This window comes from Populus trichocarpa, chromosome 4 (assembly GCF_000002775.5).
Source record: "Populus trichocarpa isolate Nisqually-1 chromosome 4, P.trichocarpa_v4.1, whole genome shotgun sequence".
Lineage (NCBI taxonomy): Eukaryota > Viridiplantae > Streptophyta > Magnoliopsida > Malpighiales > Salicaceae > Populus > Populus trichocarpa.
The window spans coordinates 9,261,469-9,322,416 of NC_037288.2; the positions used below are offsets into that span (position 1 = coordinate 9,261,469).

Here is a 60,948-nt window from a genome sequence, read left to right on the forward strand (position 1 = left end):
CTCCATCCTTTTTTTTATATATAAAATAGTGAAAATACGAGATTAACCTTGGATTTTGAAAAAAATAAGGCTGTGTGTAGATGTATTTTCATCATCTTAATATGGTTTTGTTGTAGATATCATGTGGGGTCAGGGGTAATTAAACATTTTTATGTATATAAATTATTATTTATATTAAAAAATGGCTGGCGCGTGCTAGGTACGACCAACAAATGGGCGTCACCCACATCAATGAAGTGACGTGTGTGGTGCCAAATTAACACCGAACATCGCCTTCCGGGGCAGCGTTCGAAGCGGCTCGCCACCCCAAGCATGGTGGCGAGGCACATGTGCCTAGGCAGCACGCGGAGGAGCTCCGACCAGTGGGTTTTCCCTCCCTCTCTCCTTTTAAAAAATCATGCTGCCTATCACAAAAAAAAAAAAACAAGAAAGTCTGGTTATTTGTTTGTTAAGTTAGATTAGGTCTTCATTCTTTTGATTGTAATGTATTTGGCTTTGAATCATTTATTGAATCATTATTTTTTTCAATTTAATCCCTTCACAATTGATTTTTATGTTTGATTTGGTCCTTGTTTTTTTAATTGTAGTGCATCTGGTCTTGAATTATTTATCAAGTTATTTTTTTTTTCAAAATCATCCCTTTACACTTGGTTTTTATATTAGATTTGATCTTCATTCTTTTAATTGTGATGTATTTGGTTTTGAATCCTTTATTGAATCGATTTGTCTTTGAATTTCATCCATTGACATTTTATTTTTATATCAAATATGATCCTTATTTTTTGGATTGTTATTTTTAGTTGTTCTTATTCTTTTCTAGATTGAAATTATTTTTCAATTTCATCCCTTATAATTTGATTTTATTTTATTTTTGTGTCAAATTTAGTTCTCTTTCTTTTTAAATTTACATTTTTTAAATCACTTCATTTTTAATTTATTTTTTCAAGTTTATCCCTAAATATTTTAGTTGGTTATGAATTTTATATTGTTATTTTTTCAGCTTAGACTTTTATGTCGTGATTCGGTCTCATGATACATGTTACAAAATTCTAAGGGTTGGATCGGGTTGACTTCAGTTATCTTTCATTATTTTTAAAAAAATTTCATCCAAAATCATTGAGTTCATTGAAAATTGGTATTCTTTGTTTTTGTTTTTTTTTTTGGATTCATTTGTTAATTTGATTTTTTTTTCAATTTTATCCTTCAATTCAAGATTTTTTTTGTCCTCTCAATTTTTATTTTTAAATGAGGTTCCCATTCTCTTAATTACTATTTCTTTATCCTTTATTTTATTTTTATTTCATCATTCAACATTTTAATTATTGGGATTAAGTTTTCTAGGTTTTTTCAATTGTTTATAAGTCCTACCAATGAGTCAATTAGAGACAATGATTGGGTCACGGGTCGAGTAGGTTGACTCGAGTTAGCCTAAGCCAACCAAATTATTTTATTTTATAAAAAAATCAAAATAATACTATTTTGAAAAAAAAAAGTTAATGGGATTTAACTAGATTTTTCTTGGAATAACCGAAACATGCGTTAACTCATGTTTTTGATAATTTTAAACTTAATCAATTTATTTTAAATTTTGGATCAAATCATCAGGTCAAGCTAAATTATTCCTCAGTTTTTACTAAAGCCCAATAAAAAATGAAAATCTAGGCTCATAAGCCATTTAGCTTTGTCTTCCTAAAATCAGCCCACGCCAATCTCCTCCTCCCTTCTTGTTCTTCAATTTCCAGTATTTTCTTTTTGCTGAGACATTACAGTTTTTAAGTGATTTTTATACAGGAATACAGACATGGCGGGATTGCTGGCGTGGGCAGCAGATGTAGTAGGAGCCCATGGAAACAACCATGAATTATCAGAAGATAGAATCCCAATTGTGTTAACTGAAGATCAACAAAAGTATGTTCAAGAATTAGATTCAAAGGCTTCATCTTTGAGCCGTTCGATCCAAGGTCTACGGCTTAGATTGCCTTCACCTGATATCTCTCAACGTCTACCTCACATTCTTGCTCATTCTCTTGCCTCCAATGCTGCTCTTGCTCTCCAGTTGAATGCTCATTCTGCTACTAAAGAGCAGGTAAAGATGCAATCATTTGGGTAATTTAGGGTTTATTGGTATCCGGGCTGTTGTTTTTTTTTGGTTGTTTGTGATGGGTTTGTTGTTGAGTTGTGTGGTTTTTTGTTTGTGTTTCTGGGTTTTGGCATCTGGGTCTTTTGTGTTTTTGGATATGGTTGAGGCAATGGGTTTTGTTATCTGAGGTTTTTGAATTATGGTTTGCAAAAATTATCTGTTGGTGTTTTTGTCTTGCTTTTACGTCTTAGGTTAGAGTTTTACTTGTTTTTCTCATTTGGGATATTAACATTGGTTTTAGTTTTTATGGATAGTTCTTTTGATAAATATAGAAATTTGTGGTACAGATATGATCATGCTCAGGTGTTTCTCATTGTATTGCAATTTGCAATGCTTAGGGGTTATTGTATATTTGCTTATGTATTGCTATCGATCTCTTCAAGTGAAGGTTTTGAATCTTATATGCCTAAGATTTTCGATATAGTTGTTTTGGATTATATTAATTTATGATTTATACGACAGTTTAAAGAGATTTTGTTACATTTACTTTGTAAAGAAATAGGTGATCGATCTTTGTACTTTGTTTGGGGGGTTGGGGAGTCTACATAGGGACACACTAGTTCTGTTCTCGTGCTCTCCATTGCGGGTATGGATTCGAGGTGCCAGGATCATTCTTGTGAGTGTTTTTTTTTAAACAACTAGCGTAAACTCATAACATATCAAATTTACCTAGTCGAAACTTGATTTGACTAAAAAAACACAGAGAGTTTGCAACTTTTATCAATTCTATTTGTTACCTCCATGATTTCTACTTGACAAGACCAATCTATGTAGAAGCAATATAAAATTTAAAAAAGAAATTTCCTTTTTAGTGTAATGTTAATTTGTAATGGTGAGTCCGTGACTTCCAATTCAATTCTGGGAACATGGACGAGTTCTGGTCTGAAGGCTGATCTAATTTCTATTAAATAACATTATATGATGATTATCTTTTCACCTACTAGTACTTGGAATCTCCTTTTCACCTAGCAGTACTTGAAATCTATTTTTGTGACAGGCCCAATTAAGAAAGGTGACCCTCCAGGAAGAAAATGCTGCATATGAAAAGGCTATATTAAATTGTGAAAATAAACTACAGGAGCGAATGCAGGAAACAGATTTACTTCTTCAGAAGCTACAGGTCAGGCTTTACTTCCACATCTAATGCTACTCTGATCAGTAACGTGTTTTTTTTTTCCTGTCATTGCTTCAGTCACTGTCATAACCACATATCTTATAGGAGTCCTAGGATATTTCTGTAAGCAATAATCTCTTCCTATATTCGCTGTACAATTTGATGTTTGTTTTTATGAATTAATGTTAGGAAATGGATGAGACTGAGCAAACTTTGATGGAGGAGCTGGAAAATGCAGAAACTGCATTGGATGCCAGGCAAAGTGGAAAGTCTGTTGAATCAGTTGTTGCATCTGAAACGACAGCTGAAGCTGGACCAGATGCAGAAGCTGAGAAGTCTGCTATATTAGAGAAGTTGGATAACAAGAAAAAAGAATTGGTAGATTTGCTTTTCTTTGCCTCTTTCAAGCTTTCTTCCTCAGCCCGGCTCCTTTTGTTATATGGTCTTGAAAATCTGCCTAATTCTCTCAGAGTTCAATGGAAGAAATTGTTCAAGATTTAGAGAAAAGGTGGGTGCAAGTTCAAGAGAATGAACTGAAGCAGCCTACTCCAGGTTTCTAATATTATCAATCTTCTTAAAGTTTGAGTTTCTTTCTTCATTTTTTTTTCTTTTTCTTTTTGTTTTTTGGGTGGGTCAAAGTAAAAGAGGGAACTGAGATTAGATTTTAGTTTACATTTCTTTCCTTGCTTTCTGGAAGGTTGTCAAAGGGACAAACTTGAGTTTGTTTTTCAGGTTTCAGCCATTGAGAACATATATTAAAGGCTAGGCTTTCACTGGAATAGGATTACGACACTTGGGAAAGAGTAATGTATGTGAGGCTGCAGGGAGGATTACACCCTGCTGGTGGGCTTAGATTATTTGTCTACAGTAGATGTTCCATGATGAGCTATTGAGTTGGTTGTTGAATGGTCTTTCTTCCAATAACTCCTAGCAGAGTTTTGTTAATTTTCAATGGTTAAACATATACCTTGTTGTAACCAGTGACAAGAAAACCTTTATAACCAGTATTTAGTTGAAAAATTCCCTCTCTTGAAGTAGTCACTTGCTCAACGGAATTTGACATGAAAGTAATTTTGCCACAGCTCAGAGAGAGAAGTTATTGGATAAACAGCTTCATAGCCTAATGGAGCAACTAGCAGCAAAACAGGTGGATTTTACAATTCATTACAAATTGACTGCTACTTGTGACTTCTGGATCAATGTGGAGTGGATATCTCATCGCATAAACACCAACTTTTCTAAATGCTGTCTTGTTTGTAGGCACAAGCAGAAGGCCTGGTCGGTGAAATTCATTTGAAAGAGATGGAGTTAGAAAGGTTGAAAGGATTGTGGAGGAAGATTGAGAGTAGCAATGTAGAGGGTAATACCGCCAGGAATCGGTTTGGAAGAAGCACCTCAGAGAAGGGTTCTGCTTCTACAGACTATATGGTTGACAAGCTACCTTATTCCACTGGTGGCCGAACTGAGCACCAACAGAGACTCATGCTTCTGCGGTCGGCTTTTGTTATGTACATTTTATTCTTGAACATTGTGGTCTTAATCAAACTTTCATTTTGAGTAGCATCAAGAGAAACTGTTGGTCGTCTTCATAAAATAACTTTTTGGTGAACGTGAGATAATTTCGTTGTATTATATATCATAATTTTGTAAAGAAACAAATAATATAATACTGTGGGTTGTATGGACTAATTCTCAAAATATATATTCAATGAAGTTTACCACTTCCAAAGTTCATGATTCTGCTAATTGCTCAATTCAGTGGTTCTAAAGAATATACTTATTGAAAGAGTTAGGGTAAGAGGTAAAACTATCTAATAAAGAGAGGGTACAGCACACCTGGACAAAGACAAGAAAGTAATGAGCAAGGGGGTGGAACATTGAGGGAAAAGGATGAGACAATGGCATTACAGGGAGGAAACAACATTATAGGTGCGATGCGTAGAGTTCTTGATGTTCTCAAATTGAGATTGACCTACGAGATGTAAAACGTTGTTGGATGTTAACTTCATGAATCATGAACATGACCTGACAGTCATCCAATTCCAAAACATTCATCATTATCTCAAGTAGAGACATAATCAGTGAAGTACAGTGGATAAAACTTGAAGAGGATTAACGGGTCCGGGTCAAGGAATAAAGATCTTGATTCTAGCAAAATTAGTTTCTCATTTGTACTCTTTTCTTAAGTTAAAAACCAAACTCGAAAGGTTTAGAAGCCTGTGCTTTTCAATTGTATGCAAAATATGCTGGTCCATGGCTTCTCAAAATGCAGTTATTTGACAGTGTCAGGTGCTTCTCCCATAGATGTGACTATTCTTCTGAGTAATGCGAGGGAACTTAACCACTTCATTTACTTGTAAATGATAAATAATTACAGAAACAAAGATTACAAAGAATAATAAATGGATGGTGTTGATAATATACCGTTGTATTCATATTTTTCTTGAAATATTTTTCTGTAGCTTCTCATTGAAAGATCCCCGAGCTTCCCTCCTCATCATATAAAGCAACAACTCATTCCAAGTGTCAATGGGGCCTGGCAAGCACCAGTGAACACAATCAGCTACAGTCACATTGCTATGAGGTGAGCGCCCATAATGGTTTGGGTGCCCATCTGGCCTCAGCAGCATTGCTTCTGTTGTAGGTAGTAGCTCAAATTTCGCGCCCCTCTTCCTCCCTTTTTTCTGTGCTTTCCTTAGTTCTTCAACTTGTGTCAGGTAGAATTCCAATTCATAACCATCAAGCTTCTTTTCCTCGGTTGTAAAGGGCATTGTCCTGATACAATTCCCTCCTTCATTCCATGCTCCATTTTCGAAGTGTGAAGGAGAAAACGTCCTTAAGAATGTAATGCCCTTGTAGTTCTTTAGGCTTTGAAGGGTCTTAAAGGCAGTTCGAAATGCCATTCTGTAGCCGAAGTACTTTGTAATAGCAGTAATGTTGTCCATATAGCAGTTATGACAACCCACAACCTGACCATTCATGTAGTATATCAGAGGACGGAAGAACCATTGTCCAGCTGAGATGATCACATAGTCGAAATTTTCAATCTCGCTAGCCCATGCCTCATCAGCTTGGTCTAAGTAAAGGCTCATCAGGCTGTTGAGGGAATGACCACTGGGGTCTGCATCACGGGACTTAACCAAGAATGGAGACCAAAGAGTCGCAAGGGTAAACCTGTAATCAGCGTAGAACCAGCGTTTGAAATATGCCGTGTCTACTGCATATCTATGAGAAATATCCACGGGATAGGTCACCTGAAAGACGAAGATCAGGAATGAGAATCAAATTTATATTAGGAAAGATTCTCAATTTTGTGCCTCTAATTTGGCTTGTAGAGTTCTTGATACTGATTGTCTGGTAAATAAAATAACTACATCCTAGCAAATTCTGGTCTAATTTTAAGATATTTAAGTTTAATGGTGTCAGTTATTACAACATGGAGTTTATAACTCGAGTTTCTTGGTGATTCAATCCTTATCAATGGATATATGCTATGAGCAGTGATTGAGCACTTACACTGGCTAAGAGACACAGCAATGATTGCATTTGGTTCCTACCTACGGAGTCTCCGACGAAGGCCATCTTCTTCCCTTTAACAAGTTCCAAGAACAGCTTTGCATTAAAGAACGGTAGCTCACATTCGTCTGGTCTCCACCTCCATTTCATGAACTCTGTATCAGGTCTCCCAGACTTCATGCAATTGTGCTGGTCGATGATTAGGCTACAAGTTGCATCAGTGTAGTAAGGCCCTTTAGGATAAGGAATCCATTTTCCACTAAAGATGTCACATTCCTTCACCATTCCTATGTTTCTCAAATCACTGACATCAATCTTAGGAGATGAAAGTGGAGAATGTGAAGTTGAAAACAGGTAGAGAGGGATTATAGTGAGGAAAACTAGACTGAAGGCTAGCAGCAGCAACTTTTTGGAGGTGCCGTGCTGTGAGTTCTTTCCTTTGGAAAACTCATTGTCATTAAACTTCATGGTGAAGTGAAACAAAGTAACTTCGCATTTAGTGCATACTATATAGGAGCAATTGTTATGGGTTTTATAATGTTTCTGGACATGTATCGAACGTTGACCAATTATTAGTTTTAACAGCTGTTAGAGCTGAGGTTTGAGAGTTCTTGCTGGTTCACAGTTAATACACCTTTTGTCTTTGGTGAAGCATCATTATCTACATTGAATAGTAGCTTTGGAAATTCCTAACCTTTTCGTTTTCCAATCAATTCTATCATTACCAACCTTAATACAGGTGAAGTTTGAGTATTAAATCACAATCATGATGTAAATGCCCTTTATTTTGGTTAACCATCGTCATCATAATTGAGCACTACGTTTCTCTGTCATATTAGTTTTCATATTATATTTTTCCAGCAGCCTTCTTTGTACCTAAAAATGTTAGCATTATGATACTGATAATATTGCCTGTACAGACTTCATTACTAGTTTGTTTGTCTAATAAACGTGCCCTAATCGTATTTACCAGCAATAACTGTAATGGAAACCAAAGCCATGTCTATTAAATTTGCTATGACACACTTTTGATGAGCTTGGAAGCTGGAAATGACTCAAGCCAAGTTTTGAAATAAAGGGTGGAAATGGACTGCATTCCTTTCTGCAGCTGCTCTCAATCCTTATTTTCTAGACACAGAAATGTGTGCACAGTTTTGTCTAGGGCCACATGGGAATAGGAATGCAACAGAATTATAACATGATCAAACAGTAATCACATTTTATAGTCAACAATTCCCAGCAATCACAAGGCTCATGGATATGTACCACCTCATGGTGTTTAGCTTTGCAGGTATCTTCAAATACAAGTACAGGAATGCTCTGTTGGTTGTATTCAGTGCCAAGTGACACAGGCGTGGCTTAGGAGGAAAGTTATCGATGATTGCAAATCGCATTTCTGTGAGATTGGGCACATTTCATCACATTTTTCTTAGAGGAAAGGTAAGCTTACCTTTTGCTTTGATAGTCGACTGCTACCTACATCTTTCTGAACTAAAATATCAGCTGAGACCCTATTACACGCCCCCACCTAGTGTGACAACCAAGATTGGTGGGACTTCGGAGGCTGCTGAGTTATTCTTTACGCTTTCCTTTATTTGATTTAAAATATTTTTCCCATTTAAATTGATTTGAGAAGAAGGAACTAGCAGCTGGAATTTAGAAGGAATAGTTGTCTAACCACTCCAGAATCCTTATAAACTTGTAAAAACTCACAACTGGGATCGTGATCTTTTTTTTTTCCCTTGATCTTTTCATTTCAGATAAATCTTATAGCTATTATGATTCAACTTCAAGGTCCAGAACAGGTTTGAGATTGGAAGTTCAAGCTCGGGTAGGAGGCTATTAAGGCAAGACTTGCCTGCATTTTTGAAGTCCAAGACTTGACTGCATTTTCTGAGTCCAAGACTTGACTGCATTTATTTATCTAGTGATGAGCTGGACAGAAACATTTTAGCAGTAAGGAAAATGTTAAGAAAATTAATTATCTGGGTTATTTAAGAAGAACAATAATTTAGGTCAAAAGGTGATGATGAAGTAGGGTTACATGTCTAGCATTATCTAGGATTAGCGGTGGGGTTACTGGGGTATGCTAAGAACCTCTGATTATTACTGCTAGGGTTGCTCTTATACCACAATATTTTAAGATCTAATACATGAAATTGCTTTCCTTTTCTATAATGATTTCTAAGGTAGTAAGTGGCCAAGGGCAGAACTAGAAGAAGAATCCTGCTCCTCTTCCCTCGCTTCCAGGAAACGTTGCTACTGCCTGTCAGTGATCTTATGCAAGATGCTCACTGCTAAAATATGAAAACATTTTATAGAGATAATAGTTAAACATCTTCATTGTGAAAATACAAAGCTCCCGGTGATTCACTAATGCCTAGTTTCTTTGTTTTTTTCTATCTTTTCTGCACTTGAACAGGGCGTTTTGAACTAGAACCAGAAACAACACCATCCTGATTGAGATGGTTGATCGCACTTGGGCGTAGAATCCCTTTAACAGATTCTAATGATGGTTTTATAATTTTTACCGTCCGTCTCTCAGGAGTTTGGACCATAACCAAATGGAAGATATTGACTCGGAAACGACTGGCAACTTGAAATAAATAATAAACAACAAAAACTGGAAATCAGAAACCATGCCTTTTCACACTCCACATGACTCCCCCCCAACCATTTGCCTCATCCAAACCCATCAGATTGCATTGAGCTGAATATTGTGTAGTCTGCTACTGAATGGCTCTTCAGTGCCTTTCCCGCTTCAGCATCTGAAGCAAGAGCTCGTTCCAAGTATCAATTGGGCCTGGTAAGCACCAATGAACACAATCGGCAATAGTCACATTCTCATGCGGCCAGTGTCCATAATGGTTTGGGTGTCCATCTGGCCTCACAACCATTGCTGCACTTATGTCTAGCAACCTGAAATCTAAGCCCCTCCTTTTTCCTTCCCTTTTTGCTCTTCTGAACTCCTTTACTTCAGTCAAGTATAGCTCCAAATCACCCCCTTCCAATTTCATTTCTCCATTAGAAACGGGCTGCGTCCTGACACAATTGCCTCCTTTATTCCATTCACCGTTCTCAAAATGTGCCGGTGACAAGGTCCTCAAAAATGTTACCCCACTGAACCTTGCAAGGCTGAGCAGGGTCTTGAAAGAAGTTCTAAAAGCCTTCCTGTATCCATAGAACATTGTGAGGTTCTTGATGGTGTTCTTAAGACATCGATGGCATCCAACAACCTTGCCATTTTCATAAAATACTTGTGGTCCATAGAACCATCTTCCAGCCGAGATGATCACGTAGTCATACGTCTCAATTTGAGCTGCCCAGGCATCGTCGGCCTCATCCAAGTAAAGATTCAAAAGGCGGTTATTGGTCGGGCCATTAGGGTCTGTGTCAATGGTTCGAACCAAGTGGGGCGCCCAAGAGGATGCTAGTGTGAAGTTGTAGTTAACATAGAACCATCTCTTGAATCTTTTATCTTCTGTGTAAGAAATAATGTCTTCAGGATAGACCACCTGTGAGTACAGAAGTGAATTTATCATGCAAAAAAACACTGGCTTCAATGATCAGCTACTTATTTTTTACTAATTCTGAACACTTACTCTGGCTAAGAGACACTGCAGTGACTGCATTTGGTTTCTTCCTAAGGAGTCTCCAACAAATGCCATTGACTTTCCTCTTACAAGCTCCAAAAACTGCTCCGCATCGAAGCGAGGCAGCTCACACTCGTCTGGTTTCCACTTCCATTTCATGAAATCAGTATCTGGTCTGCCAAACTTCATGCAGTTTTGTTGATCAAAGATTTCTCGACATGTTGCATTATTATAGTATGGCATATTCTGATACGAAATCCATGTCCCACGAAATATGTCACATTTTCTGCTCTCAGAGCTCTTATAAGGCAGCCATATTGGTGATGAGATATTCAGGATGTAGAGAGGAATCATGGGGGCAAGAATTATTAGAACAAGGGTTATGAGAAGTTTGGTCATGCCATTGTCTAAACAGTTTTTGCCAAGGTGAAATTCAGGTACATGAATCATAATTAGAGAGAAAACGGAGAGTTCTTTTTTTATTTTTTTTATTTATGTATCAGTTCATTTTATATGCCTGGAAGCTAAAACAAATACTATAATGAATCAACAGTTGCGAATCTTCCCTTTCACACAGCTTAATCATGTCTCTGAAGGTTAAATGTATGCCCAATATTTCCCTTTCTTTGTATTAAATGGTGAAAAGGAAAAAGGAGTTTGACACAAGTCATGCAAGGCTGGAAAGTTTCAATTAGGAGTCTTGAATTTATAGCCATGAAAGAAAGGTGAAGGCTACTTGATGTGTGTGGTGTGTGATGTGTGATGGAACAGGATGTTCCACCAAACCTCACAAGGCATACCGTTTCCTTTTCTCCAAGATCCAATAATCTTCCTAGCTACTTCCTTGAATTTGAATAATTGGTGATAATTCCTTATGTTTTAATTTACACTTTAAGGACTTAATTGAAATGCAAATCCTAGTTAAGGGATTACTTTCTTATATATTTTCCCTCAAAATTCTGATCTGGTGGTGTTATTTGTCTTATTCTAACCCTATTTTATTATTATTATTATTCTTACTCCATTATTTATTATAGAGATGAAAATAAAAAATTTTAAGATTTTTTGTAATTAATTATTGAGAAAGAAATCAACAACCCTTGATTTGCATAGATTTTGTCAATAAGATACTTGATTTGCATGATCAATCATGCTTCAATGTTGATATTATTTTCTTTATTTTGGTGTCCATATTGATTCAAGCAACCTTACCTCTCTTAGTAGACTTAATAATGATGTTCTTTGTACAAATTATGTTGTTAAAGAGAATCTTATTTAAAAGAACCAAGATGAATGAGATTTTGTTGAATATTGATCTCTTCTATTTTTTTTTATTGGTGAAAGATAAAAAAAAAATAGTATGCTTAAGAATTTCTAATTTTTGTGAATAATTTGTGGTCTTTGCTAATTCAATCTTTCAATTTAAATAGGTAAGAAATGCCAAAACTCCAATCATTGTTTTTTTTTAAGAAATGTTTTTGAAAATCTAAAAAGGATTCCAAATTGTAAAGTTTCTTTATGCTTTGAAATCTTTACAAGAAATAATGGTTTAGTACAATATCTTATTATCTACTCTAGAGTTCTTATTACATAGAAAAAATATAGACTAGTTTCCTATCTCAATACATATATTTTATCAACAGGTAATTTGAATATTTGAAAGGCTATTTGTTAACATCTTGAAGTATTGGAATCTATTGTTGAGGTTGTTGCAGGGCTTTATTGCTTGAGAAGTCTTCTGCAAATTTAAGGAATATGAGGTGTCATAAGTTGATTCTTCAACACACCTTCTTAATCAAAAGGGTAAGGAACGAACCCTAAGATTGTCATGGAGAAGTTGAAATTGGACAGAAGGTAGAGGCTTGATAAGAGCATCAACATACTAATCTTTGGTAAAGATGAATTTCACAAGAAGTTAACCATGTATAACTTGATCTCTGACATAGTGAAAATCTATTTTAATGTGCTTTGTATGAGCATAGAACAATGGATTGCTGAATAAATACGTGGCCCCAATGTTATCACACCATATAATTAGAGAGGGAGTAATTAAAACATGAAGATCAATCAACAAAGACTTTAGCCGTTGAGTTTCTGCAGCAATGTTAGCGAAAGCTTTGTATTCTGCCTCTATGCTACTTCGAGTTATTATGTGTTGTTGTTTGAAACTCCAATAAATCAAGTTAGAGCCTAAATAGACATAGTAAACTCCAATGGATCGTCTATTGTCATGATCTGTTGCCCAATTAGCATCATTAAAGGTTTGAAGCTGAAGAATATATAATTGTTGGATCAACAAAGCATGATGTATAATGTGTTTTAAGTAACGTAAGATTCATTTGACTGCGACCTAGTGTATCTTCATAAGATGATGCATATATTTTTCTCACTTTGTAGATAGTAAAGGCAAGATCATGTTAGGTAAATGACAAGTACTATAGGCCACCAACAACACTGCGATACAATTATGGGTCATGAAATGAAGTGCCAGCAAAAATGATGACAAATTGTGATGGGGCATTGGGGGTAATACAAGGCTTTGCCTTGTTTATTTTGTTGTGGACAAGAATATCCAATATATAATGTCGTTGAGATAAGAATAGGTCATCATCCTCTCGTATGGCTTCAATGCCTAGGAAGAAACCCAATGCACCCATATCTTTGACAACAAAATGTTTCTGTAATAAATGAATAGTACTGCCAATGGAATGAACATTAGAGCCAACTAAGATTATATCATCAACATAGATTAATAAATAGATGGTGATAGATCCATGATGATAAACATGAAGTGAATGATCATGTCCATAGAGAGACTTATTTAATTTGCAAACATGATTAGGTAGTTGAGGGTTAGTGAAACCCCAAGGAAAAAACCAAATGGACTATTATTGGTTTGACAACAGGGCTGAAAGTCTCCCCAGCATCAATGCCCTCTTGTTGATGAAACCCTTTAGCAACCAACCTGGCCTTGTACTTGTCAATTATGCCATTAGCTTTGTGTTTAATTTTATACAACCACTTGCAGCTAATGATATTGGCAGTAGGTGATTTGGAAACCAAAATCCAAGTGTTGTTAGATAATAAGGCATCAAATTACTTCTCTATAGCCTCCCACTAATATGGATGTTTGACAGCTTTAGAATGGCAGGAAGGTTCTAAGTCATTAGACTGAAATGTAGCTATGAGAGCTTTGGGAAAAGGATAGCGAGCATGGTAGTCAGAAATCAATTTAGATTTGTGAACGTAGTTTTTGTTGTGAGTGATCATAGGATGAAAATTATGAGTCGTTTGAAGTGAGGAGATGGATAATGGAAGTGAAGGTTTGTCTTCGGATTATGTAGCAATAACAACATCTCTGATGAGGGAAACAGTAGTAATATGAATAAAATTGTTAGGACATGATGATGGATTCATAAGGAAAGGATAAAGATATTAAGGGAGGTGTGGTACCTGTAGAAGGTGCAATACTGGTCCAGGACAGACTTAATTAACGAGGGAGAGTAACCAAAAGAGTATGAGGAGGAGACTGGACTAGTGTATGAGTTTGGTAAGGAATAACAGATTCATCAAAGACAACATAATGAGAGACATACATTTTGCCAATAGAAATATTAAGACATTTGTAATCGCAATGACCAATACTATAACCAATAAATATACAATTTTTAAAACTAAAATCCATTTTGTATTGATTATAACAACGCAAATAAAGCCAGCAAGCACATCAAAAAGCACTTAAAAATTGTAACCTGGTTTACGATGATGAACCATTTCAAAATGAGATTTATTGTGAAGGATTGAGGTTGGCAATCTGTTAATGATAAAAACAACAACGTGAAATGCATTTTCCCAAAACATTTGGGGTAGATGGGAAATAACAAGTAATGTTAGACCTATCTCAACAATTTGTTTGTGATGTCTTTCAATGGCACCAGCTTGTTGGTTTGTATAGGGATAAATGATTCTATGTTGAATGCCTTGGTGGTATAAGTATGTGCTAAGGCTGCGAAATTCACCACCCCAATAGATTGGAGTGCTTTAATTTTTCTATTAAATTTACATTCCATAACTGTTTGAAAAAGAATAAATGTCTGATGGGCATCGGACTTGAGTTTTAAAGGAAACAACCATAGAAACTTGGTAGCATCATTTAAAATGCTAATGTAATAATGTGCACCAGAAGTAGACGAGAGAGAGGCTAGTCCCCAAACATCAGAATAAATTAACTCCAAAGGTTTTGAAACAGACACATGTATAAGTTTAAAAGGTAAATAATGGCTCTTGGCCAATTGATAATGAGAACATATGGAAAAACTGTTATTTTTTACAAATAAAGAAACAACTTTATTAATGACAGGAAGAGAGGCATGACCAAGACGATAATGCCAAAGAGAAGCAGACACGCAAACACTAAAGAAAGCTTGTGGCTGAAGATGTGCAAGGGAAGCAAAGAAGTTGTAAATACCATCATTGAGTGGTCCAAGATGCAGGACGTTCCTCAAGTAATCCTTTACATGGAATAAAAAAGCATGGAATTCTAAGAAAACATTATTGTCAAGATAAAATGATGAACATAAAGATGATTTTTATGATATTCAGGCATAATCAGTAGTTAGTTAAGAATAAAAGATTTAGAAGGAGAAGAAAGAGTAGAAATGTCACTCCTTACTATTTTCAAACCTGCACCATTGGCCACCTAAATATGATCCTAGCCTTAATAATCATAAATGAAAATATAAAGATTGTTATTATCATTGGTAAGGTGATGGGCGGCTCTTGTATTGGGATGCTAGTCATTCTCATTGGATGGAAATTGAGCAGCAATCATGGCTTATGGTTGTTAATCCTAATAGGTGACATTAAAATGATGATAACATTTGTGGGCAATATGACCTTGTTTAAAACATACCTGACAGATAACATAAGTGGACTAAGAGATATCTCTGTTGGAGAATTAAACACCTCATCCTCGACCACGATAAGGAATACGACCATGAGTGTACATAACAGGAGATGATCGAAATTGAGATGAAGGATGCACTAGAGGTTGTTTAGCAGTAAGATAGACTAAAGCAGCATGTGTTATAGGATGATTGTTGTAAGTGATGCAGGACTCATAGAGAAGAAGTAGGGAATAGAATTCCTCCAACATAATAGGATTAAGACGAGAGAAGACTGTTGAAGCCAAGGAATCATATTCCTGACTGAGGCTAGCAAACAAATAAGTGATGACATCATCACAAGTTAAGGGTTGTCTAGTAAGAGCAAGTTCATCTAAAAAATGTTTGATGTGAAGGAAATAAGAGTGAGCAAACATAGCACCTTTCCTGGCATTGGCAAGTTGTGTGCAAGCTTGGATGGTTTTTGCACGAGAAAAAGAAGAGAAATTATGTTCAAGGGTAAGCTATACCTTATGAGAAGCTGTGTAGGATAAGACTTGGGTGAGAACATCTTCAGTGAGAAAAGAGTTAATGGTGGCTAGAACCTGGAAATCCTAGTGCAGCCATTGATTATAAAGAGGGTTATGGGTGGTAGTGACAGTATTGTTAGTGGGAGAAGAGACAATAAGTTCAGGAGGTGGTGGTGGTATAGCACCATTAAGGCAGCCAAAAACTTCTTGGCCTTTGAAATAAGGTAGAACTTGTGCTTTCCAGACAAGGTGGTTTGAAAAATTAAGTTTGACATTGATGGTCATGGGAAGATTGGAAAGTGTTGGAGTAACATGAGTATTGAAGGTGGTACTAGAAGCAGAAAAGGATGGAAAGGCCATTGTGGATTAGAAAATAAAAAGGGACGGTGGTTTTATGAGTGGCTCTGTTACCATGTAAAGTTTCCTTATACCTTGAAGTCTTTATAAGAAATAATGGTTTAGTACAATATTTTATTATCTACTCTAGAGTTCTTCTTAGATAGAAAAAATATAGACTAGTTTCCTATCTCAATACATATATCTTATCAGCAGGTGATTTGAATATTTGAAAGGCTAACAGTTATCCTCTTGTAGTATTGAAATTTGTTTTTGAGGTTGCTGTAAGTCTGAGAGTTTGGGGTGTCATAGGTTGATTCTTTAACACAAATAAATCAACAAACATTAGTCATTAATGAACTTGAAAATTTATATACATGCATTCATATGTGTTCTTTGTGTTTTCTTTTCTTTTTTAAAAAATATTTTTTAATTTCAAAAATTTTCTTTTAAAAGAAGGCATTGCGGTTCATATGTGGGCACTAAAATTTGGCAAAACTCTTATATTTCAATACTATTATAGTGCTTACCATACTAAATAATTTAGATGTCATTTCCTTGATGCTTATTTATTTTACTCTCTTTCCGCCTTAGTTACTAATGAAGTAAAAAAAAAAGCTTTTTTTCTTATCAAATTGAGTTATTGGGACAAACTATAGATGACAAAACCGGGCTAACAAACTATTTCAACCAGGCATTCTTCAAAATCATGTCTTCGTGTGTGTTTTCTTTGTTTGTTTTTTTTATTTTATTTCTTTGAAAATATATGAGCCCATTTGTTTCCGTGGCTGCTTCTGCTTTTGAAGCAAACCACGGGAAACAAATGTTTAGTAACGAATAAAACTCTATTCATTGTTCATGGGCCTCATCATTATATGCGTTGAAAATGCAAGATCATTGAAAGCAGCACAATGCTGCTTTCTGCCATGGAGAGTGAACCACTCTCCATTGTTCATTTATGTGTTCTTTGTTCACGGTAACAGTGGAGAGTGTCTCCACTGTTCTGACTGGATCGGGTCCGGTTCGAAGCTAAATGCATTGAACTGGGTCCGACCTAGTAAAAAAAAATTATTTTATTTTTTATTTTTAATTGCGTTTTATTAGAAAAACTAGTGTTTAACATTATTCAATGACACTACATAAATTAGACGGAGATCGTTTGATGACGTAGCATTTACAGAATTTGATCGTAATCCCAATTTTGTTCCTGATTATATTTTACCTGATGTTATTGCGCGTTTAAGAAACCAAGGAAACTATAGTCCTTGTCGGATGTATTTCATACGTGATGGAATTGTAGATAGTTTAATGGAATAATTAAAAAATATTTTATATAAAGTATTATTTATTTCATGATGTAATAATAATAATAATTAAATCTACAATATTTAAATTAAAAATCATCAATATTAATATATATTTTTTAAAATTATTTTATAACCTCAATTTCAAAAACATTCTTAACCAAACACATTAAATTACTTTTTGTTCAACCTCAATTTCAACCACAATTTTAACCAAACATACATAAATACCAAACCAACCTCAACTAAAAGTATTTTTTATAAAATAATTTTTTTTCAAACCATAACCATAAAAATTATCACAATACCAAACACACATATCTATACGATTAGAACATGGATTTCTTTAAAATTTAGTGTTTACATTTTTTTTATATCCTCATTAGGTATTATTGATTTTTTTATATATATGATTTCTTTGTAGATGACCTTACCTCTCATGGTTGATTTGATAATTATTGATGTTTATGTTGTTGAAGAGAATTTTATTGGGGAGAACTAAGATGAAGGAGCTTCTATTGAATATGAATATTATTTTTTTATTATTGTTTAATGTCAAATTTTTGATATGTTTAAGAATAATGTCTTAATGTTGTGAAATCTAATTATCTCCCCCATAAAATCTTATTTATGTGTTTTTGTGAGACTTTTTTTATATATATAGATTTCTTTTCTTTTTTGGCATAATGATTTTTCCTTCACACTAACAAATTAACAAATGATGATTTATATAGAAGTGATATGCAAAATAATAGAATATCAAAGGTAATATGATTCACTGAGGAGAATGGAGTCTTGGGAGACACAAGTTAATAAATAAACAAATAATTATGATGATTTACCATATATATTGAGATATATATATATATATATATATATATATATATATATATATATATATATATATATATAGAACACGTAAAGCTGCTCCTTCTCTAAATTGACATCCAAAATCATGGAAAAATATATTTATAAAGTATTCCTTAAGATTTATTATATGCATAATCATGATGGGTTAAGTCATTGTCATGGGCTACACTAAGCTAATTTATCATTCAAAGGGAATGCCAATATACCAAGATAAATGGAAAAGATCGAAATCCATGTTCCTAATATATAGTCAAAAGATTGAAAAATCAAGAATTAAGTTGTGTTTAACCAATATTTAGAAGGTATTTAAACTTATATGACTATGTAATTAAAAAAAAAGGGCATCGATAAAGTCTTATATATAAATCAATGCACAACTCCAATAATACAATAAAGAACCTATAAACACAAAGGGCGATTGGACTGGTTTTCTGTTTTGGAGAAGAATAGAAATGAATTTATCTCAACTTCATTTTTCTATCACTTAAATCAAGCTTCTCCTCGTATGATCTCACACCCTCCATCTTCAACATTTCCAACAAGAAATCATTCCATGTATCAATTGGGCCAGGCAAGCACCAATGCACACAATCATTATACAAGGTGACATTTTCATGAGGCCAATGCCCATATCTGCTAGGGTGACCATCTGGCCTCAACAACATAGCTTGTGTGGTGTCCAATAACCTAAATCTCAAACCCCTCTTTTTCCCTTCCTTCTCAGCAAGCTTAAACTCCTCCAATTGTGTCATGTAAAGCTCAAAATTTATACCCTCCAAACTAGTCTCATTGCTTCTAAAAGGCCTTCTTCTCACACAATTCCCACCTTTATTCCATTCCCCATTCTCGAAGTGTGATGGTGCAAATGTCCTAAGAAATGTTATACCCTTATAATTTTCTAGGCTATTAAGGGCTCTAAAAGCTGTCCTAAACGCTTTTCTGTACCCAAAATACATAGGCAAGTCTGTCACATTTTCTAGGAGGCAAAATCGACAACCAACTACTTGGCGATTTTCATAGTAAACGCATGGACGATAGAACCAATGCCCTGCATTGATGATCACATAATCAAACTCCTCGATTTGGGTTGTCCATCCTTCATCAAATTCATCAAGGTAGAGGTTGAAGAGGCCGGTGTGAGTCGGTCCATAGGCATCTGTTTCTTCAGCCTTGACTAAATGGGGTGTCCAAAACGTTGCGAGGGTGAAATTGTATGATGGATACCTCCAACGTTTGAAGTGTTCATCTGGTGTATATGAAACATCAATGGGATATTCCACCTGAAATAAATCATTAGAGACTACCATCAAATAATTAATTAGGAAAAAAAATTGCTTCTAATAAAGCATGAGATGACCACGAGGGCTCGAAGATCAATTACTTAAGGGTCCTGGATCCCTTGAGGCAAAATTATTGGGGCAATCTTCATGCAATATTCTAGATAGCTTTTTTAAATGAAATATATATAAAATAGCACATCGATCATTAAGGTAGGTACAAAGTTCAGTAGCCACTAGATAGATTATATATATATCCAGATAATTATTAAGTATTTGTTTTGAAAATGAGCTAATTGGCCCACATTGATAATCTATCTAAGATTACGAGGAGCTTCTCATTACCTAGTCAAACATGGATTCATGTTCTAATTAGTAGATTTAATTTGAGTGTAATAAGATGATGATTTAGTACTAATCATAATTAACACATCCACTTCATGAAGATTGGTTGGATGTCAAGTTATCTCTTTCGTGATCTTTAATATCTCGAATAGAAAGATAGAGACCTCTAAGCTATTCTTTATTCTAATAATAAGGCATCTGAGATTACTTGTTTTCAACAAAGAATTATACTAATCAAACACTAATTGAGTTTTAAAACAATAACCCTTCTGAAAAAGAAAATTCCTTCTACAAGTAAGTTCGATGACCCTTCATCAGCACACATTCACCGGCCTTCGATGATTACTTGAAAGAGGAAATTGGAGGAGTCGGAGAGCGCATTATAACTAATTTGGGAAAGACACAATATAATATACAAGAGAAAAAAACAAGCACGTAAATTTAAAATGGTAAGCAAACAAAACCAAGCTACTAGCCATTGGTTTACTTGAGTTCTCAAGTATATCGATCACGCCACCCGGCCCACAGTGTGTTTTTCTCTTGATTCTGTATTATAATGAGTTGCTGGTCACTTTCTTGGCTAAAACTGGCTAAAGGACAGCTTTTGTAGGCAAATTATTAGATTACGTGAGAGGTTAAGTCTCCGAGGGAAAAAGTAGCATACTTAAAAACCTATTTCCTTCTCCCTTTCTGTACAATGTTTATAATAAGATGAACTCCAATAATCTTTAATTTTTTTTATATAAAAAAGCTTGATTAATTTATTAATGGACGTGGTAGCTCTATCCATGCCACATTAGGTTGCCGAATTTCAAGAGATATGATATGTTGGGGCCTATAGAGGCATCCTTTTTACCAAATCTTTGATACATAATGCCTTAGGTCAACTAACTCGTTGGTAATTCAAACATGATTAGTTAAACTGAACTGTGTCAAACCTTTCAATTTGTTCTATTTTTTCTTTGAATCACCGCAAATCCCACTTCCAATAAAATTTAATCTCTTGTACTAATTAATTTCCCAGCAATTAATCTAAGCACAGGGTTTATATATATATATAGTAATTGAGGGAGAATATTATTAATATTTTGCTAGTGTCATTAAAAAATAATAAATTAACTAAAAAAAACTTACAGTGGATATATTACCTAAAATCAAGATCTTGTTATAAATGGATTGAGTGTCATTGTCAATGCTCCATGACTTATTGCTGTAGTGATTATCATGTGAATTTAGCGAAATTGTAACTCAGCTAGTATTAGTGTTTTTTTTTATAAAAAAAAATAATAATTTGAACCTTTCTTTAAAAAAGGAAACTACAAATAATAAAATAGAATGAGAAACAATTTGTAAAAATTCAATATAATATATATTTAATTGTAGCATTAATTAACATGCAGGAAAAAAAAAGAAAAGAAAGAAAGAAAGAGGCGTACCCTGGATAGAAGGCATATCAAGGACTGCATTTGGTTTCTACCCACAGAGTCTCCAACAAAAGCCATAGACTTGCCTTTAACAATTTCAAGGAACTGAGCAGGATTAAAAACAGGTAGCTCACATCCATCTGGTTGCCATCTCCATTTCATGAACCCAGTATCGGGTCTTCCATATTTCATGCAATTTTGATGCTCATGTATTGCCCAGCATGTTGTGTTTGTGTAATACGGTGCATGAGGATTTGGTATCCATTCTCCTGTGAATATGTCACATTTCTGCTCACTTTCATGCTCAAATATTGAGCCATACTTCACAGCAACATAAGATGATATTGAGATTTGTGACTTGGAAAAGCTTTTCAACAAATATAAAGGGTACCCTAGCAAAGGGTAACATAGAGGAACAACTGTGAAAAAAACCAGGGTAAAGGTTACTGTTAGGGCTATTGTTGGTGTGTTTTTTCGTAGAGCATGGTGCTTGCTGCCAAAGGGAAGCTGATTCATGGCATAAACCTTCATTTTAGTGAGAGAAAAGGAGAAAGAGGGTGGGAGGTAATGGGATTGCAAGGGTTTGGAAAGAGACTGGCTTGCTCACCTATTTATCAATATTGTGGCTACCTAGTTTAAACAAGCTAGTACAGCTATAAATGTTCTTGTAAAGCAATTCAATAATATTTAAGGCAAATTACTTTTTTAATCCCTGGAAGGATCTTATAACATGTATGATATGCATGTTGTCGAGTAAAATATTAGCAATTGATAACTAAAATCAATGCATCTTTTAGGGAATTTTATTTTGTATAATTCAATTTCTAATGTGTTCTATATCCAGATGAACTCTTTCTTTCTTTATTATCATTATTATTATTAAATTGATAATTACGTTAAAGGGATGTGCCCCTTCTAATTAAGCTAGCAAGGGAAAAAAAATTATAAATGATAATTAAGTAACTGACAGTGAGCATTAGGTAAAACACCTTGTGGATCAAAATTCAAGCCTGCTACATTATGCTGTGGCTAGCCTTGTTGGGAGTGCTTAACTTCCTTAATTATCAAATTATAAGATGATAATTATAAGTTCAAAATGAAGAAATAAAAGAAAACAAATCTATAGTTTGCTGGTGGGTCTTTGTTGTACTCTTTGACTTGTTTTATTTCTTAAAGAGATTAAAATCTTGAATCCCAAGTTTCAAGTGACCTCTCTAAGGGAAAATGATCAGATGCAGCATACATGCGAGAGAGCAAGTGACGGGCAAATCAAAGAATTTATCAAATTGCTGAGGAGGTTCCTAATTCCTAAACATCACCAAATCCTGACTAATAAGGGCTTTGTTTATTTCAAAAAGCAATGACTAGGTAGGACAGTTGAGACCAAAACTAGAAAAGGGGAGTGGGGGTGGTTCTTTTAAGGATAACTAAGTTATATCTTCCGACCAGTAAAACCTCAAATTCTTACAAATAACCATCCATGGAACAGTAGCATTGCCATTGGATCAGGAGAGATTACTAGGCTGGCAAGGACCAGATTCAAGTAATGGACTGTGCGATTAGGTAATTTATGCTACCTTGAGATGGTTATTTTGATCCTTTCGTTTGATTAATAATTGGGTTAGGTATCAATCTAATTATTATACATTTTCATAGTCATTCACTTTAGATTGTGTGAAGTGGGGTTAAGCAAGAATAAATTAAGCTTAACAGGTGAGTATACAACTTTTTCTTTCTTTCTTTTTTCGTACAAATGATGATATAGAAGGAACAGCTCTATCAGCTTCAAGAACAGCTCTCATGCCAGGAGAAGGGGCCAGCCACATCTGAAACTTGTGAGATTGAAAAGAGCCAATATAGCCGTGTATTTCATTTGCTTTGTGTTAATCGAATGAGCTTTTCTATAAGAAATGATATTCTAATATTTTCTTTATTCAATTTAAAGGTCCAATAGCGTAAGACGTAGTTCGTGGTTTGACGGGATAAACTTAAATTTTTAAATAAAACAACGTTGTTTTAATAAAAAAAATTGATTGAGAATAAAATTTAATCTAAATCATGCTTTGAATTGATGGTCACCAAATACATCCTACTAAGTTTTATAGCTATTATTTACATTAAAAATTACCCTCATTATACAAATTTATTACTAAGAATGACAAAAGATAGCTTGTTTATGATAAATATTTCATATTCCATCTATTTATTTATATATATTTTCTCAATCTTGTTATATATGGTTTTGTTATATAATTATTTCCATGCCCCCAACTGCTACTTTTAACATCTACTATATATATTATATATTATGTAATTTAAAGAATATTTGGTATTGTGATAGTTCATATGTTTATTTATAAATATCTACTTTTAATTTATTTTATATATAAAAATCTATTTTACAATTGTTTTAACAAAACATACAATTCTTAAAACTTACTTTTTAAAACCGAAAGCATAAAAGCTATATCAATATCAATATCAAAATCAAAAACAAATTTAATTATATTAGGGTAGGCCTTTGGAAAATGGTCTTTCAATGCCTACTAAAACAATTTACTCTTTTTAAAATTATTTTTTATTTTTATTTTTTCGAAATAGATGTGTCAATTTCCAAGACATCTTGGTTGGGATTGGGAGTTATGGATATTATGCAAAAAGGATCCTTTTAGACCGTGAATTATATAAATAGTTAATTAAACTATGATTAGATTCGATCACCTACCGGCACACTCAATGTTTTTTATTTAATAATTAAAAAAAAAAAAAACAAAGACACCTTAGAAAGGATTTTAGACCGTGTCTTTTTCTTTCTTTCTTTCTTTCTTAAACTCTTGTTTTTTTGTGAGTTTTAAAGTAGTAAGGATATGGATATGATTCAAAGTCGAGTCCATCCTTCTCCATTCTTTTTGCATAGAAACCAAGCAAATACAATAATAATAATAAAAAAAAAATAGGTAGAAAAATAGGTGTCAGTGGAGGCGGATTTTGTACACAAATACACACACTAGCGTATTTGCCTTGCAGCATAATATACACAAAATCTGTCTCTATACAAATCATGTCACTAGTTGGTATTACATGCCAATCATACTTAATGATTTTGACCTAATATTAATTCAACAAATGTAGTTGGGTTTTCGTTTTCATAATCACTGTGACGTTCGTCGGCCGATTTTCTAGCCAGGCCAATATTGTCCAGCTCCATCTGTTAGCTAGGCTGTCGCCTTAAAAACAAGGAAATGAAGTGAAATTTCGAATCTTACATAAATTCATCATATCTTGATATTTCTCCAGCTTTTTCTCTCATGGGCTATGATTTACGTGGTCACGACTGCTGTTCATCTTGATTCTCTCTGGCTGTGGATGCTTGTTCTTATTCCTAATAATAGAGTTCTTTTGGCCCTCCTCTTCCAGTCGATGCTCCTTGGCACCTCTGCTGTCTAGCATGGGGGATATGGTTTTTATTATTTTGTAGTTATTTGATTTCTTATATCATTTTGTATAACCCAACAAAAAGTCCTCATTGCACATCATGCAAGATTAATATACTGTTTGGAAACGCGATTAACCGTATTTTTTAAAATAATTCAACAAAATTATTTAAATATATTAATATCAAAAATAATTTTAAAATACTTTTTAATACATTTATAAATAAAAAATATTTACTATAATCACTACCCTATTTTCAAATAATCCCCTAGTCACCTTAAGTCAAGAAAACATATATTTTTGTTAGCATTGCATAGTGGGCTCTAAGGGCTAGATTTCCGAAATAAGGTCCAACGATAATGATGATCCAAATCCAAAGAATTTGGGTTAAATAGGAAGCCTAAAATGTGAGATAATTGTAGGGCCTCGGTCGTTTCCTACTATTTCTGCCATTCCAAGAACCACAACAAAACAATACAAGCTTCAGCTCATGGCATCTTTCTCGGACCCAGTCTAGCTAGGAATTATCTGAAAAAGGACCGGGTAATTATGTCAGTTCACAGATCATCATATCAATTCAAATTAATTTTTTTTTTTTAGGTTTGGCTGCATAACTAGATCATTAGAAACCATGAGGTCAACTGAATCTTATCTAGTTAATATGCTTTTCTATTTAACTTGAAATCCAGTTGAAACAGTTCCCTGATGGATCGAGTTTAACAATTATAATTATGTAAAGTTGATGCTGAAAAAAATCCTTTGGCGTGGAATTCAAAAGGAATCCCTTGAGTTGTCCGGGTCGTTTTGCAATGTTCACTTCAACAAAGATTTGCAATAATTTATGTTGTCATATTAGCCTGCCTTTATGTGTGGATAGGCCATCCCGTGATGTCTTTATTGACAAGAAAATGAAGGTAAGCATTGCATGGAATCCTGCGGAAAAAAGCTAAATCATTTCCATCACTTTAGATTAAAGTATTGGCAAATTGCAGCAATGATCTTCACCAAAATCCCCATTAAGTAGACTTTTTTGGTCACTCCTATGTCTAGTCTCTGTTCTAGGAAACAGTGGCCTTCTGATAGCTTTTCTTTCAGAAAAGAAGCCTGTGCATGGATGTATTCCACCTTTAGCCCCTGCGTATGGAATGCCCCAAGGAAATACGCATCACTGCAAGGTAAAATCATGGTGGAAGATAGGGTTCGTACTGTGTAGTTAGTTAGCAAGTCATCAGCTACTTTGTTATGGTCTTGTTTCTGTCAGAAAACGAACTGGAGAAAATAAATAAAACGAGGCATCAGGGAATTCCTGAAGACAATCCAGAGTCAGAGCCTGCGATTACCAAGGCAAGATTCTAGCGACATCTGGAAATGCCATAACATCAACTTTACTTCTGAAAACTTTCTTCAAGCTCGCAGTTCCCTGTAATCCCTTAGCCCTAATGTTGACAAACTTGTAACGTGCAACTGAAGTAATTTCAATAACAGTGACCATAGCCTCTGTGGCTGATGATACCAAAAAGAAGCTCCTGGCCAAAACTTGAGTCCAGAGAGCTAAACACGGATCTATAATCTTTAAACTCGAGCAAGAGTACTGAAACATAAGAAAAAAATCCCAAAACATGATAGAACAAAAGGTAAAGCAACTAAACTTGATCAGAGCAAATTATCGAGCAAAAACAAGTATTAAAATATGGTACGGTCCCTTTTCTTGTTGGCAAGATGAATCTAACTATCGATATTTCTTGTAAATGTCCTTTTCAAATAATAAAAAATAAATCATAATCCGAAATTTAAAAGAAATTCTTGTAAATATTTCAAATAATCATAAATAAATCTAGATTTTTTAAAAAAACTAAAATTGCGAGAATTATTTAACATTTAGAACTTTTTAATTAAAGAAACGTAATTTAGGAATACATTCTTAAATAATTATTGATAGATCATCACATGTAATATACAGGTTTTCATTAAAATCAAGAAAATTAAGAATAATTCAAGCTTTCATAATAATGGGACAATGACATACAATATGGTGGCATCCGACATAGAGGTCTCGTATATATTAGAGAACGTTAACATAAGTTTTAATTTCCTCCAACAACTCTACAATAGGAAAATTAGGGAGCCGAAGAAAGGCAACGGTACAAGGGAAGGAACCTTGTGATAAGCCAGAGAAAGGCAGTGTTGTTCTTCTCAAACACCTCCACTTCTTTCCCACACCTCTCCTGATCCAATCCCTCTAATCACCTACTCTTAATTCTTACTGTAGAACCATATATTCACTCTCATAATTTCTTCAACTTTGTGTTAGTCCCATTTTGTAATGATTCTATATTATTGTTTCTTAAGATGAGAATTAAAAAACAAGAATTGGTGAAATATCTTTATTGAAACTGAAACAATTAAAATAGAAAGTACTGAGTTTAAAGAACAGGATTAAAAAGAACAAATTGAGATAATAAACCCTAAATTAAATTTTCTAGGCAAATTCGAGGTAATCCGGCCTCCTTGAGTGAATGTGATTTGCTTTAAAGTAATTTTTTGGCTCTCTGCTAATCCTCCCCTCCTATTTATTAACTAAATCTTAGGATTAGGATTTGAATTTGAATTCAAGAAGAAAATTGTCTAGCAAGAATCCTGGACTGATTTGTATGTTGACCACTTCTCCTATATAAACGGTGTTGTTGCCTATAACTGATGCTTCGTTGTTTGAGGGAAATAAAATATCATTGCCACATGTCAACCAGTGATAAAAGAGTCTCTTCCAGCATTCCACGTAAGTCTCTAGTTCTATTTATGCATCCAGAGACCATACACGTGCTAATCTCTTTTATTTCTTGCATGTTCTCTTGTCTCTCCACCACTATGTCTTCTTCATTTTCAGAGCAGACTCTTCATTGTACCTCTTTTGGCAAAACAAAAGAAATTGACCATAACTATCAGGGAACCTGTTGGACCACTACAACTCCCCTCCCCTTAAAAACCTTGCCTTAAGGTGAGGGTAAGCACTTTTTAGCTAGGATTCCTTAACCTATACTGCATCTTCTCTAGGTTGTCCCTCTCACGTTAACAACACCTCTTCTCTTTCCTTCTTCCTTGAGATTTGGCTTCTTTTGTCAAGGATCTTCACATGTTCAGGTTGAATCTTTTGCTTGGAATAAAAAATAGGTAGCCTTGGTTCAGGAGTGGTACCCTTCCTAACCCATTTCTTTAGCAGTGAGACATGGAACATACTGTGAATACGAGCTTCTTCTGGAAGATATAACCGGTAAGCCACCTTTCCTACTTTTTTCAAGATTTTAAATGGCCCAAAATATTTATATGTTAATTTTTTATTCTTGCTTCTTGGCATGTTGGATTGTCTAAATGATTGAAGTCAGAGGTAAACTTATCACCCTTTTTAAATTGGTATTATAGCAGTACTCAGACATGGTCAACCAGTTTGACCAAGTCTTGGGATTATCCCCCACACAACACCTCAAATATCCTTCCAATGTTTTATTGGTTGCCTCTAACTGACCATTGATTTGTGGGCGGTACGTCGTAGACATCAATAGCTTAACTCCTTGGACTTGGAACAACTCTCCCAAGAATTTACTAGTGAAAGTAGGATCCTTGTCAAATATTATACTGTCTAGGAATCCATGAAGCTTCATTATATGTTGTGAAAACAAATTGGCTATTTTCGTAGCATTGTAAGGATGAGACACTGGAATAAAGTGAGCATATTTAGTAAACCTATCCGTAACCACCAAGATTATTGAATACTGGTTAGATTTCAGTAAACCTTCTATGAAATCCATGGATGTGAATGACCATGATATTTTATTTCCCTCAAACAACGAAGCATCAGGTATAGGCAACGACACCGTTTATATAGGAGAAGTGGTCAACATACAAATCAATCTTGGATTCTCGCCAGACAGTTTCCTTCTTGAATTCAAATTCTAAGATTTAGTTAATAAATAGGATGGGAGGATTAGCAAAGAGGCAAGAAATTGTTCAAAGCAAATCACATCCACCCAAAGAGGCTCAAACTACCTCGAATCTACCCAAAAAATTTAGTTTAGGGTTTATTATCTTAATTTTTTTCTTTCTAATTATGTTCTTTCAAACTCAGTACTTTGTATTTTAATTATTTCAGTTTCAATTCAAATTCAATAAACACTGCCACAATTCTTATATTTACCGATGGAATTTTTCGTCGATATTTGTATTATCATTTCGTTGGTAATTAATTTACCGACGGGATCACAGATGAAAATGCTTCATTGGTGAATCATTTGTCGGTAATGTTTTGTCTGTCGGTAATAAAAAAAATATTATTATCGATGGATTTTCTAATGGGAAAAGCGCGCTAAAAAAATTACTCGTTTCATTTCGTTGGTATTTCCCTCAAGAAGCTTGTCATATAACTGACAAAAATACCGTATGCAATTTCATCAGTGATTATTTAAAAATATTTTAACAAAAATCTATTTAACAAAACTAGAAAAATAATTAAATAATTAAAATCTATTTAAAAATCCTATAAATAAATCAACTAAAAATTGATATCACATGAAAAAAAAATCCTACAACAACATTCATACAATTATTAAGAACAAAAAATTTTAAAAATAAAATAACAAATATCATGAAAAAACACAAAAAAAAAAGAAAAATCTTACCTTAATGTAGTTGCGAGTAAAGCTGAGAAGAGGAAAAAAAAACAAACTCATAAAGTATGTTAATTAAAAAAATCGAGAAAAGAAAAGAAGAAAAGAGAAAAAGACATACCTGAGCGTGGAGGAGAAGAGCAGGAGTTGAGGAGAGAAGAGAAGAGAAAGAAAAAGATGTTGATGTTTTTACATAAGAAGAAGAAGAAGAGGCACGTCTATTGTGAAATGAGAGATTCTAGTCTTTTTATTAGGGCATTTTACCAACAGTTTTACCAACGGATAATTAAATATTAATATTTTTAATTATCCCGTCGGTGATTCCATCTGTAATATTTAATTTAAATTTTCAATTTAATCAAAAAATTTCAGAAACCGTCAAATATCACCGATGACTTTTCAATTCATCGGTGATTTCTTCTGTAATATTTAATTTAAATATTCAATTTAATAAAAAAAATTCAAAAACCCACCAAATAACACCGATGACTTTTCAATTCATCAGTGATTTTGTCTGTAAAGAATAGTAATTAACAGTGCAATTGAGAGATGAATAGTTCCAGAGTTCTCTAGAAAATACCAATGAAAAATTTTGTCAGTAATTTCGTTGGTAATTGACATGATGAATAGTGTCAGGGAGATGTGAACAATTTACCAACGCATTTACCGATGGATTTTACCGACGATATTCGAACTGTCAGTAATTCCATTGTTATAAATGATACGTCATCGTATTTGTTGGCTTTGTTTTAATTCTTTTTTTCCACTGTAATTCCCTCGATATATACCGAAGGAATATTTATGTTAGTAAAATTCACTGCAATTTATTGACAAAAACATTCCATCAATATTTATGCTTGTATTTAGCAATTTTCTGGTAGTGAAAGATATCTCACCATTTCTTGTTTTTTAATTCTCATCTTAAGAAACAATAATCTAGAATCATTACAAGTTGTATCAGAGCCACGTTCCTTGGACAAAAATGGCTGAAGGCACTAGAGTTTCATAATTGATAGAGACAGTAACAAGGATGAAACAGCAGCAAGAGACGCAACAACAGAACCAGCAAAGTCAACAACAATTATAAGAGGATATAGTTCAGCAATTAAGAAGTATGTCTGCTAGAATGGATCAGATGTCTAAAGCCCAAGGAAAAAGGCCCATTGGCTTCCCACCAAATTCTCCTACAAGGTCTGTTAATGGGAATCAAAGGCATGAAGTAATTCCACATGAAGGAACCCAACAAGTTTAGCTCAAATCAATCCAATTAGAATTTCCCCGATTTAATGGGGATGATCTTATTGGTTGGGTATACGAAACAAATCAATTCTTCAACTTTCACAACACCCCACCCCAACAAAGGCTATTTATAGCTAGTTTCCACATGGAAGAAAAAGCTATAACGTGGTATCAAGAACTTGAGGAAACAAGAATTCTCATAAGTTAGGTGACACGACCAAAAGATTGATGTCTTCTCCCAAGTGCAGGAGTGTCGAAGTAATAAATAACCCGGCAAGACCGGGGTCGAACCACAGGGAGGTTAATTGTATAAATTATAGATAACAATAATACAACAACAACAATAACAACAATAATAATAATAGTGAAGAGGAAGAGGAAGAAGTTGATGAGAACTTTGAGATGGAAGATTAACGTAAGGATTAAACAATGATAACAACAAATGTCAAGGTTAGAGGATCCACTAATGGTATTTCAAACAAGTATAGTATAAACTCTTTTTATTCAATTGGAAACCACACACAAAGGAGGTTCCAATCAGATTATAAATTGTTAACATGATTACATTAGTTATCTTATTCGAATAATGCTAATACTTGTAAATGTTGTCAGGCATTCATGATTATAACTTATGTTAACAACAAATCAAGTTCCTTTCATAGCTCAGATGTCGGTTATACCATACAGTATGGGCTATGAAAGTGCCAAGTATTTGTTGTACCAAGTATTATACAACATAAATCTAGATTAACCATTTAACAAGCAAAGTATTAAAAGTGAACAAGATAACAAATATAAAGCATGTTAGTATCCAACATTAAGGTCCATGTTAAGTTTATATTATACTTATTCTTACACCATTAGTGTACCCTTTTCACCTTGACATAATTAACTTAGCAACACATAATGAAAGAAAGAAACATAAAGAAACAAGGAAAGGAAATGAAAAGCATAAGCAAGAAATTAATATAAGCAAAACTTAAGCATTACAAAATATAAAGAGAGAACAAGAGCATGATCTTGATCTGAACACCAAGATGCCTAAATACATGGCAAATGCCTCCTTTTATAGGCCAAAATTCGGAACTATTGATTTGTTGACTAATTGATGAATGGGTGGCCACATCTTGACTTGGTGACAATTCTTATCTTCTTGTCTGCCAAAAACAGTCATTGATAACGTCATAATTTGAACAGACTTCAATCATGAAAGTTCTAGGGAATTGTCTCATCTTTCCAGGGTAAAAAATTGAGATCATTTGGACTTCTAGAACTCGAGATATGGGCTGAACACTGAACAGTATCTGGGATGCAGAACAGATTCGGACTTCTTCATTGTTGCTACAATTTGGACTTGCAAAAAGGCCTTGTTAAATCTTGGACTCCTCATGAAAGTTGTAGGCTTATGTCTTAGCTTTCCATCCATATAAGGCAGACCTAAATCCGAGATCTACAACTCCAGATATGACCCGATTACCGAACAGTATTCCAGTTTGGACTGCACCAACATCTCTTTTCTAAGTTTGGCCATTTTTCTGTCCTTTCAATTTCAGTACTTCAACTCATCAATCAATTCTTTCATTTATGTGATAGGCCTGTATTTAAAATGAACATTTACCATAAATTAAAGGTATCTTATATTATTAGATATGTTAGTATAAAACATGCTTTAGTTAAGGAGTTATTGATACTTCAAGTGCAAAATGATGATATAGAACCTTGATAAAAATACACTTTTAAGTACTAATCATTAGGAAGCTTTTGTAAAAACCCTCCAAATTCATTTTTGGACATCATCCTATGATGACCTAATGGAGGCCCTCATAAGTATTAAGCAAACTTCAACAATAGAGCTCTACAAAACCCAATTCAAGATTCTTTCGAATCGGGTCAGGGGGTTATCTGACTCTCACTGGCTCAATTGTTTTCTAGAAGGGTTGAATGAAAAGATCAAGATCGAAGTAAGGATGTTAAGCCCCTAAAACTTAGTGGCTGTTTATGGATTGGCCAGAATATAGAAGGAAAACTTGATTGTTATGAGAAGGACATGGAAACCTAGTTTTACTGAATTTCAAGGCTGAAATATAATACCAGCCCAGCCCAAAGCTGAAAACAAATCAGTTATATATCTTCTTTACAAAAGCTCACTCCAGCACAAATGAAGGGAAAAAAATGGACCATAACTACCAGAAACCCTACTGGACCATTACACATTTGTTATAAAACCATGCCCTTTTTTCCTTGCTTGTTTACAAGTTATATATCTTCTTTTAAGTTATAGTTCCTTAAGGTATTGTTCCTTCTCTTCCCTTCTTCTCTTTCTCTTAAAATTTTTGTGTTTGTTTGAAAGTTGTTGAAATTATTAATTCTTCATATCCTAGCCATGGTGATGATGGGACTGGAGAGCTCTTCACCATCACCTAATGAGAAAATAAGAGCACCAGAGTACATCTGCAGAGATTTAATGAGAAAATGCTCAACGTGGAGAATTTGCTCGAAATCAATTGCCACTAAGGTTATGATCAATGGGGTTTTATAATTACTCATTATGGAAACACTTATATGCACTCACTACCAAGACTCTACTTAATGTAAAACATACAATGAAAAATTATATTAGGGTGGAAGAAGTCAACATGACAAGACAAGGTCACCCATATTTACATCGAGTATAACTTCTCAACATCACCAATCTCCAACCAAAGCATCTAAAAGGAGCATTAAAGGACATATTTTTTGTTGCATGATATTTTTTGAGCTCCTAACCACCACATAAACTAAAATTCTAGTTATTATCAGAGGAAAATAATATGTTTAATATCTTGCTCCTATGAAAAGTGGCACAAACATGAAGAGCCATTATAAGTTTTGTCTTTTTCAGTGTAACCATGGACACGATACTAAAGAATGTCACGTCAAAAGAAAATAGAAAGTTTGATTTCCAAAAGTAATCTTCACTGGTTCGTGAAAAGAGAAACAAAACCTGAGCAAGAAAGGAAGGAAGGAAGTCTACACACTTGATGACCTACCTAAGATTTAATAATCCCCAAATTAGCTTCATAAATTGTATCTCCATCTTTTGAATTTTTTAATAAAAGCAACAAATTTTCTCTATATCTCCAACAAAAAATCTCCATTAAAATCTCTGAGCTTGACTCTAGGTCCTCGTGACCACTTTTCTCTAAATCCTCATGACCACAATACTCCAAGTTCTCGAAACCACTTGTGTCCCAAAGGATCAAGGATTTTTCTTCAGTCTTTGTGACTACTCATGGAATATTTCCATTTAAAAATCATTCTTGAAACACATACACACATCATATTACTTTCACGCTTGTTTTCTTTTTTACTATTAAATCGCTCCCTTTAAAAGTAAGACAATTAAACTCTTCTTTATTTATTGTAGAAACATTGACAAAAGACCATCTATATGTATGACAAAATGGAAGAAATTCAATCACCTAACCATGGTAACATTATCGTATCAATAACATGTAACATCACTTGTAAAAAACAAGTAAGTATTTTCTCTATTTTTTGTTGCCTAAAGTCTTCCAAACATGTATGTTTGAAAGACCTAGGGGAAAAATGATAGAGCATGATTTAATAATTATAATTATAATAATAAACTTTATTTTTTTCTAAAAAAATAAGCAGCTTATTTGTTTCATGGCCAAAATGGGCTACTGCATGCAATCACCATGTTTAAGTTGAAGCCCAAATAGATTGCACCCCAATTTTTTTCTTCTTTTTCTTCCACATGCTCTAATGTACTTTTTGAGTTTTGAGAAGACAGAATGCGGCACCACACACTGCCCATGCACACAATATTTTTCATGATTAATTGACATATATTTTTTTTATAGATGCTTAGTAAGTACAAACTTTTATGCAGACACCATATTTTTTTAGCTAATAATTGACAATGCAAACACATACCATTTTCTACTCAACATTTCTCTAACATTGCAAGACTTTGTCTTACATTGCAAGATTTAATTTTTTTTTCTTATATTATTTCTTTCCTATTTACAAATTTAAGTATCAGAGAGTCTCATTCCATAAGAGACTTATTTTGTTTAGGAATTCTTAATTCCAAACTCGAAACCCAACTCACACGTCTTGGCTCATAGATTATAGAAAGCTCAATTTATGTGTGGGGTTTTCTCTGGACTCCATTATTTATGATAAAATTGATAAGAGTGAGAACATAAGAGTCGAGATAAGAAGCAGAAAGGCCAAGAAACTCATTGAAGAGACCTTAAAGATTGCAGATTCACCAAGGACCAAAACTTATAGTTTTTCAGTGCTTTTATTGGTCGTCATCATCATCTCAAATGTATAGTTATGCTACAAGTAATTAAAGGCACGTACATAGTGTAAATCATGTTTTGATGTTTAACTTTGGTGTTAATTAATTTGGTTCTACAAGTAATTTATAGACTAAATTTTCGAACGGTCAAATTTGAAACCTCTCGACTATACTTCTTATTTAGGTCAAATTTGAAACATCTCGACTATACTTCTTATCTAACTTTACCTTTAAATTAAACTATATAAAAATTGTTTCAGTGTAACCCAAATGACTTAGTGGGTTGAAAAAAATTTGAATTACTAAAAACATGGTTTGGCTTTAAAAATATTTTCAAGATGACATCTTTTTTAAAAAAAATATTGAGATGAAGATACATTAGATCAACCCCGGTCAACTTAGGTTAACCCACTAAACTCTCGATCTAAATCATAAACTTCATTGAGTTTAATAACTTTGTATTTTTTTTTCTTAACTATTTTTATTTATAATATGATGAAAAAAAATAGACGCTTATAAAACCGAATACCAACTCAATACTGGGATGTTTTTATAAGATTACGATAACCCCATGAAAAGTAAATTGAAATAAATCATGAGGTCTAATTGTCAATAATTATGTTTTTTCTAAAATTATTTTTTATTTAATAATATGATGAAAAAAGTAGATGCTCAAAAAACTAAGTACCAACCGAATATCAATATATTTTTCTAAGATCGTGATAACCCCATAGAAAGTAAATCAAAATAAATCTTGAAGTCCAATTCATAATACTTACACTTTTTTAACCATTTTTTTCATTATATTAGACTATTTTTTTCAATATATTATACCATTTTTTATTTAATAATCTAATAAGAAAAAAGTAGACAATCTTAAAAAAATAGAAAAGTTTAATTTTTAATAAATCCAATATGAAAATATGTAAATAATAAAATATATAAAAGAAATAAAAAGGCAAAGCAAAAGCAAAAGCAAAAAGAAAAAGAAAAAAAACATGTTATTGTTCCAATGAACAGTAACATATGAGGAGAGGACAATAATTTCCCCTCCTCAATTAATCATTTTTTAAAACTATTTTTTTTAACAATATGTTTGATCATTTTTAATTTAATAATATAGTAGAAAACGTAAATGATCATAAAACTGAGTATCAACCAAATATTAGAATGTTTTTTCTGAAACCATGATAACCACGTATAAAAAAATAAAATAAATAGCAAAGTTCAACTCTCAATAAATCCAATATTAAAAAAAGAAAAAGAAAAAGAAAAAAAAACATGTTATTGTTCCAATGAACAGTAACATGTGAGGAGAGGACAATACTTTCCCCTCCTCAATTAATTCTTTTTTTAAACCATTTTTTATTTAACAGTATGTTATATCATTTTTTATTTAATAATATGATAGAAAAAGTAGGTAATCATAAAACTGAGCATCAACCACATATCATGATGTTTTTCTGAAACCATGATAACCCCGTATAAAAAAATAAAATAAAGAGCAAAGTTCAATTCTCAATAAATCCAATAGAAAAAGATAAAAATATATAAAAAAAGAAAAAAGAAAAAGAAAAAAGAAAAAAAAAAGAAAAAAAAAAGCATGTTACTGTTCTAATGAATAGTAACATGTGAGGAGGGGAACAATAATTTCCCCTCCTCAATTAATTTCTTTTTTTTAATTATTTTTTATTTAACAATATGTTAGACCATTTTTTATTTAATAATCTGATTAAAAAATAAACGGTTATAAATCTGAGCACAATCAAATATCAAGATATATAACCTCGTATAAAGAAAATCAAAATAAATAGTAAAATTCAAATCTCAATAAATTCAATATAAAAATATGAAAATATAAAAAAGAAAAAAAAAACATGTTAATGAATAGTAAGGAGGGAAACAATAATTTCCCCTCCTCAATTAATTTTTTTTTTTTAACCATGAAGTTAATGGCATGCCTCCATTAGCAAACACCCTGTGGAGGTCAAACCGAATGATTTTACCTTTTTCCTCTTTAGAACTTGAAATTTCATTGTCTTGGCTTTGTACATTAATGATTTGGCCGTCCCTTCCGCCGTGCTAATGCCTAATTTTTAGTACGAAAATACACACCCCATTAAGGCTGTATTTTTATTTATTTATTTTTTGTTTAAAAGGTATTTTTTATATTTTTATTTTTTATATTTTTTCTTTAAATTATTTTTTAATCATTTTAAATCATTTCAATTTTCTGATATTAAAAATAAATTTTAAAAAATAAAATAAAAAATATTATTTTAATACATTTTCAAACAAAAAAATACTTTAAAAAACAATCTCTATCACACCTCCAAACATCATTTTAATTAAATGTCATTGGCAATATAAATTTCATATTATTTCCGTACAAATCTTAAGTACCAATTTGTATATGATAAGCATGAGTCCCATAAATTTTAAACGATAGGCTTCCCATGAAAGAAGTAATTGCCAAATATAAGAATTTGAATAGATATTCATTTAGTTCCTTTATTTTTAGCAAATTAATTAGCTACTCCTTCTCATTTAAGTATTTCACTATTGCATTTCAATTATTTTTTTTAATTTCTGTTTAATAACTTATTTCTTTCAGTAAATGTTTGTTAACAGCATGGTGAGCTGCAAGCAATTTAATTATTATTTCTTCAAAATACCCTTTAATTTGACTATATATTATATATTTAACTGAAAGAGAAGAAGCCTGGAGCTAGTTTGATCATTTCCTAAAAAAACTAATTAACAGGGCTTTAAAAGATGTATCTGGTATAAGGAATCAAAGAGTTAAGTCTGAGATTAGAGGACCTAAGTTATCAATCACTGAAAATATAGGGACTAAATTTAAACGTATAGAAATTTGGCTATTTAAGTATTTGGTGTTGTGTCTCTGACAGTTACATGCATCTCTCTCACTTTTTCGTCTCCTTCACTCCCACTAATTAGCCCCTCTTCTAAGTGCCGCCACCATTCACTCCTTGACTTTAGTCCTTCCCTCGCAATAGAATTTCCTGCTAATTTCTTGATTTTCCTACCTAATTAACTTGCCTACAAGTTATATATATAAATATATATTCTTGCTAGTAATTGCTCAAGGTAGTCAGTCTCCTTGCATGTTTGTGCTTATTGATCCTTTTCGTTCTTTAGTAACAGGAAGTTTTAAGTAGCTAGCTAGCTAGCACGGTGGCCATGGTGATGATGGGACTAAGGAGGCTGGTGATGATCTTGAATTCCAAGATAAGGTTCTTGAAGATGAAGAAGGGTTATGATAAGATTGAGAAGAGTGAGAGCATGAGAGTTGAGGTGAGAAGCAGGAAGGCCAGGAAGCTCATTGAAGAGACATTAAAAATTGCTGATTCGCCATACACCAAGACTTATGCTTTTTGATGATCACTACTGTTCTTGAGCATCTCTTCTCATGTGTTGAATTGCTACAATGTATGTGTGTGTGTATCATGGTTTTGTTTCTTAATTGTTAATTAAGCATGTTTTTATTGAAAATATTTAATTAGTTGTCACATAATTACCTCCTCTTGTCCTCTTTATTTCCATGGCTAAGCTGCTAGGTCATGGATACAATACCATAACTCCATTCCCTTAATCTTCCTAATGTCGAGCATGCTTGCGATTTACATCATTTTTTACCTTATCGAATAATGAAGTTATGGCTTAATCAATTAAAATTGTTGATAATGATTGTGGTGTTACTTTTTCCTAGCAACTTTGAGGTTGAATTTACTAGTAACAATACATTAAGATATACATGTTTATAGTTATTAAATTCAATTTAAAAGTTAACCCAGCACAAGATTAAGTCACAGATCAAGTTAATTAACCTAAATTAACATAAATAAATTTTAAAAAAAAATCAATTTTTAAATTGATACGCTAAAACATCCCAGATTTGATAGATAGCTCTGTGTGCGCGCGCGCGCGATCTATTAATGATTTACCATCTCAAGAGTTCACGGAGTTATGTAACCAGCAGGGAAGAAATTATCAAGAACATATAGTGTAGATTCCTCCTGAACATGGCTACCCCAAAAGAGATTGATTCTTTTTTCTTGGATTCCTCCTTGGACTTGAATCACTGCCCAGTGGCAATTAAGTGATCAAAGGGTGGGTGATCTATGTTGAATTGCATATCACATAATCTAAACATTTAAAGACTAGTTTTCTTTCATTGTGGAGTAATTTCTTTGCCTAAATTCTGCTTCGAAATAACAGATTATTATATGGGGCACAAAGTAAGAAGCCATCGAAGTAGAATATGCTTCCAATACTTTGCTTGTCCGAAGCAAAATTATCCTCTCAAAGGGTTACACAATCCTCAAGTAAAGTGTTCAGTTTTATCAAATTAATTAAAATTGCCTTTTGTTTATCAGTTTTATGGCTCGAGATATAACAAGAAATAACAAGACGAAAGATTTTCAATCATGATTTTAAAGTGGAACACAATGATGAATTTCATTAACATAATGATTCGTGTGTGTTTTTTAAAGCTTTTTTAATGGTGTTTTTTTCTAATATTTAGCATCCCTCATCCTTAAATTAGTAATTCGCACAATAAAAAACTATATCTACTTCTCCACAGAGCGATTAAAGATACATATACATGCGAAGATTATATCTCGCCACTTTACTTGAGGTTTTAGCCCTAAAGTGATTAATTAAAAATATGCTAGCTCTGACAAAAAAAAAAAAAAAAAAAACTAATTATGATCAATTTCAATTTCAGTTTCTAAAAATTTTTAAAAAAATTGTGTAAAATAAAAAAAAAATTATATTTTCATATCGTTTTAATATGCTGATATCAAAAATAATTCTTAAAAAATAAAAAAAAATTCATTTTGATGTATTTTTAAACGAAAACACTTTCAACCACCACAGTTACCACAATCCCAAACAGAAACCTGGCGTCATCTAATGGATCAAGGGCTTGGCCGAGGTTAAATTTCTCAATAAATATAGAAGAATTTAGTAATTAAAAAAACTGTTTGATTTTTTTAAGAAAAATATTCAAAACCATATTATTTTAACATTTAAAAATAAAAATTTATTTAACCTGTTTAACTAGACTGTCAAGTTTAATAACCATGATTTCAATTCACAAATAGCAACTTAAATTACCCTTACATCTATCATCTCAATGATATAAATAGTAAAAAAAATCTCAATGATATAAATTCCCAAATCCCCTAGTGCAACTTTTATTTTATTGCAGGAATATTAAAACAAACTACATGTAAAAAGGATTAAAAAACATTACCATCTAACTTGAAACTCTAACTGATATTTAAAAGTTAAAAATAAAAATAAAATATCGGTTACATAATTTAAAAGTTATGGAAGTCATACTAGTATACCACCAGGTTAGGAAAAAGATCTAAGCCAGATGTCGTGCAAACACGCAGGAAAACATTGATGGACAACTGACAAGTATTGGATGTATTATAAGTTGTATCTTAGGGGATTTGGTAAAACAAAATTATTAAATTGATCATATGACTAAGAGCACAGTTCTACTTCTAACTATTTTGAATATTGACTTAAATAAACCTGAGTTACATGATAAATTAATTTATGAACCAGTTAATCTAACCAAACCTAAGTATAATCTAATCAAGTCAACTTCAAAAAATTAAAAAAAAAAATTAAAACAAGGTTATTTTCGAATAAAATGATAGACCTAATCACCTCCAAGTTAACTTAACAACATGGTGATGACTCAAGCCCTAAACCAAGTCTAATCTCGAGCATTTTCTAACAACTAAGCCTAACAACATTCAAACGAGACAACATGGAAAGTTGGTGATGGTGTGGAACTTGTTCGGACATTATAATCAAGAATTGGAGGCGGATGCATCATGCATTTAAGGATCACATTATTGAAAATTATCTTCAAAAGTCATTCATTCTCATTTTCCACTAAATTTAGAAAGAAAAGAATGTCCACGTTAAATGTTTTATGCCTTTATGGGACTGCAAAAGGGTTTGGGAAACAAATTAGGTGTTTTAACATAATCTAATGGTTTTGCTCATTTGGTGTCTCTCTTGACACGGTGGTTAGAATATTCTTCATGTATTATATAATTAGACAAAGTGAACAAGAACAATATCACATTTGTCACATATTGTTATGAGCAAGAAAAGTGTGTGATGTTGTAAATTCGAAAGAAATATTATGCGATGAAGCATGAGGTGATGAATTGTATTTTACTATTTTATTCAATTTTTTTGAGCCACAAATACTCTTCTTCTTTTTTCTTGGCGAATTATATGTACTTGAGAGATGGAAAGATTGACTTAAGATGTACTCAGTTTTAAGTAATGAAACTAACCTTAAAAAAAAGCATGAGATTGTCACCATGCCTCAGTAAATGTATTTGGAATGAAGTGAATTGAACATGCACTTCACCATGTTTCCTTCAAGATTAGTTTCTATGTGTGTGTATACAAGTATATATTATATTTCAGAAACTAGGTATGGAACAAGAAAATGTAATATTACCTTGTAATCCATTATTCCGCCTATCCATCCAGTGCAAGGTTGTCGGAGCTAGGGATATACTTGCCTTTCAAATGTTTCCATTGTATACAATAAGGGAGGTGAAGGTGAAGATTTCTGCAATGACTAATTAGTTTGAACAGGATAGGGTTTCCCATGAACATGATGTGTTAAGAGAATCATCCCACTCGAAGAGTATCGCCACAGAGAAGAGGCAATAATTCATCTTGATGTCACTCCCTTGCTTCGAGATCCAGAATTGAGGTTTTGGTTGGGAACTGAAATCATCATTGGACCATCCAGGAAGGTAACATGACATTAGTTACAGAGAAGGAAACATTTTTTGTGGCACGATGATGAATGGTAACGACACCAGACCCTGAGGTTGTCAAGAATTGGTATTGGTGTGGACGTTCCCTCCAAGAAGGTTCTGGTGAGTGTAAACACAATGCTGAAGAGAAGCATATTAACGGTTGTGATGATAAAGCATTTGAAGATCCTTGCAGTGAGTGCATATCCATGGTGACAAAGGAGGGTCCAGGCAGTAGGAATGGATACATCGAGTCTCGCACAGATGACATCTAATGAGTAGATCCTCAGGTTCCCGACTACGGCATTCACAACACACTGATCCAAATGAGGGCTGTTCAAAAATTAAAAACTAACAATTGAGAATCATATCCAAACAAGAATTCGTCTAAGAACGAAAATGAATACCTACAAAATCTTCAGAAGACTAAGAAGTTCAAGACCTAATAAACATACTTCCACAATAAAACCCTTCTCATGCAAAACACTAACAATTGTTGGCTAAACGTTTAATCATTCTACACAACTAAACTTCGAAAAGTTTTTCTTTCACTTCCAGTATAGATATTGTGAAGAAAAATTCAACAAATGGAGATTCTTAAATGCAGAGCCTTGGTGACGGTTTCAATCAGAGTACACATAGCTCTATTTACATGTCTATCATTTTCTCATGTACAAGATATGATAATTCAAATTCAGTATGATAAAAAAGAGTTGATGTGACAATTATCAAAAACTTGGTGTATAATAAAATAATAGGCTTTCATAGATTCTATGTATTTTTAATCTCCATTTCACTTGACGATGAATTATCAAATCTTATACACTTGCAATTCAGAAGAGTTTAAATTTGTGAAAATCATCAGGCTCTGAAGGCAACATCATATTATCTACCGCAAAGCTAAAGTTTCTATATGATTATCATGGAAAAAATTCGACATGATTAAGCATCTACACTCATGAACCCAAGGAAATGAAATGAGAATTCAGCGTTTTAATTTTTAGCAGCTTAGATGATTTATCTAGGCTTAACCCCCATTCGGCACTATGGAGTAAGAGGGTTTAGGAATCTGACTCAGCCTGGCTGTATTTTAGTCCAGTAAGCGTGGAATTACTACGCTAAAATGCAAGAAATTTGTAATGCTTCAGTATTAACAACGGCAACTGATTGGAGTATTGGGACATGTATGTCATCATGACCAAGTACAACAGCATAGTAATTATCCTGATTAAGAATTGACTAATAAGCTGAACGTCAAACATACAAACACTTACCTCGGCACCAAATTTATTTTGTTCTTGAAGCATACTAAAGAAAACATCTACTGTTGATGATGCATGCGGTATAGTTTGAGAATAAATTTTTTGATCAGAGGTGGCCGCATCCTCCACCTTTGTTATGATTGAAAAACCAGCCTTGCACAGAGGACAGGTTGAAATTCTTCTCCTGGAAGCCTAAATGAAACATCACCATCAGCAGCAGAAGTAAAATTTTCAACCATAATCCTCCGAAGGGTAAAGACAAACACATCAAGGTAGAGAAATGGAAAAGTTATCAATTGGCACCTGAATTCTAACAATCCAAAAAATCTCACTGCAAAGAACAAGTAAACCCAAAGATGCTTGAGACAGTTAATAAATATAATTCATTATCCTTTTCATTTCAGGGGAAAATTATTATTTTGGGCAACCTATACTTTCAGATGACAAAGGCGACCCTTCAAAAGCAACTAGCAAGAAGAATGTGTGAAAATTGGATTTGGCAAGAAAATTGATAAGGTAAAAACTACAAACATGACAGGATAGCAAAGTGTTTGGTCCGTTATAAGTGTCACAAATCACAACTCAATGAATCAAATGTTTTTATACGACATTTAAACAAGTTTATTAATAGAAACAGAATGTAGTAATTAGACAGGAAGAAAATGCATACCATGTGATCAGCCCATTCTTGAATGCATGAATAACAAAATCGATGACCACATGGCAACACACCTCTGGTTGAACTAAATTCTGTCCAACATATAACACATGATAACTCTGCTGGAGCAGGTAATCTGGCTACAGATTCAAACTGATCCATATCTTTAACCTTTGCATTTAAATTCTCAGCAGCAGAGCCAGAGCTATCTGCTATTTCTGATGCAGTCAGTGCACCCTCAGGAAATGAATTTGAATACTCAGAAACAGGTAGGTGATTCCAATGTGTTCCCTCTTCAATTTCATCCAAAGACTCAACTGCTGAACCCCTATTATTAATCACAGCAACATCAGATGTTACTTCAGCTTCAAATATATCAAGTTTCCTTTTGCAACCTGTACGTTTAGCTGTTGATTTACTGTTATTGTTCTTATTAAGTCTAACTGGATGCCACTCTTGGTCAGAATCAGAAAGCAGAGTTTCCAAATTGTCTCTGGCAATATTTTTCTTCATGAGCCTTCGACCTTTACGAGAAGGTTCGGCCAAAGTGCTTCCAGTATTGCTAAAAGTATTCCTCCTTCCTCTCACGAAATGCATATTAGGCACAATATCTGACTCTTCATGTCTTGAAGAATTATAACTTGAACCTCCATGCTATTAAAACGAAAAACGAGAGAAATTTTTGTTCAGTAAATCAAATGTTTCCTTTTGATAAAGGAACAGTCAAACAAGTAGTCTAACAGAAAAAGGCTCATAAAAAGATATAAATTGCTTTCGATACAATAAAATCTTTAAAAAAAACAAAACAAACAATGATCCTTAGCTTAGCAGACAAAAAAAGAACGTGACTGTGGACTGCGTGCAGGAACAGGAAATAACAGATCTATACTTACAGAAGACAAGGTGCATAGACAATGAAGAAAGCTACATTGTCCCACATAAAACCAGCAAGACTGTCCCTGCCACATGTAGTCCGGACCATAAGACAGGATTTTAAAGTTTTTCTAGATAGACTTCTAATCTTTGCAGAATTTGATTATGCCCTGAATGACACCCTACTCTAAAAGCAGTTGGCTTCAGAGCAACAAGATTGCTTTAGTATCTGGCTACCTCATTTTTCAGTTGATCTATTTAAGCTTACAATGTTCTACTTGATCTCTATATGGATCATTTTTTCATTCCTCTTTATCACTTATATCATATACAATTTGTTTTGGGGAAAAAAGAGATATTAATGCCCTAGGGCATGGAGTTTAGAAGTTTCCAAGGCTAGAATTTCATATTCAGCTCAATTACACAAAGTTGTCAAGACATTAACGGAAAAGAGAGCCAGGCACATCAAGAAAGCTACAGCAATAGGAACAAGTTCAACGGATGGATCTGGATGAGTACATGAAGCAGGGAGAATTTTGATTGAATTCATTACCTCCAATCCAACTAGCCCAGAAAAAGTAGGGTCCTGAAAACAGTATCTGCTACCTGAACAGTTTTCCTGCTTCGAAGGTTTTTTTGCCTTTTTGAGCTTTGATTTATATAAATTACTGTTGTTTTTCCCAACATCAGGAACCAAACTCTGCAGTTAAATTACCATGTAGTAAATCAGTGCTGATTGTTTGATTCTCGAATCACTAAACAGACCTACCCAAATCATTCACTGAAAAATAAAGGCTTGTATTAATGCATTGGAAGTTAGAAGAATGGATAATATTCTCAAGTGTGTGTTATCTATAAATAACAAGCTAACACATAAGGGATAGCAGAAACTCTTCTTTGGAAAGTCAAACCATAAAGGACAAAGAAAGCTAGCATTTCAGTTATGCTATGTTCAATCTTGAATAATAGCCAAAATTATAGATAAGACAAAATGAAATTGAAGGGCCAAAATTATAGGAGACTCTACTTTTGAACACGAAATGAGGACCATAAGCATAAGCCTAATGTTAGGATTTTAATCTGGGTGTTCCTTCTGCAAACAAACTGTTGCTACCACACTCAAAATGCAAAAAAAAAAAAAAAATAGAAATAGAAAGGATGAGATGCACTGCTAGTGCACCTTCTTGAAAGGTCAGGGTTCGAGGAGCTTTCTGTTGAGCTTTTACTGAAACTCAAACTTTCTAACTTAATACAAAAAGAATCACTCCTTTTCATATCATGGTTTTCCTTTTCAACTGATTCGATTTCTCTATTAATTTAACTTGCTTAACTTGTCTTTATTTATGTTTCTCAAGAACAGCTTGTTATGCACATCTGTGATGCATATGCTTAGATGCATAAACTGAAATAGTAAGTATAATGGCAAATCAATTGATTACTTAACATGCATCATTGATCAGAAAAATATGCAATTAGCTCCACAATTTGTGTGTCTGTGTGTGCACGTGCGTGCCAGAGAGAACGAGAAAGGTTTACCTTTACATCATTCAACAAAAAGGAATCACTCCATGCTGCAAGGCCAGAATCTTCACAATCCACATCAACTATTCGTCTTTCAGAGTCCTCGCAATTGTTGGATTTGTCAGACAACGGTTTTCTCTTCTTATTCAAGGACCCAAGTTTATCAACGTTTGGGACGTCCAAGACTAAAGGCCCCACTTCTTGTCCACTGCAAAGAACAAAAAACTGTTAGCATAAGTTCAAAGCATTTTACAAACGCTAATTGAACATGCAGGAATCCATGATTACTAAAAAGAATTAAAAAATCTCAGTAATAACAAGAACGTGTTGTGCATTAAAATAGGGATGCTTAGCCACAGCCATACCTTTCCAACATGTAAGGATACTCCGGAACACGCTTTCCTTGCTTAACACATTCTTCGACCCATCGATGATTAACAACAAGAGTATCAAACTTGCTGGCTAGCTCATATTTCCTCCCTTCAAATTTCCAACATACCTAATAATATCATCCAAAAAATTAAAATAAAATAAATCACCAAACTATTAGGTTAAACCTAATTCATGATCACTAGAGCTTACCAAATGTGTAGTGGAATTTGACATTGCACCAACATAACTCGCACCAGATTGAGAGATGAGCTTAATTAGGTTAAACCTCTCGGAGCCATGGTAACCGCTAACAGTTGCCACCACAGATTCCATACCTTCTTCAATACTCCTATCATCGATCAAAAATCACAAAAACTATGAAATTGAAACACTAATAATAATAATAATAATAATAATATAAATAATAATAATAGCGATTTATTGAAAACCTAAAAAAGAAAATATACAGATTTCAATTAGAAACTAAACAATAATCAAGCTCTTAATTACACGTTATAGCTTCATTAGCTCCAAGTTGAAAGGATAAAGCAAGTAAAAATCGAAAGAGAGATTTCACCGTTTCGGTTAGAGAGGAGACAGCGTTGAGACGAATCGTTTATGTCTTCTATTTCATTTGCAGAGAGAGAGGGAGAGGGAGAGGAGTGGTTTTGGTTGCCGGGAAATGAAAATTTTGAATTCTGAGGACCTGCGCCTTTGATGGGCTGAGTCTGATTGGGCCTTATAAAAAAGACACATGTTCGATTTCCTTTTTCCTTTTTTTCTTTCTTTCTTTTTTTTTTTACCGGTTTAGGGTCAGAGTTCATGAATTTTTTTTCAAATATAAAAATTAAATTTATTTTTTAATCAGGTTGAATCTTTCTTTGCATTCTAAGAAAACTAAAATGTTCTATAAAAAAAATAGTTAATATAAAATAGTTTATAGTAAATTTTTTAACTTAATTTATTTATTAAAAAATATTTTCAATTTATAAAATTTAATAAAAATATATTATAAATAGTAATCCACTTATAATATCATTTACCTATTATTTCAATCATTCTTATTTTTTTTATTATTATCTTTTTTTCATTATGATTATAATCATCTCACCACCACCTCTTCATCTATTATTATCATCTCACTACTATTGTAATCATTAAAAGATATTTTACATGAAATATTTTTCAATTCAAATATTTAAATAATATTTTAAGCAAAACAAACTAACTTTAAAGTCCTGTTTGAGAGTATGATAAAGATTTTTTTATCTTTTAAAATTTATTTTTAATATCAACACATCAAAACAATTCAAAAACACTAAAATTTAATTTAATTTGAAGCTAAAAATTTTAACTTTTTTTAAAAACATGATTGAAATAAAATGCTAAACGTTAACTAAATAAAAATATGATATAAACTTGTTAAAGAGAATCTTCTTTGTTGAATGGTGGTGTTTGAAGCCTCTAAGGTGTTTGTTTAAATCCTAAAAATTAGGGTTTTCTAATTGAAAAATTACAAATTTAAATTTGGTCTTTGTTGTTTTATTTTTTGCGTATACACACTCAATTGACCTTGAAATTCTTTTAATTTTTTCAATCTCACCTCTAGAAACTTTGATAGAACTCATTTGATTTAAGCACCTTTTTTTAAATTGATATTTGATTTTCAATTTGTTTAATTTGATCATTATTAACCATCAAACTTTCAATTTCTTTCAAATTAACCACTTATTTTGATTTATTTTAGTCTTCAAACTTACACACATGTTGCCCTTTGACTTTTTGTTCTGAATTTCTTCAATTTGACCATTAATTGACCCCTACACTAGATTTTCTTGCAATTTTAACCCTGATTTCTTTTGAGTAAGCTTGTAAAAATTAAATTTGGTCATTTAAAATTATAATCTTCTCAATTAAATCTAAATTAGGCTTCCAAGTTTAATTTATCGTCAATTAAATCCTTAATAAAATTAATTTAACTCATTAAAAGTCTAATTAAGTCCTTGCACTTAATTAATTCTTTTAATCTTGATTCAAATTAATTTTCAACTTCATTAAATCTTTAATTAATCTCATGATTAAATTAAATCAGCCTATTAAAAATTTAATTATGTCCCTAAACTTGATTTTTATGCAATTTTGTTTGATATTCACTTAAGTTAACCTTGAATTTGCATTGTCTTTCACATTTAGATCTCTTCAATGGTGCCATTGAGTTTCTAAAATTGTCAAAGATCCATTTTGATCTTTCCATCTTACATTTATGAATCTAGATCCGTATTTAGTCAGTTTGTGCCAAACCAAATTTTTTGCCCTTCTACATTTCTTTTTTTATAAAAGAAAAATGATAATTTTAGAAACCCAAAATTGAGTTATAACATGGTGTTTTTGAGTGAAAATGAATTGAAAATTACTCAAAAAAACCCTACCTCACAGTTTTTTAACCACCATTGTGGTAGCTAGATTATGAGTTGGGTATAACATGCGATGCATCATCTACCCTAGCACATGACACGTTTGTTGTTTCTTTCTTTCTTTTCTTTTTAAATAAGAGATGAACGACATATTGTTTGCTTCTTATAAAAGAAAATAAAAACATATGGATCTGGAGTGTAAGCTTGATCCAGGCCACATGTCTGGGCTTTTTTAATGGCCTAACACGTTGGGCCATTTAAGCCCATGCATTTGGCCTACCCTTTAAAAAAAATACTCTTTAACATTAGGTTTTTTATGATTTTTTTGAATCTCATCTTTTAATATTTGATTGATTTTGAATTGGTTTTTTTTTTCTATCATATAATTATAATAAAAAAAATGGTATCGAATCCATTAGAGTTCACAACTCAGGTCACGAGTTTGGCAATTTAATTCAGGTTGACTGTAATTGATCTAATACATCTATATCTCAATGTTTTTTTTTTAAAAAAAAATATATCAACTTCAATTTTTTCTTAAAAGTCAAACTTCTTTTTATTGGTGACCAGGTTGTTTGACCCAAGCTCACAAACATATACTTTTTTTTAAGGTGGCACTCAAGCTCGCGCGCTTGGCTTGACATTTTTTTTAAAAAAAAAACAATTTAAACAATGGGTTTTTTATGGATTTTTTTCAATTTCATTTTAAATAGTGAGTTGATTTTAAATCGGTCTTTATTTTTTTATTATATAATTAAAATAAAAAAATATCATTGAACCCATTGGAATTCACAACTCAGGTAACAAGTTTGACTAGTTAATATAAATTGACTGGAATCAATTCAATACATCATTGTCTTAATGTTAAAAAAAAAAATGTCAGCTTCCAATTTTATTTTTTAAATTAAATTATTTTTTACTGATCATCCAGGTTACATTTAAACCGGAGCACCTATTCTTTGTTTTTTATGTTATTTTATGTTATTTGATTTTTTTTATTTCTGAACCTGCTAAATAAATTGAGTCACATTAAAGTAGCTATCAGATAATTTAATTTGAAATCTGGAAGTTATCAAGTTTGATTTACTGTACTGGATTTAATAATAATATCAAAAAATTCTATAGAAGTTTATGTTTAAAATTTTTTTAGTTCAACCTCATGAAAAGCAAACTAGTTATATAACTAATAATTCTCACATGCCATCCTATAAAGTAGCAAAAAGCCTTTTGCCTTATACTCCTTTGCAGAACAAAACCTTTCCCTGTCGATTAAGGGAAATAGTACTGAACACCTCTAGACTGGCAATATCTACTGTTTATTACCGCAATCAACAACATTTTTACTGATAAGTGAGCTAAAGCATCACTCAACAGAGAACAAAAATCCACGAACACGCACATCCAAAAGAGGCACATTCCACCATCTAGGTGGTGGTCCAATGGTAAAAATTTAGGATTAAAAGGTTTGCTTTCTCTGTGGTTTCAGGTTCGAGCCCTGTGGTTGCTCATATGATGGCCACTAGAGGCTTACATGGTCATTAACTTCAAGGCCCGTGGGATTAGTCAAGGTACGCGCAAACTGGTCTGGACACCCACGTTAAACTAAAAAAAAAAAAAAGAGGCGCATTCCATGTGTTAGGCTCTCTTTTTTTTCCCTCTTTATATTAAAAGTTTGTTTGAGAGTGTAGTTGTGGTTATTTTTTAAAGTATATTTTTATGCTGAAATGCATCAAAATAATATTTTTTTATTTTTTTAAAAAATTATTTTTAAAATCAGCGCATCAAAACAATTCAAAACATATAAAAAAAATTAATTTTTTTTGGGAACGTGGTTTGCACCGCGTTCCCAAACGTTCTCTAAATAGAGGACAACACGTTATTTGCTGACTTAGTTTCATGCGACCAAAGAGTCACTAGAAAGTCAAACCACAAATTATTTTTGCTAAAAAACTTAATTTTAACCCAATTTTTTACCCTCATACACCTTGTTAAATTCATCAATGACCTCAAATAACTCAAAAAATAGTTCAAAAAACCAAAATCAGCTTGAAATAAAAAGGCCTCTCAAGTTGAGATATACCATTTTAGGTGATGGAGAGAACAAAGAACACCTAGGTAGAGCTCTCATAGTCAAATGGAACATGTTGATACTAAAATCAGTGTCAACAAATATTTTCTCTACAACTAAAATTTGATTATTTTCTCTTTCCTCTCTCAAGATAGAGATTGAAAAATAAAAAAAATAAAGTTTTGTACCACAATTAAAATTTTAAAATATTGAGGGACCAAAAAATTATTATTTAAAAAATAAGAGGACTGAAGTGAACTTTTCACCCTATTTTTTAAATTGCCTTCCTTTTTTCTATGCCCTTTTCACTTTAGTACTATGTCTTTGAATCTTGCTTTTTCTCAACAAGTATGCTTAAACTAGTCATCATCTTGACCTTGCAAGGGCATAATTAAAAAAAAAATTGAGGGAAAAAAAATTGAACACCATCACAAATCCACCATGCTTTTGTGTTTGGGTTAACAAAGATGTGGTGAGCAATATTTTGACCATGCCTTTTAGTGTTTGTTAATAATATATGACACAATAGTGATTTTTAAGTAATATAAAATATCTTTATCAACCAGTTTTATACTTATTCACCAAACACGTCTAAATCACTATAGTCACATATACAAAATATTATTATTTATTATAATAGTGTTTTGTATTTTTTTTTCAATTTAACCTTTCAACAACCCACTATTCTTTTATTTAGTTTTTTTTTCTAGTTTTATCCTTTAATATTCGGTTGTGTGTTAAGAATTGTGCTTTATGATTTTTTTTTATTTTTTTATGTTGGGTTATTTATTGATCTCATGGAATTAGTTTTTTTTTCTTGATTTCAACCTTCAACAATATATATGTTAGAAGTGAGGCTTCATAATTTTTTTTATTTGATTTCTATGAATTTATTTCAATCTCATAACTGAGATCACGGGTTTAACAAGTTAGATCGAGTTAACTCAAGTTGTTTTTTTGGGCCACTTTTTCTAATTGATTTTTTTAATTTCATCTTTTAACATTGGTTGATTGAAAATTGGGTCATGTAATGTTTCTCAATTTGCTTTCTATGAGATTATCTCGATCTTATGACCCGAGTCATAGATTTGCCAGGTTGACTTTCTTAATTTTTTTGTTATTTTTTAATTGAGTATTTTTTTTAATTGGAATTTTTAATTTTTTTTATTTGCTTTTCATGAGGTTATCCTGATCTCAAGATCCAAGTCTCAGGTTTGACAGGATAATCCAGGTCGACTCAGTTTATTTTTTGTTTTTTATTAATTGAATATATATATATATATATATATATTAAAAATGAAACTTCATGATTATTTTTTTCATGTCTCCACTCCCCAATCGTCTTTTATTTGTTTATGTCAAGGAAAAGAAAGCAGACACTAAAGCCTCACAAAGTGATAGCAGCAATTTCTTTCTCTAAGCAAAAGCGAGCCCTGAGCACACAAGTTGTTTTCAAAAAACCACAGCACTACCAAAGTTCACATTATTTTTTTCTGTAACAACTAATACCATAAAGACCACAATCCAACAACACTATATACACAGAAATCCAATGCCATAGGCACATCATTTGGTTTATTCAGATTGTAATACACCAGGGGAGGGAGGGAGGAGATCTTATTCCCATTTGCTCTTGATTTTATGCGTGTGTCTGAAGTCACATCTCAGCACCAAGCTTCCATCCATCCTTCTCAGCACAAAACTCTCCACCAACGCATAGCAGCCAAACTTTCTCCACCCATTTTCACTTCTGATCTCCACCGCTCTCTCCACCGTCTCATTTACATCTCCCCCATCAATCCATCCTCCTGCCTCTTGCACCCATTTCATTTTTTCAACAGTTGCAGCACTTACACCCACCTTAAACCCTCTCCCGCTGCTATTTCTGCTTACAACTCTATACCATATAACCCCACCATGACTTACTCCACCATCCCTTGTTGCTTCCATGCCAAAGACTAAATCCATTTCTCTTTGCACATTTACACTCACCATTATAGTACTTTCTGCTTCATTGTTGGCATTCTCACATGAATATATCTCCTTCCAATATTGCTCAAGAGTCATGCTGTATAACATTGTTCTCTTCATTTGCTCCCTTATTCTAGGTTCTTCTCTAACAAGCACAAAAGGGCAGTACCATCTTCCGACAGTCACACGAGAGGAACTCTTGGTAGACAATGGAAAGTCGAAGCTTGGGAGTTGTGATCGGAGAGGGACATCAAGACCTAAAGCTTCACTTAGTTGAAATTTGTAAGACCTTGAGCTTCTAACTTCCCAACCCTTTTTTCTTAGAAATCTTGGAGGAAAACCATCTGGAGCAAGAGACTTAGAGAAGAAACTCTTTCCATGATGTCTATGAATCTTGAATTGCTGGTATATGTTTCTGTAATCAAATGGCTTCGGTTTTATGTCATTTATGACACTCTTGAAGCACCATAAACCCATGTCCATCTCCCTTGAACATGTGCAAGCTTGCCTGCAAGTTATACAGCAATATTAAATGCTCAAATCAACTAGTTAAGACTATCTGATTTGGGAAGAAATATACAATGCTAGCTTTGCATTTTTTGCATGTTAATTTCTTTTTGGAGATTATGTACATATAAACGTTAATTAATATTTAGAGAGGGAAATTGCATACCCTTTGTGTGAGCCCTTAGCCTTGATAACATAATAGCAATTAGAGGACAGAGGCTGATCAAGAACTGGGATAAACCAAGCCTTCTTAACTATAGTTTCTTCATGATCAGACGAGTGAACTACAGATAGTATCTTGTCTTGAGGGAATGGGAGCTTTTTAACTCTCCTGCTCTTACGAATACCCCAACAATACGTCTCCTGTGCTTCTGCTTCTTCATCAGTAATTACCAGGTAACCGGTGTGTGGACCTTCAGGTGGCTCTCTTGAAAGAGCACTCGGGAAATTCCTGTACAAGGAAAGTGGCCTCGTCACATACATCTTTCTTCTCCCACAGTCGGTGCAATGAAAGCGTGAGCTAGATATAGCTGATTGATGCCTTATGTATTAAGGTATGAACAGTGGCTTTCATTATGTCATCACGTCATATCAGCTAGTCATGCAATAGTAATTAAAATTGGCATGGATTTGCATGATTTTGTTAAAGACAGCATATCCAGTGAAGAAAAGAGAGCTTTATTGGTAAAGGCAGTTGCAATTAAAGATAAAATAAGATCAAAGCAAGGATACTGCTTTACTTTATTATCCACTTTCGCTGTGCAATAATAGTTAACCACAGTTTCGAATGCGTGTAGTTTTATAAAAATTTAATTTTTATTTTATTAAAATTAATTTTTATTTTGAATGATTTATATTGTTTTGATGCACTGATTTCAAAAATAATTTTTAAAAAATAAAAAAATATTATTTTAATACATTTCAACGTAAAATATACTTTAAAAAACAACTATATATAACCAGACTCCAAATGAGTATCATAATCGCATCCTTTTATGTGGCTGCTGCATTAGAAGTTGAGTTAGATTTGATAAATAATGATTGTAGTTTTCAATATAGATGGATCTAATCCATTGGATTCTTGTTAACTATAATTATTATTATTAAAAAAAACCCGCAAATGAATTTTTATTTATTCAGGTAGCTTCTTGCAGATGTTACTTTACAAGTTAGATGGCTATTATGACTGTTTTTTGATATGTAATATTTTTTAAAGTATTTTTTAATTAAAAATATATTAATATAATTTTTTAGATTTTTTTTATATTTTTTATACCAATATATTAAAATCATAAAAAATATTTATAAAATATTAATTTCGTACTTTAAAAAAGAAAACAAAATAAAAATGATATTGTTGCAAAACAGGCCCAAGGCCCATTTGACCTCCTGAAGAACAGAAAGAAAATCATCTTGTCATTGCACATTTCTTTTATTTGAAATAATCAAATACTAAATTGAAAATTTACAATGTGCAACTGTCTAATGCCGAAGTAGCAGAATCGGTATGCTCTCAATCATGCAACTCCCAGGAACTTCATTAAACTTGTAAACCAAGAGAAAGAGAAGACGCTTGCACAGCAGCAGAAAAAAACAAGCAGCTGCAGCTCACTCAAGCCAATATCTGAAAGACATGAGTTGGCTAAGATAAACTTAACTAATGGAAAATAAACCATGGACACTAGTTTTCGACTGCCAATTACAAAGGGATTTTTCCTTCTTTTGGTGTAAGAAAAAGTATGCGAAGGGTTGGGAAATTCTTGTCAGTCAATAGGTAGGGAAACAACCGAATCAAGTGGCATCTTCAAAAGTATGGATCAAGCAAAATGACAAAATATGTGCTGGTTCTCACAGGGGTGATATGGAATGACCATGACCAAGGATCTATCCCGTGAGAGAAGGATCATTTGAATACCTTTCCCTTGTATTATTTTGCAGGTTAGTACAAATCGCTCATATTTCTGTAAAGCAGAAGCATTCAAATCTCAATAATTTCAACATCATCAAATAATGGTTCCTTTTCCCTCTCTTTTAAGCTGAAAAATCACCTTATTGAGAACCCCGAGCCATGCCAGTTGTTCTTGGATAAGCAGGTTATGCATTTAGTTCGAGAAATGCCTTGATAATACCCATCATTTGTCCCCCTGGAAACCGTCCAAGGCATCCTCTTGCTGCCGCTATCTCACTAAGTTCACAAACTGAATCACCGCTGAAAGCTTTAAGCTGTTTGCTGCTTCCCTCCTTTCCCACTTTCTCAGCTTCCACAAGGTCTTCACCAGCCTTAACAGTAGGAATAGGAAATGGATCAAGGGAAGTTTCCATGATGATGGACTCTCCACCCACGGCACCCACAAAATCTCTCAACCGGCACATCGAAAACGGAACTGGTTCAAAACTATGGTCTCCATATTCAACCGGCGTAGAGTGATCTCCAGTGACACAAATGAAATACTGAAACTTTCCGGTTGATTCTGCTTGCAAGAGGAGCTTGGCCAGCTGGCCAATAGTTCGATCTACAGCTTCCAATGCTTTTACTTTCAAAATGCTTGCCTTGTCATGGCCTGCATCATCTATTGCCTGAAATGCCAAATATCAAGTAAATCAACTGCCAAGAAGACATTGCGAACTTCAAATCTAAGCATAGAGGTCAGGCATTCAATCTTTCAAACAATTTTCTATCCAGACCAGATAAGTCACAAGGGAACTAAATAAACTGGTAAACAATGAGAGGGGAAGAAAGCCTCCCAGAAATAAATGATTCTTAGCGCCATCAATTTACCCTGTCAAGAAATGAAATGTGCTATTTTCCCAAACAACATGCTGGAGTTGTCCTGAACTCTTACAGTCCAAGCTCAGTCAGTCTCAAAGCTTTTGGGTGTTGAATCCTGGAAAGTATCCATCTCTAGAAAGTCCTTGGTCTGTAACATGACTATACTGCATCATATACCATTTCAGCCTCAAATGCAAGGAAGCTCCTGATAGTATTTTCTATCTAACCATGATTACTACGAAAGCATTTATCAAAGAACAGAAAAAGATGAGGAAGCTAGGTGACAATAAAAAACTCATTCTGCTACAAAAGGCAGCCTTTTCTAATTATGAAAAAGATAGAGATAATACACACAACGAGAAGGTTAAGACCTTAATGTGGAGAAACCCAAAGTCATAGCCATCTGGTCGTCCTGGTTTGTGCTCGTCCTCCCCTGGTACAAATACATTGGGAGAAGGCGTCAATGGAGCTGAGAGTGCCTTAGCTATGACAGTTGCTTTGGAAGTCAAAAGCGTTCGATAATCTCCGGTTGCTCCAGGAGCTTCTAGAATATCAATATCTAGTGATAATCCCAAACCAGCAATAATTTTAGTGGGAGCTACCATGCATGCCCACAAACCATGTTTATCCTGAAAAGAAGGTACCTGAAAAATAACATGATAAGAAATATACTCAAATTTGTACTGCCTAGAAAAATTAGTAAGAAACATCTGATATGATACAACTCTTCCTTAAAAATCTCAGGCCCCTTATTCCTTTTCTACCCAGTACTGTTCAAATGAAGAACATTTAGATCTATCAAGTTTTATGGCAACCTCACACCCTTAATTATTGCACAGAGACTGCAGCAGAATTATGAAATTTGTGATGTTAAGAATGCAACAACAGTCCCACCTCTCTCATGCTGCAAGCGATAATTAGTGAAATTTTACTTCCCATACAATTTGTCATCCAAAAAATGACACATTCAAAATGAAAAGCCTAAATCAATCCTTGAGTCGTTTAGAAGTTCCTCAAGTTGGTACAGTTATTGTTCATCTTACAAGTAAATATAAAGGGAAATGGCACGGATGTTGTTTTCAAGCAATAAAGCAATTTCTACCTCTTGATGGCTAAAATGAATAAGAAGTTGAAATTTAATTTCCTAAGGTGCTCACTACCTTTCCTGGAAAAAATAGACATGGTTCATGGAAGGATTGAGACAACGCACCTCAATTCGAATGCCACATCCTCGTAAAAGGACCACATTGGCAATATTCTTACCTTCTGCTGCTCGTTTTGCATTTAGTGGGTGAGAAACCAGAATACGAGATATCTCCCTGGATAGCTCATTAACAACTGCAGCTGTATGTCTTGCCTCGTCAGTGCTATCTAAGGCTTCAGCTTGAAGAAGTAAGCGGTTGTCCTTAAGTGGATCTGTTGCTGATATATTCCCACTCAGTTTTGGACCTTTCACCACTACTCCACATCTATGTTCTGTTGCATACCTGTATGAAGTGGTTTCTTGTTATTTTTCCATCCTGTGTTTGGACCTTGCCCTTCAACTGAGGGACCAAATGTTTCATAATCAAGGTTTCAGAGAATTTTCAAGGATTTATACTAGACGGTTGGAGCAGAGCAATACAGCCAAAAAAGACAATTAGCCAATCACATCTGCTATTCTGAACTTGCTAATTTAGGCATACTTTTTTTTTTTTCTCTTTAAATCTTATCTTAGAGTAATTTAGATGTTACCCATTTAGAACATGCACCCCCACTTAGCCAAACACTAATAATAATAATAATAATAATAATAATAATAATAATAATAATAATAATAATAAAGGGGGGTAATTAGCATTTGTATAAGAAAAATTCGAACTTGAAAGTTCCAAAGAAACTTTTAAACAAAAAGAAAAAATGTTGATGCAATTTTCTAAATTAACAATTGAATAAAGCCGTTCTCAAATACCTATATAAAGTAAACTTGGTAAAAGCTCCTTCACATCAGTGTGTTAATTTGATTTTGTGAGCTTGTTTACAGCCAACAAAACAAGGTTAACTCAAATTTTCAGTGACATGAAGAAGCTTGCAACAAAGTTGTGAATGATCCATTCTAAGTAAGTTTGTCCAATCAACTTGTTTGGAAGTCCATAATTTTTCAGATAAAGAAGGATGGCTATGCCTCCCCAGAAAAAAAGGAAGGGTGACTAGTTTAAATTTTCAGATTATCCAGTTTGAGCACATTCTTGTTGTCTTGATCAATCAATAAGTTACTGCATTTAAAAAGAATTTGCACCTGACTCTGACTTCATATTCTGGGAAAGACGGCAACCTCATTCCATCCAGAGCTGCACAGAGAATAGGCCCTTCTTCTTCAAAATGCCTATCAGCCCTTCTACTGGTGACTATTCCAGTTTTCTCATCTAACGTTGCAAAATTTGACTGCAGATAAAAAGACAGCAGAAATGCATTAAATGGGAAAACCAACAATGAGAAATTGCGGGCTTTTTCTACCCTGACAGTTCACATAACTCTTTGTATTAATATATAGATAAAACATAAGAGACTATTAGAGGGAAGAGATTCATTTTAAGCCCATAAAAGTGAGTAACAAAAGTTATAAAATGCTCTGACTCCCTGACATGCAGGAAAGTTTAATGTGGAGAGCACAATCCCATGAATAAATAATAATAATAATAAAAATAGCAAGATAATACAAGAATGTTCTTCCCTGATTTAGAAAGCATCACAGGAAAAAAAAGAGGAAAAAAGACATGGAATTAACTTCAAGATCCTAAGCGCATATTTTCTAGTAATCATGATTTCTCTAGATAAAGACAAATCTGCAAAGACCATCTTTGGATGAAGTAGTATTCCACCCCTGTTGCTAAGGTATTAAATATAGTTTCTGTGTTCAGCTGTGCATTTAGTACTACACCTAAATTCCTTTACAAATAAAGGTTCATGAGTAAATGACAAAGTGCATTCTTGGAGTATAGAATATAATACCTGTATTTGCTATGACAACATTCCACATACTTAATACAAGAACGAGACAGTGTTTAACAAGGGGGCAAGACCAATATAAAAATAAATCTTTCAAAAGTGGTTAAAGTACACAGACACAGACACAGACACACTCACTTTGAATGCAATATCGCCAGAAGACATTGCCAATCCAGCACCCATGGACTCAAAAGCTCCTCGACCCCGATAGTAAACCCTTGGGTCATAACCTAACAAGGAAAGGTGAGCAGTGTCACTTCCACAACCCAAGCCTACTTCAACAGGGTCCATAAGGCCATTAACTCCGCCAGATGCAATAGCATCTAAGTTAGGCACGTTTGCTGCTTGCAAAGGAGTCTTGTAGCCAAGCCTCGGCAATGACACATCACCCAGTCCATCGATCAGGATAAATGCCACTCTCCTCTTTGGCTGCTGAGGAGTAACCATACTTCTATATGTTATGTCTAATTCCGCCTCCTGGTTAAATTACAAGTTGCTGTCCATAAAAAAATGATAATTTTAATTATATGCTAACTCAAAGCAAAGAGTTCACGAGCTGAGCCAGGAGACAATTTAACGCTACATCTTATACATACCGAGCACTTTCCATATATCAGAACTAAGTCCTGTTCCTTAAAATTTACCCATTTCAGTTTTGGCATGTAATTCAATGCTAAATTCACATAGAGATTAAAATTATAAACTCAAAAAGCCAGTGACTTTAATGAGTAAAACTATCGTTTATTTTAAGCACACAATTTAATATACATATTAATTCGATCTTGTTGCTTTCCAAAACAAAATCTACAATAACTCAATATGACAGATCCTGATTTCTTCAAATTGAGAGCAAATAACAAAATGGGTTTCTTTCATCATATCTAAAACACAGTAACAAACACCAAAACAAGCTAAAACAATCAGAGAATATCCCACAAAGGAATAATCAACCAAGAAAAAAGCAAAAATCAAGTGCTTCAATACCTTCGATTCTAACCAACCAAAAAAAAAATACTTTCAATGATAATTCAATGAAATCTTAAGACATTAAGAATTGCATGTTAAACAAAGAACAGAAACAAGAACAATTAAAAGAATCAATAACTGCTAATCAATAGCTGCATGATCATATAACCCTTACCTCAAAAGACCAAAAAGAAGAAGTAGCTTGAATGGTGATTCAATTTAGTGATTTTGGGCTCAAAAAATGAAGAGAAGAGCTCTTAAAAATGTAGTGATGGGTTGGTATTTGATTGTTTAACAATGGAGAATCTTTAAGATATGAGTGTCAGCGTCACTTTTTTGCTCTGTTTTTGCTTTGGCTTTGAAGGGCTAACAGCATCTCCAATACGGAAAACTAAATTAAAAAGCTAAATTAATAAAATAACTTTTTAAATAGTATAAATATAATTTTTTTAATTATATACATTCTAATGATAAAAAACTATTTAAAAAAACTATTTATATTTTAATATATTTTATATTAAATTTATTTTTATATAATTATATAACTAATTTAGATATTTTATATATAATATAATTATGATGTTATTAATTATATAATTAATATGAGTAATTTATAAAAATAAACTAAAATTTAATGAAATAATATGAAATTTAAAATATATAATTTAAAATTAAACTTAAAATTTATTTATATGAATATTTTTAATTTTAGTTTTATATGTTACTGTTAAAAATTTAATTTTTTAAAAGTAAATTCAAATTCAAACTT

The 60,948-nt window shown here is 33.2% G+C and overlaps 7 protein-coding genes across 9 annotated transcripts; 1 reads left to right on the forward strand and 6 right to left on the reverse strand.

The window, feature by feature from the left end:
* Nucleotides 1–1,632: 1,632 nt before the first annotated feature.
* LOC7494562 (uncharacterized) lies at nt 1,633–4,988 on the forward strand. The gene is made up of 6 exons (XM_002305253.4): nt 1,633–2,086; nt 3,138–3,260; nt 3,444–3,632; nt 3,725–3,806; nt 4,337–4,401; nt 4,515–4,988. Exons 1-6 carry the CDS (start codon nt 1,802–1,804, stop codon nt 4,809–4,811), a joined length of 1,041 nt encoding a protein of 346 aa, XP_002305289.1. The 5' UTR covers nt 1,633–1,801; the 3' UTR covers nt 4,812–4,988.
* A 592-nt stretch (nt 4,989–5,580) lies between these two features.
* Nucleotides 5,581–7,315, reverse strand: LOC7468372 (protein trichome birefringence-like 19). Its single transcript, XM_002305931.4, has 2 exons — nt 6,771–7,315; nt 5,581–6,508 (listed from the first exon to the last, which is right to left on the reverse strand). Exons 1-2 carry the CDS (start codon nt 7,236–7,238, stop codon nt 5,687–5,689), a joined length of 1,290 nt encoding a protein of 429 aa, XP_002305967.3. The 5' UTR covers nt 7,239–7,315; the 3' UTR covers nt 5,581–5,686.
* A 1,750-nt stretch (nt 7,316–9,065) lies between these two features.
* On the reverse strand, nt 9,066–10,873 carry LOC7494563 (protein trichome birefringence-like 19). The gene is made up of 2 exons (XM_002305932.4): nt 10,373–10,873; nt 9,066–10,285 (listed from the first exon to the last, which is right to left on the reverse strand). The coding sequence occupies exons 1-2, from the start codon at nt 10,811–10,813 to the stop codon at nt 9,515–9,517; spliced, it is 1,212 nt and encodes a 403-aa protein (XP_002305968.2). The 5' UTR covers nt 10,814–10,873; the 3' UTR covers nt 9,066–9,514.
* A 7,757-nt stretch (nt 10,874–18,630) lies between these two features.
* On the reverse strand, nt 18,631–22,101 carry LOC7494564 (protein trichome birefringence-like 19). The gene is made up of 2 exons (XM_002305933.4): nt 21,345–22,101; nt 18,631–19,566 (listed from the first exon to the last, which is right to left on the reverse strand). Exons 1-2 carry the CDS (start codon nt 21,861–21,863, stop codon nt 18,745–18,747), a joined length of 1,341 nt encoding a protein of 446 aa, XP_002305969.3. The 5' UTR covers nt 21,864–22,101; the 3' UTR covers nt 18,631–18,744.
* A 19,092-nt stretch (nt 22,102–41,193) lies between these two features.
* Nucleotides 41,194–47,203, reverse strand: LOC7494565 (uncharacterized). 2 transcript variants are annotated; one of them, XM_024599162.2, is made up of 8 exons: nt 47,073–47,203; nt 46,706–46,844; nt 46,489–46,622; nt 46,139–46,331; nt 45,156–45,302; nt 43,742–44,383; nt 43,084–43,263; nt 41,194–42,142 (listed from the first exon to the last, which is right to left on the reverse strand). In XM_024599162.2, exons 2-8 carry the CDS (start codon nt 46,826–46,828, stop codon nt 41,966–41,968), a joined length of 1,596 nt encoding a protein of 531 aa, XP_024454930.2. In that variant the 5' UTR covers nt 46,829–46,844; nt 47,073–47,203; the 3' UTR covers nt 41,194–41,965. The 2 variants fall into 2 exon arrangements, with proteins under 2 accessions (XP_024454930.2, XP_024454932.2); XM_024599164.2 differs by lacking the exon at nt 45,156–45,302.
* Nucleotides 47,204–52,364: 5,161 nt separating this feature from the next.
* LOC7494566 (uncharacterized) lies at nt 52,365–54,052 on the reverse strand. The gene is made up of 2 exons (XM_002305935.4): nt 53,622–54,052; nt 52,365–53,456 (listed from the first exon to the last, which is right to left on the reverse strand). The coding sequence occupies exons 1-2, from the start codon at nt 53,936–53,938 to the stop codon at nt 52,595–52,597; spliced, it is 1,179 nt and encodes a 392-aa protein (XP_002305971.1). The 5' UTR covers nt 53,939–54,052; the 3' UTR covers nt 52,365–52,594.
* Nucleotides 54,053–55,358: 1,306 nt separating this feature from the next.
* LOC7468363 (uncharacterized) lies at nt 55,359–60,561 on the reverse strand. Of its 2 annotated transcripts, none has more exons than XM_002305912.4 (6): nt 60,355–60,561; nt 59,352–59,690; nt 58,504–58,649; nt 57,436–57,712; nt 56,597–56,869; nt 55,359–56,032 (listed from the first exon to the last, which is right to left on the reverse strand). In XM_002305912.4, the coding sequence occupies exons 2-6, from the start codon at nt 59,658–59,660 to the stop codon at nt 55,550–55,552; spliced, it is 1,488 nt and encodes a 495-aa protein (XP_002305948.4). In that variant the 5' UTR covers nt 59,661–59,690; nt 60,355–60,561; the 3' UTR covers nt 55,359–55,549. The 2 variants fall into 2 exon arrangements, with proteins under 2 accessions (XP_002305948.4, XP_002305972.4); XM_002305936.4 differs by having other exon boundaries at nt 59,352–59,709.
* Nucleotides 60,562–60,948: the final 387 nt, after the last annotated feature.

Excerpts from the sequence above, each read along its gene's own strand:
- LOC7494562 (XM_002305253.4), top strand. The coding sequence starts at position 1,802 with ATGGCGGGATTGCTGGCGTGGGCAGCAGATGTAGTAGGAGCCCATGGA. Across the intron at positions 2,087-3,137 it reads ATTCTGCTACTAAAGAGCAG|GCCCAATTAAGAAAGGTGAC; the intron begins GTAAAGATGCAA and ends TTTTTGTGACAG. Across the intron at positions 3,807-4,336 it reads ACTGAAGCAGCCTACTCCAG|CTCAGAGAGAGAAGTTATTG; the intron begins GTTTCTAATATT and ends ATTTTGCCACAG.
- LOC7468372 (XM_002305931.4), bottom strand. The coding sequence starts at position 7,238 with ATGAAGTTTAATGACAATGAGTTTTCCAAAGGAAAGAACTCACAGCAC. Across the intron at positions 6,509-6,770 it reads TGCTGTGTCTCTTAGCCAGT|GTGACCTATCCCGTGGATAT; the intron begins GTAAGTGCTCAA and ends TTCGTCTTTCAG.
- LOC7494563 (XM_002305932.4), bottom strand. The coding sequence starts at position 10,813 with ATGATTCATGTACCTGAATTTCACCTTGGCAAAAACTGTTTAGACAAT. Across the intron at positions 10,286-10,372 it reads TGCAGTGTCTCTTAGCCAGA|GTGGTCTATCCTGAAGACAT; the intron begins GTAAGTGTTCAG and ends CTGTACTCACAG.
- LOC7494564 (XM_002305933.4), bottom strand. The coding sequence starts at position 21,863 with ATGAAGGTTTATGCCATGAATCAGCTTCCCTTTGGCAGCAAGCACCAT. Across the intron at positions 19,567-21,344 it reads TGATATGCCTTCTATCCAGG|GTGGAATATCCCATTGATGT; the intron begins GTACGCCTCTTT and ends GATTTATTTCAG.
- LOC7494565 (XM_024599162.2), bottom strand. The coding sequence starts at position 46,828 with ATGGAATCTGTGGTGGCAACTGTTAGCGGTTACCATGGCTCCGAGAGG. Across the intron at positions 44,384-45,155 it reads CTGGGCTAGTTGGATTGGAG|CATGGAGGTTCAAGTTATAA; the intron begins GTAATGAATTCA and ends TCGTTTTAATAG. Across the intron at positions 42,143-43,083 it reads AAAATAAATTTGGTGCCGAG|CCCTCATTTGGATCAGTGTG; the intron begins GTAAGTGTTTGT and ends ATTTTTGAACAG.
- LOC7494566 (XM_002305935.4), bottom strand. The coding sequence starts at position 53,938 with ATGTATGTGACGAGGCCACTTTCCTTGTACAGGAATTTCCCGAGTGCT. Across the intron at positions 53,457-53,621 it reads GCTAAGGGCTCACACAAAGG|GCAAGCTTGCACATGTTCAA; the intron begins GTATGCAATTTC and ends TATAACTTGCAG.
- LOC7468363 (XM_002305912.4), bottom strand. The coding sequence starts at position 59,660 with ATGGTTACTCCTCAGCAGCCAAAGAGGAGAGTGGCATTTATCCTGATC. Across the intron at positions 57,713-58,503 it reads GAATATGAAGTCAGAGTCAG|GTATGCAACAGAACATAGAT; the intron begins GTGCAAATTCTT and ends CACTTCATACAG. Across the intron at positions 56,870-57,435 it reads GATGTGGCATTCGAATTGAG|GTACCTTCTTTTCAGGATAA; the intron begins GTGCGTTGTCTC and ends GTTATTTTTCAG.